This window comes from Canis lupus, chromosome 29 (assembly GCF_011100685.1).
Source record: "Canis lupus familiaris isolate Mischka breed German Shepherd chromosome 29, alternate assembly UU_Cfam_GSD_1.0, whole genome shotgun sequence".
Classification (NCBI taxonomy): domain Eukaryota; kingdom Metazoa; phylum Chordata; class Mammalia; order Carnivora; family Canidae; genus Canis; species Canis lupus.
In genome coordinates this window covers 14,288,638-14,360,726 of record NC_049250.1, presented here as the reverse complement: position 1 = coordinate 14,360,726, position 72,089 = coordinate 14,288,638, and the positions used below count along the sequence as shown (strand labels likewise).

Here is a 72,089-nt window from a genome sequence, read left to right as displayed (position 1 = left end):
ACTACAGGATTTTCCTTTGTGGTTACTATGAGGCTTATATAAAATATCTTAAACTTCTAACGCCCTATTTTAAACTGATGACTTCAATAGAATTTATATACTTCACACTTTTCCTTCTCCCCTTATGTTTTGGGTTGTTGCTATTACAACTCACATGTTTTTTTATATTGTGAAAGTAATCACAGATTATTGTAGCTATAGTATTTTTACTAGATTACTATTTTTCTTTACATTTTTGAGTTGAAAATGAAATATGCACCACTATTACTGTATCACAGAAGCTATGACTATATATTTTTTATTATTGTCACCCTTTTATGTTTTTGTAATGTTAATTAGTGTTCACTTCCACTGAAAGAATGCCCTTTTAGCACTCCTGTAAGGATAGTAATAGTCTTCCTTAACTTTTGTTTGTTTGGGGCTCCTTTGTCCTTCCCCCGGCTCTGAAGAACAACTTTGCTGGGTATAGAATTCTTGCTTTGACAGTTATATTCTTTCAATATTTTGAATATGTAATGCTATTTTATCTCAGCCTGAAAAGTTTCTGTTGAAAAATCTGCTGATAGTCTTATGGGTGTGTGTGTTTGGGGGGGGGGAATCCCTCTTATGTAACTTTTTCTTTTGCTGTTCTTAAAATTTTTTCTTTGTCTTTCACTTTTGACAATGTAATTATAATGTGCTTTGGTGTAACCCTATTGAAGTTCAACCTATTTTGGATCCCATGCACCTCATGAATCTGGATGTATAATTAATCTTTATAAATATGTCCTTTCAAGCAGAATTCAATGACATTGGAAAATAGTATACTGTTATTTCTTTGAGAATAAACATTTTATTTAATGAATAATTTCCATATGCATAAGATTACCTGCTTGATATATTTTAATTTAATATTTTTATGGCTACAGAAACAACTCTATCTCAAAGTTAAGAAATATTCAAACATAACTGTTTGATGGAGTTTGATGAATAAAGGAAATAAACATGAACAAGATGCATATGTATCTTCTGTTTTGCTAAGTAATTCGAATAATGAAGGAAACCAATTTTTTCCCTACCCTTTTTCAATTTTATGAAGATAATTCAGGAAGGTTGGAACACAGGCCCATGTTATTCATACACATGATTTATGCTTGACATCAAGCTGCCTAGAAAGTGAAAAAGATGTGTCTTAAGGGAATTCATGGACTTATTAATACAGAAATGCAAGAACACACAAGGCAGATAGTATTTAAAGCCCTTAATTCACTATTCTGCCTAATAAAATATGTAGGATTACTGTAGGCCTTTGGCTTATCTCAATGGCTATCATATTCAAATATACTGAGGCTCTGATTGTACAGGAATTTGTAAATCTCTGGTAGATTCATTTGGTCAAATTAATTTTGTCTCATCCTAAAATAAGTTTCACTTACTATGATAATAAACTATTGCCAAATTTAACTAAATGTTATCTTAGTCTCTATATCAATTAAATTATTATTTCAAGTTAAGTTTTCCAATGCAATATATCAGATTATTTTTTTATTTAGCATAAAGCTAATTAATTTATCAGGAAAATGACAACACTAGCATTTTGAAAAAGTGTAGATGAGATGATCTTCTGAAATTCCCCAAAGGGGACAACTTATTAGCAAGATAATCCATTCACAGTGTTTGCAACAAAATACACTACAAAGAGTAAGGCTATTTAAAAACCACAGTGGCATACCTTTTGAAAAACAACCAGTAAAAAAGAAATATGGAACTATTTGGATTATTTGGATCATTAGATTTAAGGTATGAGGTGAAGAGTCTCATTTGATAAAAGATGCCTTAGGGTCCCTGGGTGGCTCCCTTGGTTAAGCATCTGCCTTCAACACAGGTTATGATCTCAGTATCCTGGGATACAGCCCTGCATTGGACTCACTGCTAAGTGGGGAGCCTGCTTCTCCTTCTCCCTCTCTTGCTACCCCTGCTTTCTCTCTCTGTCAAATAAACAAATAAATAAATAAATCTTAAAAAAAAAATGCCTTTAAAATGTCCCTCTGTCTCAGTAAAATTCCAATGACACAAAATGGCCACTACAGTACTTCATTTAACAAATTTATTTTCCATTACATGTCCACCACTGAGAAAACAAAAGTGAAGAAAATAAACATAGTCTCTGCTCTTGTGGTGATAAAATTGATATGATAAAATTTCATATGATAAAATTTCAAAATATTTTGAAAAAATTCGACAAAAACAGTTGAATTCATCACCTGCTAAGAAATCACACGAACTACAATTTTTTCATGTATATGTATAACAATTTGCTGGATTGGTTGTGAAAGAGTGAAGACTATCAATATGTAGATGTTTATGTGAAAATAATGACAAACAAGAGTTCTAAACCTGAAAACATTTCAACCTTTTAAATTACACGTCTTAATTGCCCTAATTTCATTTTTTGATATCAAAAAGCATTGGACAATCTTGGAAGGGAGAATTTATCTTCAACCTATAGCATTTCCTATAATATTTGATAATTCTATTTTATATCCATCTTCTCTTTCTCATTTTCAAGATATCGATTTAACTCAAAGAATACATTTTTAAACTAGTGAACTACATAAAGATGTTTGAAAATATCATTTTATTAATTTTAATTCATATTACCTATTCCTTTCAAATGAATATCTTAAATTCTAAAGCCTTAGGAGCAATGAAACATCTTTGATGTAAATGAGAATAATCTAATAATTAACCCCAGATTTTTTTCAGCACTAAATGTAAAAGCAAAACGAATCAGTGTTAATGATGAAGGAAATTTCAGACCTTATGGCCTTAAGGTATCAAGTTTTTTTTTATTAGTCAAGAAATGTATCAATTGTATTTAGTTTTTCAATGATGTTTGTTTTGAAGGAAACTCTCTAAATAGTTTTTCATGAGCAATGATAATGATGGAGTTACTTTCAAAGCTCATGCTGAGAAATTATTTTTTGTAATTTTTTTTCTGTCCAGCTGACATATTACATTTATTTATGCGAGGTAGAAAACTAACCTCTAACTCCTACTGCCAGTATTTGGTTTCAGCGAGCATTGCTCACCATGCAGTAGTTATTAAACACTTTCTATTGATGCAACTACCAGGTCTAATTGTCAAACCAGTTCATAATCTTCTTGTTGCTAATGGAGTCTGCTACAAAATAAAGATGTGAGAAACAGTGCTTCATCTATTTTACTCCCTTTGTTTACTCCCTATGGAGTACCTCAAGATGTCACCACCATTCAGTAATTCAATTTCATTAAACATAGGATTAATTCAATTGTACAATTATTCAAATATAAAATTCAAAAAAAGGGTGACATTTTTCCTTCTTATGGGACAAATATAGATGTGTCATTTGGCATTTTAAAGATTTTTTCCTCTATGATTATGAAATTAACATTTTCCAGGAGAAAATGTGTTTTTTATAAGAACCTAAGTGAACATGCTTATATATAGATGTGCATGTTTATAATATATGTAGAGTGAGACAATTCCTTTTAAATAAGAAGTCTACCATGTATTTCCTTGCTGCCCAGGGTACAAAAGGTTATACAGTGAGTCTAAAAGAAGCCAAGTGATTAGTTGAAATATCAACTAAATCAGGAAAAGATTAGTACACTAATAAAATGCCACACTTTATGAAAATGGCAGGCTAACTTGTTAGGTACAAATAGGATAAAATTTCTGACCCTCCACAGTCTTGGCACTTTGCTATAGAATTTTTCTTATGGCTTATGCAAGTATGATTTTTCAGTCTGCTGCTGAAACAGTTTACTTATATTATCTTAGTATTTTGGATTTGTCCCCATTCTTTTTCCCTTACACCTTTTCATTCTTTGAATGTGTTCCGCAGGGCCCTCATCAAGAACCCGAGTGGTAAAGACAGGAAGAATAACTGGGTGGGATTATAACTGTTCAAACAGGTACTTCATTGCTACAGATGGGCCATGTGTCTCTCAGAATGCTGGAGCCAACTTATTTCCTTTCAATATAATGACCAGGAACAACTAAATATTTTGTAGAATATGAATATGTGGTAATCAGATATTAGAAGAAAAGTCACTTATGGTGGAAAATCTCTGCATAGGTTGCACAGCTAACCAACCACAAGAACCACATGCCAAGCCACATTTAAGGATTTCGATCCCTAAAGAATGTTAAGACATCTTCCCAAGGTAATCGACATGTGATTCTGCATACAAAAAAATATTTTTCACATTTTCTAAAAGTGACCATAAAAATATAAGAAATGTGTCAACTCTGAAAAACACTAGATACTAGTCCTTTAGCATCCTGCACAGGCACCATAAAGGAGTTTCAGACATCATGCTTCTCAGTGTGGCTGGCATATTACATTTAGTCAATGTGTGAAATTTCTGCAGAAAATAGGTAGAGGAGTGAATGCAATTGTATTGTGCCAAATAAGTTTTTGAGCCATGGCCATAAGCACTCATCATGTGTCTGAATAAATCCAGGGTGATACTAATCAGAACATTCCATGAAGTAATTTTATATGCTTTGGCAATTTTTTGGCTTTCTTCTGGTTTTACTTTCTGGAGGCTCTGTTGGATTTCCCCACAGACAAGTGTTGTACGCTCATAGCCTTTTCGAATTTATTGATTCAAGAAGCCTAAAGGAAGGTAAAGATGACACGACTATAGGAGAATATAGAAGCCCATCAGGGCCTTTCTACAATACTGTTCGTGAAGGCTATGCCCTAAGACTAGAGCAAAGAGGCCTTATATAAGGTTATTTGGATGGTCGCCAAACTGATGCCCATTGGGTAGGTTTTCATTTGATTATTGTATATTCCATTCTAAAGCAAAAGATCATCACATTAATAAGCTCCAAGAGGTTTAAAAATGGAAGTAGTTAGTAAAAAATAAAAAACAAATAAATATGAAAGAAGGGAATAAAAAGGGAAGGAGAGAAAGAGAAAGAAAGAAAAACAAAGAAATAAAGAAGAAGGAAAGAAGGAAGGAAGCAAATCTTAAACAAGTTCAATAATTTTCTTGACTTTTCTTCAAGGTCAAATTAATTGAGATCTTTTTACAAACACATCTTCCCCTTATCCAAAACAGGTCTCTCTCAGTATATGATCCTAGCATAGGAGCAAAGAGTTTTGACCACAGAACAACAAATGACTTCAGGGTTCCCTCTCAATTTAGGCTGAGAATTCTAAGAACTTACCCACAGAACAGAACATGCCCTTCTGAATTAGATGTGCTATGTGTTCAATGTGACCCTGAAGAATTTCACATCTATAATTTCTCCTTCAAAAACGACAGTTAATAATCAAGGTCACGACATTTCCTCCCAACGACACACAATTGATTCTTCACTTCTGTTTTGTTTTGAAAATGCAGAACAGGCATTTGGGGGCTAAATATCAATACCATGAAAAATGGAAAGATGTCAGAAAGAACAATTTGCAGCCAACCATGTGCCTGCTCCGAGAGCTGGTTACACAACTCAGCAAATACATGGCATGCACTTGTCTAGAGGAAGATGGACTGCAAATAAATTATTAAGCTTTTCCTACTGGCGGATGAGACATTTTCACATAGACTGCAATGCGTGTCATCACATACGACAAAAGGATAAACAGGCATAGACCAGCTTGAAGAAAATTGATAGTGACTTGTACATCCTTATTCATAACCACTTTTTTCCAGATTAAGAAAGCTTCAAACAGCAATTTCTATATTAATCCTATAGAACTCTTTACCGATCTCCAAAATCTCTCTCTCTCTCTTTCACACACACACACACACACACACACACACACACACAAACCCAAAACACCAAAAACAAAAACAAAACACTGATCAAAAACAGAGAATTTTAATTTGCTAGGTCAGAATTGCTGAATAGTCAAACTAGATTGTATTATAAGGAAAGTGAGTGAGGCAGAGTATATAGTTGGCTGGAAGGTTAAAGTTGAAATCTTATTTTCTTACTACTCTATGCTAGGAACATCTGAATAGCTCTTTTCATTCTTATGAGCAATTCTATTTCCTCCTCAGTCACAGATCTCTATTTGCCCCTGCCTATGTTAATAAAAGGAGATTATTTGAGGCAATAGGTGATCGACAACTTTAATTTAGAACAAGGAAACCAGAGAGGCTAGCATAGAAGTAAGACCTAAGCAAATGTATTTTTTTCTCTGTTTTGAAGAAATCAAATAAAGACTGTTAAGAGACAGGTCCAGGAGACAACAAACAAACAAACAAATAGCCACTGTATTTCAATGTGGAAAATGTGCCAGGGATTAGAAGTGGTGGAATATAAAGAAATAAAATGTTAGGAGTTCATCCTTTCGATGAATAGCAGGGAAAGCCAGTGAGAAGAATTTGGGGGGGCAGCCTAAGCCTCAACTCAAAGCAAGACCACTGAGTTGAATTTATGTCTTACCCTCTGCATTCTTGTTTCAGTAAGGGAGCATCGTAAGAAGACTTTTGTGAGTATCTTGTTGTCTGCAGTGGTGATCCAACAGATCTTACTTGAATCTGTATACACATGAGGGATTAAGAAGTCTTTGTTGTTTGCTCTTTAATTCTTACCTAACGATGAAGACCTACTTTCAATTTGAATTGCATAATTATTCAAAGCAATGGAGCCTCTTGAATTTAACATTTCAAGGGATGAGAAGAGCGGTATATATGCCTTTGCAGGTATAGAATCTAGAATCTAGAAACACCAAGATGAATCCTAAACTGAACTAAATTTCTCAATGTGACCAGACCGTAGCCACTTACCAATTAGACAAATACATTAAGGAAGTGATGGGATTTTACTTACAGAACTTCCTACCCTCACTAGCACCTAATTCTGTGGGGAGGACACATAAAGAATGTGAAATCATAACCCTTGAAGCCCATTTCCCCCTTTCTCAATGGTTCAGTCAAAAGCTGGCACTAGAGGCTGAGCTCAGGAAGCTTCCATTTCTAAGACTGTTTCTTAGACGAGGATGTTTCCACTGTATTCTTGGCCCCTCTGGAAGCTGGGTCCCTCTTCTGGAACCCTGCCGCGGTGCATTCTGTCCAGCTCTCTCTCGCTTATGCATTCTGAGATAATCAGAGCTACATGACCTTGTGTGTTTTTCTGCTTCTCAGCCAATACATTTTTATCCCTAAACCCAATATTATATTCACACCTTGTAATATTGGTGAGGGTTATGTGTGTGTGTGTGTGTGTGTTTGCGTGTGTGTGTGGGGGGGTGTATGCGAGTGTGCATGTCTGGTTCCTTTTGGAACAGCAACTGCAAGACCAAGTTGGCCAAAACTAAGTCAATAAACATCTAAATTCTCTTCCTCTGAAGTTCAGTGGCTGTCCCAGACACTAAATTCTGGTCTTGAATCCAACGTGGCTGTGATCTCTTTTTCTAAGATATCCTAATACTCGGAGTCCTGTCAGCCCTGCTTTATTACAGATGCCTGATGTGTCTGCATCGCTGTGTGTTTTACTCTTACTATTTTAATGAGAAAACACTAATAAAGCACTTTTCTATGTCAAATACTCTGATTGTCATCCATGCATTCGTTAGTTTAGTCTTTATAATAGATTTATAGGGGTACATGTGATTATTATACACATTTTAAAGATGGGGAAAATAGGTCACATAGAATTTAAATACTTTGCCCAAAGTCACCCAATCAGGAAGTGGCAATTTGGGTGGCTCTATGTGGTCTGGATCCTAATTACCGAGTAATGTTATGTTTACTATTCTGTGCTGCTCCTACTGCTAGTCTTACCTTTTAAAAATAAGTAGATAAATACATAAAATCAACCAATGGTCTAAAATTCAAAATGCATAAAATACCCTGTAAAAGGAAATTTCTTCTATTACCCTGCTTCCCAGGCTTCGTGTTTTTTTCTCCAGATGTAACCACTGCTGTTATATCCTTGAGTGTTCAGAAATATTCTGTGTAAATATGAGTAAATACAGCATATATATATTTTTTCCTTGTTTAAATGCAAATTTCAGCTTACTAAATATATCATTTAATATGGAGGGGTTTTCCACTTAATTTTGCAGCTTTTTAAATCTCAGTTTATAAATATTGCTCCATTCTTTCTAAATGGCCAAACATTTCTCTAATATATAGAGGTAACAAATTTATTTGATCAATCTTTAAGTTGTACAATTAAGTGATTGCAAGTCATTTGCCACGCAGAATATCTTGCATATCAAGCTGCAAATCTGTGAGTTTTGAATTGTATAAATTTTTTTAAATGAAATACTGGTATTTAAAAATATCTGTCATTTTATTTTATTTCTTTAGATTTATTTATTTTTGAGAGGGGGGATGGGCAGAGAGAGAAAATTCAAGCAGACTCCTTGCTGAGCATAGAGCCCACACATGGGACCCAATCCGGTGACCCTGAGATTGTGACCTGCGCCGAAACCAAGAGTTGGACACTTAACTACAGGCACCACAGTGGTGCCCTGTAAAATATGTCATTTTAATTGTTACTGTCAAATTGCCCATTATAGAGAGTTGCCTTAATTTACATTCTCAACAGCAATGTGTGAGAATGTCTGTTTCCTCCATATCCTCGCCAACATGGTGCATCATCAGATTTTGCCAACATTTATTTGATTTTTTGCCAATCTACGAGGTGAAAACGGTGTTTCATTGTAGTTTCAGTCTGAATTTTTATTTGTTTTCCTTTTCCATGAAGTGTTTTTTCATATCTTTTTGCACATTTTTCTATTGTATTGCCAGACTTCGGCTTATGGATCTGTAGGAAACTTTTTCATGTTAAAATCTGGCCCTTCGATAGTCTAAAAATTGTTAATTATTCTTTCTCAGATTAGCATTTGTCTTCTGACATTCTTTATTTTGAATCATGAAGACATTATTTTTATGCAGTGGATTTAATCAATTATTTATTTTAATGACTTCAAAGAATTATTTCATACTTTAAAAAGACATAACTTTCCTGGAATAAAAAAATGTCCACTTTTTCTAATAATTTATTATTGCATTTTTATTTTTACATTTATATCTTTGACTTATCCAAGATTCATTTGGAATAAAAAGTAGAGTTTTAAGATTGAGATTTTGATTATTTTACTAAACAACTTTTCTATTCTGTTATCTTATAGATATTTTACAAATAATATTGCCTTCTTATACTAAAATATTGATAGTTTCGGGGCACCTGGGTGGCTCAGTAGTTGAGTGTTTGCCCGGGATCCTGGGATCGAGCTCAGCATCCGACTCCCCAGAAGGAGCCTGCTTCTCCTTCTGCCTGTGTCTCTGCCTCGATTTGTGCCTCTCATGAATAAATAAAATCTTAAAAAAATGTTGATAGTATCCATTTTTTATATATTTGTGTACTATGGTGTGTTTTTTATTCTGTTTTATTGATTTGTATATTCATGTGCCAGTGTAAAACTATTTTAATTCTTATCACTTTATAATGCATTCTGATACCTGGTAAGGCAAGTCAATTCTCATGACTCTTCAGAGTATTTTGGTTACTATTGCTAGTTTATGTTTCCTGTATGAATTTAAGAATTAGATTGTCTCAATAAATTTTTTGGGAGGGAGTAACACTAGCTTTATATGTTAACTCAGGCAGAATTGACATCTATATGTCGATGAGAGCATGAGATATGATAGTGAGTATATTTCCAAAAAAATATGACTTTCCATTTTTTTAAGTTGCCTTTTGGATCTTATAGTAACATTTTATGGATTATTTTTTTTTACGGATCATGAATATTTCTTTTTACATTTTGTCCTAAATATTTCATACATGGCATACATGTATAATGTATTTCATACATTAACATACATGTTTGTTACCATTGAAATTGTGGACTTTTTTTCCATCACATGTTCAAAGAGGCTGCTTTGGAGTATGAAGACTTTTGACTTTTGCATTAATTTTTCTTTTACTTTCTGTATTAATTTTTCTTATATTTCTTTCCTGACGTGTACTAATGAATATTTTCTTTAATTCCTGGGAAGATGTTTGATCACAACTTTCATGTGTTTCACGGCAAGATTTTTCTGTTAAATATGTATAATTTGCCATTTGTTTTTTCTTCCTCGCCTCTCTTGCTTTCTATAAATTCTATTATTTTTTACAATATTGCTTTCTATAAATTCTACTTATATTTTTCTATATATTCTATTGCATGTGTCTTTCTATAAATTCTATTTTTTTTACAATATTGCTAATTATTGAGGGATATCATTTCTTCCTGATGAGCTATCTTTAGATTTGTGTCAGAGAAGGGCAGGATCATATTTTAACCAGCAGAGATTCTTCTGATGACCTAGAATGATGATGTAAATAATATTTCTTTTAGTCTTTACATTATGGTAGCCCCTAATTTAGCATGATTAGGTTGGTCACAATGTGGAGATTCTGTAGCCCAAGCTCTTTGACTGATAGCTTTTTACAAATATGACCCATGTGGCAATACTGAACTTCTCCTCAGTATCAAACCAAATTCAGATATGCTTACCAGCTCCTGTAGGTCATTTCTCCTGTCATAATAAGGTCTCTGGTTTTGAGCATCTTCCTGGAGAAGTATGCTGTATCAGCTTTTTCTGTGATCTGCTGCAGTGGCTATCTTCCTTCTGTATGTTCTTCGACCTTCGTGTAATTTTAACCCTTATTCTGATTTTATGGTTCAAATGTTAGCTTTCTCCTGGTTTTATTGGAGATCAGACTCGCATTTCTGCCTCATGTTTTCTTTGTAACTTTAGACATTTTTGCTGAGGAGAGATCAATGCTAAATTTACTCCACCCCATCCAAAACCTTTATATTGATTGGAAGTTTAGGACATTTTGTGAAATTGCACAAAACACAAAACAAGACATATCCTATCGATGGATAAATAATTCCATTTTGTCTAAGAAACAATATTATCTTTATTACTAAAATATACTATCAGGTTTAAATATGGACATAACTATGTGCAAAGTAGAATTGTAATTTCTTTTTTAAGCATTCAACAATAGTAATAAAATGTCTACTGTGTTCCAAAGACTAGAAGAGACACAAGAGAAACAAAAATTATTAGTTTTCTTGAAGCTTTCACAAGTTATTGGAAAGAGACAAAAACTCATTCAAGTGTACAGAAAGAGAACCATTTAACTTAGCCTGAACAATAAGGTGAAAGTTAAACTGTTGAACTGAGTCTTGAATAAGAAATAACAGTTAACCAGGCAAAGAATTGAGGGAAACACTCTTAGATCAAAAAGAAGTCTATGAAAAGGCACAAAAGCAAAAAACATATAGAATGGTAAATAGTAGTTTTATGTCTATAGCTATACCAATTTGAAAATCCCAGATGTTTGCCTTAGAAATCATATAACATATTAGCATCTCTAAAACCTTTCTTTTCCTCCTGCTTTAAATTTAAGATCTTCTCAGCATAGAGATTTCTTACTGCTACTTTGTCCCCTTCCCTACTGGCCAAGATAATAATAATAATAATAATAATAATAATAATAATAATAATAATAAAAGTTATATGATTTTGATCCGAATTCAGATTATTTCAATTAGCCTTTACTGAAAAGCCATTATTTGTCTAACAACATGCAAAATTTGTGGAGGAGCCTGGGGAGAGCAAGACATTGTGTCCATAAAGACTAAAATGTTGGGGATCCCTGGGTGGTGCAGCGGTTTGGCACCTGCCTTTGGCCCAGGGCGCGATCCTGGAGACCCGGGATCGAATCCCACATCGGGCTCCCGGTGCATGGAGCCTGCTTCTCCCTCTGCCTGTGTCTCTGCCTCTCTCTCTCTCTGTGACTATCATAAATAAATAAAAAATTAAAAAATAAAAAGACTAAAATGTTTATACTTGGAGTAAGTATTAGGAAAAGTAACCTCTCCTATTGTCACTGGCAAAGACCACAATTCGTCTGCTCACACTGCTTATCATATCATTTTTATTGGTAAAGAAATAATTTGTATATGGTAAAGAAATAATTTGTACAAATATTCTTTGTATATTTATAGCACTTATGGCTGACTTTCCACATAGCAAGGTATTTTTTTGATATAAATATTAATGTGCGTTTCTTAATGCTCTTTTATCCATGACCTAATTTGCTTTGACATTTTACTTCACAAACTTGCAAAATTCGAAAATGCTTCATGTGCATTATTTTAATGTTTATTCTGCTTATTTATCTATGGAAATCAAAGCAATTCTTTATCTTTAACCCAATCAGCTAATGATCTTTCTGAATTTCTCTCATTTATTGTTAACTTTTTCAGTCAGTAAGGAAAATCAAGCTTAACTACATTGTCCTTAAAAGTTTTTGTTGTTTGGTACAGAAAAATATAAAATTAGAGATTCGTTTTCCTATGTTTTTCCATATAACCCAAATAAATTTCTTTTAATATGTACTTTTGCCACAAGCAAGACTTAAAATGCAAAGTAAACTAGAGAAAACACATATTAGAGTTAGGATCTATCAGATTTCTGAATCCAGTCTTATTTTAGGAGGCTCTTTGTGACACTAAACCTGAGATAATCACTTGTCTGACATGTGGATTAGAAACAAGCTACCTCTCAAAGTGTTTGCCAACATTTACATCTCATAGTAGTTTGTAGCAAATATTAGTGAACAGAGTTGCTATGTTGGGTCCATGTTGATCCCAGGTCTCAAAATGGAAAGTAGTCCCCCAAAAAGATTCTCATAAATTAGGATAATGCAGTGGAGGTCTGAAGGGAAAAAGAAGAACACTTTAACCCAAATATAAATGCTAGTTACCTATAGATCATCCAAAAAATGTTTAATTTCCCTGAGAGTAGGTGAACTGACAATGTGTTCAGTTAGCTCTGAATTTCTGAGGGTTGAAATAGTTAATTGACACTATAGCATTCCTGAACATGCTAGACAGAAATATGAATGTTTAGCAGATCGAATGCCATGCTTTCAAGAAATTAACTAGCTATTCATTCAGTCTTTAAGCATTATTGGAACAAGAATTACATTTGAATTTTTAAAATGATTATGAACTGGATAAAGGCTAAGAATAAACCTGCATTTTTTTTTTACCACTGCCGTGGGAAAAGGAAACTCTTAATTACAATGCTTGTCTTTGAATAATATTTCAGTTGTAACAGCACGTTTTTTCCAATTTTGCATGATAAGTGCATTAATATTTATTCATATTCTATGACCTTTACATAATTCTCCTGGGCACTATTTTCCAAACTATGATGTTTGCTCTTTTTCTCTCTTTAATACTTATCATTTATGTACTTCTTATTACTCACATTTTATGAGCATGTTAGGATTATTATGAAATGAGTTGGAATGAGACCTGACTCTAACTCCTTTTCATCACATTTATCTTATGGTGGTGGGCACACAATTTATACACTTGTCAAAAATGATCAAATTGAGTGATGTCAGCAAAAATGGCAGAGGTGAGAACTCAAAGAAAGTTCATTCCTCTGCAAAAGCAGCAAATAAACTAGCAAAAACTATCAGAACCAAGTTTTTTGGAACTCTGGAAATTAACCAAAGCTTGAAGCAACCAGGGAAGCACTTTATTAAGGAAAACAAGAAAGTTGAATCTTGGTACACAACTTTCTGACATTTTAACTTTTCCTGGTCACATCCCTTGCCCCACTGCTTGGCAGTGGCCATGAACAATAGCCCATAGCCAACACAGATTCTTGTGCCAGAGAATAGTGGAATGAGCTATATTCTCAAAGAATTGTGATAGTTCATTCTGACTTGTGGTGGTTCTCTGGAGGACTGGTTCAAAGGGTTTGCTTTATCTCACCTAACTCTGAAGTCTCCCAGTGCTGAGGTGTGGCATTTGTCAAAAACATTTAAAGAAAAATGTATTAGTTTCTCTTGCCTTGGGCAATGGATGAGAGTAGAGATGAACAATGGAGTAACCAGGTGCCTAGGACGAAAGGCTGGATAATGAGAAGCTTAGAGAAAAAGGAATCTGAAAAACTCTGACATATTCCTAAAAATCTAGAAGGCTATGTGCATGCTCAGAAAAGATGTGAGAAGGCCCTAACTTTCATGCCCATCTGACCTTCAAGTTCAGTGAAAGCAGACCTGATATTAAAGGTGTGCCCCAACACATACACAAATCTCAAAGATTGAATCATTTTCTTTTTGTTTTTTATGCAAGTGTTAAAATCTCTGTCTAATTACTAGCTAACCACTGAGCTAATAAAATACAGACTTCAGTGGCCACACATGACAAAGACTATAGACTTTACAAAATTAGACTGGGATGATCCTTAAACAAATATACAACAATTTAACAGAAACAAGAAACCCTTTCAAGGGGAAAATCTGACTTTCAGAGTTGCCACGTTAAAACATTCCAAGTGTACAGGTTTCAGTAACACCAAAAATATGAGGCCTACAAAGGAACAAGAAAGTATAATCAACTCACAGAAAATAAAGACATTAATAGAAATTGTCCTTGATGGAGCCTAGAGATTGGACTTAATAGACAAAGATATTAATTCAACTGTCTTAAATATACTTGAAGAGTTAAATGAATCCAAAACTTAGAGGACGCAATGAGAGCAGTGCTCAGAGAGAAACTTTTACCTATAAATGTCTACATTAGAAAAGAAGAGAGATTGTAAATCAGTAACTTACACTTCCACCTTTAAGACATGGAAGAAGGGCAAGCTAACCCCAAAGCAAGCCAACAGAAGGAGATAATTAGGATTTTAGTGAAGTGAATTAAATTGAAATTGAAACAAATTGATGAAACCAAAGGTTGGTTCTTCGAAAGGATTAACAAAATTGACAAACATTTAGTGAGATTTAAGAAGAAAAAAAGAGAAAATCTGAATGGACCTATAAAAAGTAAATAGATCTCGTCAATATACAAAAGACTTCCAACAACAACAAAAGTTTAGGACCAGATGGCTTCACTGGTGCATTGTATCAAACATTTAAAAAATCAGGGGATCCCTGGGTGGCGCAGCGGTTTGGCGCCTGTCTTTGGCCCAGGGCGCGATCCTGGAGACCCAGGATCGAATCCCACGTCAGGGCTCCCAGTGCATGGAGCCCGCTTCTCCCTCTGCCTATGTCTCTGCCTCTCTCTCTCCCTCTCCATGTGACTATCATAAATAAATAAAAATTAAAAAAAAAAAAAAACACATTTAAAAAATCAAAACCAATCTTTCTCAAACTCCTCCCAAAAATAAAGAAAAGGTAAAATTTACCAACTCAATTAGATCAGTATTACCATGATGTTGAAAACATTATAAGAAAACTATGAAAGACTATCCCTTATGAATATACATGCAAAAATCCCTAATAACATATTAACAGACTGAGGCAAGCAGCACATTAAACGGATTATACATTATGATTAAATTCTATTTATATTGCATTAAGAAAAAAGTACCTACTAATAAATTTAACTGAAGAAGTGCAAGGCATGTGCATTGAAAACTAGAAAATATTTTGGAAAGAAACTAAAGAAGACCTAAGTAAGTAGAAAGTCATCCTGTGCTCATGAATGAAAGGTTTAATACTGTTAAGATGGGGACGGCCCCAGTGGCTCGGCAGTTTAGTGCTGCCTTCAGCCCAGGGCATGATCCTGGAGACCTGAGATCGAGTCCCATGTCAGGGTCCCTGCATGGGGCCTGCTTCTCTGTCTGCCTGTGTCTTTGCCTGTGTGTGTGTGTGTGTGTGTGTGTGTGTGTGTGTGTGTCTCATGAATAAATAAATAAAATCTTTTTTAAAAAATACTGTTAAGATGGCAATACTCACAAAATTGATCTGTGGATTCAATACAATCTCTATCAAAATTCCAATGGCCATTTTGCAGAAATGGACAAGCTGATTCCAAAATTCATGTCTAAATTGCAAGATATCCTGAATAATAATTTTTTAAGAAAGGAAAAATTAGAACAAAATAGGAGCCACTTTCTGGCTTCAAAACTCAAAGCAAAATTAGTGTAGTCAAAATAGTGTGGTATTGATGTAGGGATTGATACATAGAGTAATGGAATTGGATTGAGAGTCCAAAAATAAATCCATATATCTTTGGTCAGTTGATTTTTGACAAAGGTGCCAAGGCTATTCAATGAGAAAAAAGAATAATCTTTCCAGCAAATGGTGTTAATTGTTTATCACATTCAAAAGAATAAATTTGGACACCTATTTCACACCATATACAAAAAGTTAATTCAATGTATCAAAGATGTTAATGTTAAGAGCTAAAATTACAAAACTCTAGAAGAAAATATAGGTGAAAATAGTCATGATTTTGGGTTAGGAAACCATTTTTTAACTGTAATGTAAAATAAAATATAAACAGTTTCTTAAAAAGCAACTAAGGGAAAATAAAATGGACTTCATAAAAATTAAAAACTTTTGTACATTAATTAATAATACCAAGAACATAAAGACAATCCACAGAATGGGAGAAAATACATGCAAGTCATATATCTTATCAGGTCTTTTACCCAGAATATAGAAACTATCTTTAAACTTGACAACAAAAATGCAAACAACCCAATTAAAAAACAGACAGGGATTTGAGTAGACATTTATCCAACAGATAGAGATGGTCATTATATACATAGGAAGATATTCACAACCATTAATTATTAGAGAAATGCAAATTAAAACTACAATGAGGTATCACGTATGATGCTATTCTCAACAAAATGGAAAATAGCAAATATTAGGAAGGATGTGAAGAAATTGGAACCTTTACGCATTGCCCTTCGTAATGTAAAATGGTGCAGTAGCTATGGAAAACAGTTTAGTGGTTTCTTAAAAAGTTAAATATAGAATTACCATGGGGCCTAGCAATTCTACTATACCTCCTATATATACCCAAGAGAAATGAAAACAACGGTCCACACAAAAACTTGTATGCAAATGTTCATAGCAGCACTATTTATATTCATGACACGCAAAAGTAGAAAGAAAACAAATGCCCATCACCTGAAGAATGGATAAATAAAATGTTTTATATCTACCAGTGGACTATTATTCACCAATAAAAAAGAATGAAGTAGGGATCCCTGGGAGGCGCAGCGGTTTAGTGCCTGCCATTGGCCCAGGGTGCGATCCTGGAGACCCGGGATCGAATCCCACATCGGGCTCCCGGTGCGTGGAGCCTGCTTCTCCCTCTGCCTGTGTCTCTGCCTCTCTCTCTCTCTCTCTCTGTGACTATCATAAATAAATAAAAATTAAAAAAAAAAAAAAAAAGAATGAAGTACTGATGACACATGCCATAGCATGAGTGATCCTGAAAAGAGCCAGCACAAAAGGTCACATATTATAGGATTCTATTTATATGAAATGCCTAAAATAGGTAAATTCATAGAGAGCAGGACGTAGATTAGTAGTTACCAGTATAGCTTCTTTTTGGGTAATGAAAATATTCTGGAATTAGATAGAGGTTATAGTTGTATAATATTGTGAATCTAATAAAAAAACACTGATTTTTGAACATTAAAATGATTAAATTGATAAAGTTTATGTTATGTGAATTTTATCTCAATTTAAAAATCATCTAATTGTGGACTTAAAATTAGTGATTTTTTAAATTATGAATTATGCTTTGATGAAATTAATAGTTGTGCTATAAAATAAAAGTAAGTACATACATAAAATGCCCAGAATTTCAGTTTAACAGAAAATAGCTCTTATTTCAAATATAAAATAAGGTTTTCCTTATCTATTTGGTGTAGATATTTTATAGTAGAAAATGTAAGATTTATATAAATTTCTTTGGAAGAGATGGCCTCGTTTTCTTATTTAAAAAATTTTGATCCATTTTTTTTAATTAATAATTTAACTTTTTTGTGCCATAAAATTAACTTTCATCCTACTTTCCACTTACTATTTTGAAGCTATCTGTTACATAGCAATACAGGGTGTTTCAGACTCTCAGTCTGATATGTTGTAACTGGAATTAACTGTCTACTTTTTAGTCTAGAATTTTTTACCTTAAAAAGACCTAGAGTTGGCCCATTGCAACCAGAAAAAATAGGGTACCAGATGTACCAAAATGCTTTCCTTAGGTGATATAGCTTAAATCAGACCCTGGGCTCACTATATTTACTTAAATTAGTTGTTTACAATATAGTCTGGACTTTTTTTTTTTTTTTTAAGCTAATTTGCTGCCTGTTCTATGGCAGAAAGTATGGTAACCTATATATACATTAACACAAAGAAAATCCAATAAGAAACCATACTATAATTGATACAGAAGAATCTGAGAGCAAACATGGCCTTAGAAGACTTTCTAACTCTAATGGAATCTGGTCATTTTGAAAAACAAGAAATAATGAGAGTGCTAAATTCAGTGAGATTATTAATTTATGATTTTAAAAGATAACTGAATTTTGGTTTTGCAATATTAAATAGGAATCTGATTATGAGACGATAACAAAAATGTTGAGAATTCTCATAACAAACATCGAGACATTTTGAGAATGTCTCAACATTCAAAGAATCTAGAAAATTAGACTTAGAGGAGAAGAAAAAACTACATAAAACTAAATAAGAGAATGCTATCTTTCTTTGATGTTAGTATTTTTTCTTTTTTTCTCTATTTTTCCTATTTTGTGTTGTATGCTTTATCTGTTTGACTCATTAATTTCTAATTATGATTTAAAAACATAACTTATGTAAATACTAATTGTTGTAGACATGTACTTAGAGTTTGCATTTTTCAAAAATAAATCTTATTACTCTGCATAATTAGCAACATAGAGAGCTCTGAGAAATAATTATGTGGAGTATTAAGAAATTTACTTAAAACTCAAATAATAATCAAACTGTAGTTTTTCTATATGGGAGTGAAACTTACTATATTATGGTATTCTATTTGGATTTACAATAATATAGTATCCTCTGGAAAATAGAGTAGTCAAATTCTTTATCTATTGCCATCCTTAATGCAACTGAAGTAGGAGAAGAACAGGATCAAGATTCTAGAACATGAAGAACACACTGCTAATCAGATTACGCCTTGCATTGAATTATCCCTATGCTAGACTGTCTACCAATCAAAGTTTTCTTCAGTGGCCTGATGCTTCTTTATCTACATATTTTTAACAATTCTTTCTCCTCTTTTGTTGGGTGAAAAATATCTTTTTGACCTACCATGAATTAAAACATTCTGACTTTCATAAGGGAAATGTAAATCCTTTTGTGTTCATTCATTTCAAATGAATACATTTTAAAATATATCTCTTCCTGGAGATATTTGCATTTTATCAGGTAACAGAAGACTTGCAAAAGGTTGGATCTCTATAGATGACATTTCACACACTTCATGTAGAGTGCTTTTAGATTTACGGATGTTTCCAGGACTCCTAAGATTTACCACATGGTGTGCACCTGCTCTGACCACCTGCAAGGTGAACCCTGTGTCTATTTGGTGCTCAGATCTCCCCTCACCACCTGGAATCCTCCCTCCAGCAAAGCCAAGTAATTGAAAATATTCTCATTCTGTGCTTCTGCTCTGTTTCTCAGTACAATAGGGGGATTTGAGAAAGGCATTGTTGTGGGTTCTGTTGGTATGAAATGAATCTTGCCCTTCTGGAGTGTCTGTTTCCATGCCATAAGGACTTGTGGGTGCAGGATGTACAGACAGACATATTGCCAAGCCTAGGCTCTTGTAGCTAGCTCTCTGGCAGACACCGCAGGCCACTTCCACTTGGGGCCTAGAACTTGGCAGTGCCAACAGAAACACAGCAGGGACACGCTGATGGGCAAAAGAAGCAACTGCCCTTGTCACAGGTAAGAAGGCCTTCCTTGCTCTTTATGCGGAGGAAAGTAGGGCAAGCGGGGTGGGGGAGGCAATAGCCAAAATGTTCTCTGTGATAGGCAACCTCTAGGGACACTTTGCGCTTCTTGTAAAGGTTGATATGAACAGGGTTTTACTCTTTAACATGAAATAGCCAAAAGAAAATGTTTTCTTAGCCAGTATTATCGACATGGATTACCAGGAGGGAAAGATGATTATGGTTTCTAGCGGCACCTGGGTGGCTCAGCGGTTGAGCGACTGCCTTTGGCTCAGGTCGTGATCATGGGGTCCTGGGATCAAGTCCCGCATTAGGCTCCCAACAGGAAGCCTGCTTCTCCCTCTGCCTGTGTTTCTGCTTCTCTCTCTGTGTCTCGCATGAATAAACAAAATCTTAAAAAAAAAAAAAAATTATGGTTTCTTTGGGAAGAGAATGATGAAGGGAGAGGCTTCACTTTCAGGCTGGCAGGAATGTGAACAAAGTAGATGGAAGTGTAAGAAAGAATGGGAAGAGAAGAGGAGCAGCCCAGCAAGGGGCAATAGAGCAACTAGTTAACAAACAGGGACAAAAAAAAAATAGGACTGACATTTCGGGAAACAGACTGGCCTTGAAATTGGGAAAATTACGTCACAGGAAAGGATTTTCCAAAACTGAACCAAATATATTGACTGGAATTTTCATTTAAATTTGAATATTTCATTGAGGCTTTTTAATTTTTTTTTTCAGTTCCTCTAACTTGCAAACTCTCACAGGTCCACCCAGAGAGGACTTTCTATCAGTATTTGAAGAGAGTGAATTTCCTTTTGTGTAAGAAAATGGAGCTTATCTAATTTTCTTATTTCCTAAGGGTACTATCTAATATCTGATATTTATTCTTTAGGAAACAAAGTTCCTCTGTCTTTTTTCTTTTCTTTTTCTTCTTCTTCTTCTTCTTCTTTTTTTTTTTTTTTTTCTTTTAGGTTCAGTATTCCCAGAGTGGCAGAAAGATATTTAGGCAGCTTGGTGCTGGCTAAATAATACCCGATTTTTATCTGCATATCAACAAATCAGCCCGTTACTTCTGCTCTGGATAATTTAGAAAAACAAAGCAGCATTTCTTTCAAAAACTGTCCCTCTAGATAAGCCCCTATCTCAGTGCTGTGTTAAAGACTGTTCCATAATGTAGAGAATCAAATTAGTATCTAATCTTGTAGTCAAACCTGCACAAAAGGTTTTTGTAGAAAAGAGGAAGAACAATGTTGGAGAAAACTATATTTTCTGAGCTTTTCAGTCTTTATCACAACATAGCTGAAATGCTGCTTTCTTTTTCTTTCTTCTTTTTTTAAGATTTTTTTTTAAGATTTTATTTATTTATTCATGAGAGACAGAGAGAGAGGCAGAGACACAGGCAGAGGGAGAAACAGGCTCCATGCAGGGAGCCTGACATGGGACTCGATCCCGGGTCTCCAGGATCAGGCCCTGAGCTGAAGGCAGCGCTAAACCGCTGAGCCACTCAGGCTGCCCAAGATTTTATTTTTATGTAATTTCTATACCCAATGTGGGGCTTAACCCTGAGATCACTCTACTGAGTCCGTTTGGTGCCCGTGAAGCACTACTTTCTGAGTAATGTCCTTTGTTTCAAACAATCACTATGCTATTTTCTTTAATCATAAGATTTTTAAATACATATGAAACATAAGTGTTAGTATTTTTGCTTTATAATCAATGTAAATTTCAAGCTAAAATATCTATTACATAAATCAGAATATAACATCTAACACAATTTTAGAGTATATAAGTTAATTTGCATATGCAGACATTTACTATACTTGTTTTACTGTAAGTTCCATAATAAAATAAATGGAAACAAAAACCTATGTTGAAGAAGCTGGTTAGCTACAAATTCTCTTGACCACTTGGATGCTTTCAATTTTGCCCTGGTGAACATACAGGAAATATAGTTTAGGCACTTAGACTTGCTAAGAAGCCTTGAGGGCATGAGTCCCACCCTCTTATTTTGCAAAAGAGTAGTTAGGAGTGCGGAGCCAGTTACATGTACTAGTGTGATTTAGGTCTCACGATTATTTTCCTCCAGATCAACTGTCCTCTTTTTTACTCCTTGGATATCCTTTCCCCACTGAAAATGCTTGGCATGTGGTTGTATAAATGTACATTTAATTGTCTCTCTTTTCCATTAGGCAGGGATCTCCAAGAAGGTAAGAAACAAAGATGCTGGTTCAACTTTGTATACCTCTAGCCCAGTCTCTGGCAGAGAGAAGGGATCCTTCAACAGCATTCGATTTTTTTGAATTACATTGAAATTCATATACATATCAGTGCAAGGGGCTCTCCTTATTGTTTACACTCTTCCTTGCCTCTGTCCCCCCGGGAATAATGTATATTCTTTATTTCCCTCAGATTCTCCACTTAGTCTGTAAGCTCAGTCTAAGCAATTATGTGTGTAGTCATGTCCTCTCTGCCTTCTGATATTCCCCTTCCCACTTGGGTTCAGTCCTGATCAACCCCCAAAGCCACCACGCCAACACTGCAGTGCTTTCTCCTCCATCTCCTGCTTCCATAATTTGCTACTTAAGAATTGTAGATAAAGCTCATATAAAAAGTATTCTCCTAGCCTTCTCTCCTTGAATTTGCATTTACACATTCCCTAACACACACACACCACAGAGTCTCCAACAAACTTGCTTCTTGTTTATGAATACTGACGTGTGCTTTTTTGACTATGGTTTGCTTTGTATCTGGCCTTCTTTGTTGGTTGCATCTCAGGGAAATAGCTCAGAGCATGATGTCAGTGAAGCCAAGGTCCTGGCTTGATCTACTGCCCTAGTCTGGCCATCTTCAGCACTAGCCTGTTTTATTCTAACAGCCTCCTCACTGCTTTTGCCTTTCCCTTCCTCTGGATCTCTTCTCCACTCAGAGCCTTCTCACTTACAAACAGCAAGTCAAAGTCCCTGTGGTAACCTGCAAGGCCCCTGGTGCTGGTGTACTGGCTTACATGCTCTTCTCCTTTGCTTGCCACCAGCCTCTGATAATCCAACTCTGTACCCTCTGCAGGGCCTTTGCACTTGCCTTCTCCCTTTTCTGGAGTACAATTCACAGAGAGATCCCCAGGGCTTACTCACTCACCTGCTTTAGGTTTTGACTCAAATATTTCCTGTTTATTGAGGCTGCCCTGACTACTCTATTTAAAATTGCCTATACTTCTTCCCAACACTCTGTCTCTTCCTGATCACTCCTGATAACCTCCTGAAAATTCTCTCTATAGAATTGTTCTGAAATTTAACTAGTATATGCAGGAGTTATAAATTCTTCCTAAGAATAGGAAGGCAATATCGAAGCCTGGCAACTGTTAGTATATTTTCTTTGGTGGAAGCATTTAACATTTTCTGAACTCTACTGTAGTTAATTATTAAAAAAAAAAAAAAGTTTTATTTATTTATTTGACAGAGAGAGAGAAAGAAAGCACAAGAAAGGGGAGCTTGAGAGGGAGAAGGAGATTGAGCAATATGTGGGGCTTGATCCCAGAACCCTGGGATCATGACCTGAGCCGAAGGTAGACACTAAACTGACTGAGCCACCCAGGGGCACCTACTATAGTTAATAAAGTCTATAAAGGCTCTCTCTCTCCTCTCCTTGACCTGAAGCTCCCTAGAGGAAACCTATCTCTTCCATTCCTCTCACTTATCTGCATTACATCCCCAGTTTCTAGAAAGATGTCTTATACATGATAGATATAAATATTTACAGATGAAGGAAAAATCATTCCCCACAGCCAGTGAACAAAGTGAGAACGCTCCCTATTTTTCATCCTCTTTCAGAGAATTATAACAAACTATGATTTTTCTTTTCATTCCTTTTTTTCTCTAAAATTTCAAATCATCAGTATGAACAAAAAGCCAACTCCTTACCTTGCCAAATCACTAAACAGAAACAATAAAAGAACCACCTGGAAGCTTCGAGGATTGATTCACGGTCCTGTTGTTCTGAGTCCCAAGGAAAATTAAAACAGTTCCTACAGCCTAGTGTGGAGTCTTGGTGGTACCATCAGAAACCTTTCCATTCTGCTCTGTCTCTACTAATTTATCTTTCTCAGTCTTGGAACCTAGAGCAGTCCTGGAATGCAAAGTGGCTATTGTCATCGAGGCAAGGCCTGACTTTGTTGTTCAGACAGCTTGTTGCATTCCACCTTAAAGAACTACATGTCTGACAGACTCTCTCCTTGGCCAAATTTTTGTCAGACTCCTCTGACTCTTCTTTGTGACTAGAATTCAATCTTCATGTATAGAACTGCAAACTCTCAGCACAAGTGATAGCATCCACATACTTCCGGATGCACCACCACACCTCTCACTCTCAACCCACACCACACGTACTAAGAGATATGACTAGCATAATTGCTAACAGCTCATAGTTTCCAACATCCCTGTAGGTATCCAGTCTTCCTTTTTAAGTTCCTCCCTGGACTGACTAGACTGCTATAAGAATTTACCTTTGAGATACATATGCACATCCAACATCTGCCTTGTCAGACACTTCTTAGAATACAGCGCCCCTACCTGGTTTTTATAAATTTCCAGGTCTCTGACTGCTCCAGTCCCTGTTTATTCCTTCTCCCTACTCCCCCATTCTCCCTTTGAAACATCCACTCATCTCCACACAGTTTGAAGTGGAACTCCATTTCTACTAGAGTTTCTCTCCTGCTGCAGTAGTCTAAATAAAATCTGTCTTGCCTTTTAACAAATGGCTAACACTGCTTCTATTTGACAAATCTAAACTCTGAGGCTGAGAAAAGGAAACAATGAGTGTCTGAGTGACTTCCGGGCTGCCTCATGCCCATGGAAATTTCTCTAGTGCAGTTTCTGCAAGAAGTGTGTATGTGGTTTTTGAAACAGAAAATTTATGAGATCTTTCAGTATCTTTTTTAGAAGGGCTATGTGGAAATCATGGATTTTTCCATTAAATAGTTTGGAAAGAAAAGGCATTATTAGTGAGTAGGACTTAAAGAGCCACTATAATGAATAAATACATATTTTTTCAAAACCAAAAATTTTGAAAACCACTCATCTCAAAAATTCAAGATTGTTGCCCTCAGGCTTTAGTTCAATAAATGCAGCTACAGGACATGATGCTGTCACCTACTTCTGTTTAATAAGACTGTCTTATAATTCTTTTAATTTATCTGGATTTTCAAAGCATTTGCTTGACAGATTTTAGATGAGCAGCTAATCTGTCATTTACAGAAGGGACAGTGATGAGAGGGAGCAATGCCTAATTCATCCATATGCTCTTTTATCTGTTGATTTAATTTATTTAGTTCATTCTTTACTAAAAGTATTGACAGAGGAGAAAAATATTTAATCACAATCTTGCAGGTTAAAAAAAAAGATGCTGATATCAGGCTCAGGGCAGCAGGAGAAAACTGGGATGTTGATGATCCCAGGAGGAAAGGAAAATGTGATTGAGTGATGTTTATCTGACCTATTTTATTCTGAATTGTTATGGATGCAGCAGTAGTGGTGGAGAGCTTCATGCATGTGACAGGTATTCACCAAAGAATTTTTTCTGCACTGTGTATAATCATGAACATGATTTCTTACCCACATCCCACTGTAGAATTTTTGTTAGGGTTGTGATTGCAACAAATCAGAAGCCCAGACTTGTTATTATATTTTATAGAGAAGGAACGGTCATTTTGTGTTGCTCAGATTTGAAGGCTCTTTTTTAAGTTAGTGTTTGTTCTATTTTAATTTACTTAATTTTTTTTGTTGTTGTTGTTAAGCTCTCAAATTTCTTGATCATCTGGCTGAGGAGCTATCCAATAGTTACAAAACTATTTTTATTTTTATTTTTTACTTTGTTGCTCTTGATGGTTCTAAAACTAGGGATAAAAATATTTGAAATGGTAGGAATGGGATTTAATTTTTACTCTTAGAAAAAAAATTTTTGCTCCTCAGTAAAATTGAGAAAAACATCCCTACTAATGATAAAGCAGTTTCTTTTTAGGTGGGGGGTGGTTCTGGTTGACTTTTGCTCCATTTGACTCTGTAGAGTGGAAATTTAGAAATCATAAGAAATGTGCTGTGTAGAAATAATGGAAAAGTAGAGAAACCAATTTAGAGATTGCTTGAGTAGAGGTAATCTAAGGTCTTATGACTTTTCTAAAGACTGGTATAAGACTTTGGCTTCTTTTGCATGAAATTCTTAAATCTTATATCTATCTTCTAGTGGAGATTTCTCCCTCTGAGATGTCTGTCTATATGATCATTCACAAGGCAAAGTAGCTTTCTAAAAAGTGTCAAGTATCTCGGAAAGACTAACCCAAAGGATAAATTATATTTATTCTACAAATGTAGTGAGCACCTACTATGCTCTGAAAACTACTAAATTCTTTGTGTTCATTGGTGAACAAATGAGACTTGTCTCCACGACAACAGAGCTAGGGGCTGAAATAGCTGGACTCCCTTGGCTTGTCTCTGTCTAGAAAATTTTGTCAGCATACAGACTTCTCATGTGGCAGCCCAGGGCTCCAAAAATATGTGTCCCAAGAAGGAGAAAGTTAGCTTTTTATGACTGGACTTGGAAGTCACATTGGTAGTGTCATATCTGCTTTACTCTAAAGTTAGTGGTGAGTCACTAAGTCCAGCCCAAATATGAAGGGAGGGGATTTAGATTTCATCTGTGGAAGAGATGAATGTCAAGGAAGTCAAGCTAAGGTTTACAACCCACACAATAACTTAGAAAAAGAGGAGAATGTGGCTTTTCAGGAGCCAAAGGGAGATGTGGTTTAAGATGTCCTTTGCAAGGCTTTTATTTTGGCAATCTAGAATCTTCCCACTCCTCTTTCTGACCTTCTCTTTTGTCGTTTTATAGAGAAATTGATTCATAGCAAATGACCTGTGTTACCTACTTTAATCCATGATTGATTATGTAAAAAGAAAGAGAGTAACATTTGCTTTCAAGAAAAGTCAGTCAGAGGCAGAAGTAATTCAATTTATGAATTTAATATTGCAAGCTATTGAGCCAGATCAGGGAGAGACAACTCTGCTTTGAAGATTGTTTGTCCTCAACTGAATCAACTTGGGGGTGTCAATCATATTTTTTTCAAAGCATTTTGATGAAAAGATAATGGCACCAGAGTAAAACATTTGATTATATGTCAGTGTGTGAGTGAGCACAACAGAACCAATCTTCAAGAGGTGCTTCATGCTCTCACTAAACTGAACAAGCCAGAAAGAATGTTAGCTTCTGAGTGGGTGAGTTGGGAGACAGTCAACAATCACTTATTGCTCCCACCCAACTCTCTCCTCCATCCCATATATAGGCACTGGATAAAAGCAGTGAGTAAATCATTAATCACTGTCACAGCCCAGGAGTCTCTTACCCAAGTTCTAACTATGTTTAGTGCTCCATCCTCCATCTTTGTTTGTTTGTTTTAAGAGAGGGATAGGGGAGTAATAAAGGACAGGGAGAGAGAGAATCTTAAGCAGGGTCCACATCCAATGCGGAGCTGATCTCATGACCCAAGCCAAAATCAAGAGTCCAACACTTTATCCAAGTGACACACCCAAGTGCCTGTGTTTGTTTGATTTTTAGTTCAAGGACATGCTGGAGCACTTTTAGTAGGTTATTGACATGAAATAATCACATAAGAGTCACAAAAATGCTAGTGATTGTGCTCTATTTCTTCTATCTTGATTCACTCCTTACCATTCTCCACTCTGACCTGTGTCCTGAGAAGCTCACACTCTAGGGTTCCATCAATAGTCACATTTTATTTTGTTTTCTTGACAGTGCTTCAGGAACAGTGATGGGTGCCCATGGTGCAGAGCAGAGTAATATTGAGGTATTGTTTCCAACCTTCCCCACCACGCTGTGCTAAGAGCTGCCCACATCCATTGACTATAAAGATAAAGATCCTGTCAAAACCTTTTCACAGTCCTCTCTGCCTCAGGTTTCAGTATACTCTTCTTTTCTGTTGCCCCATTCAGGCCTAAGAGTGGGTTCTGGGTTGTCATTGTCATCATTTCAGAGATACTGCAATGTTACCTGATGTTTTCTTTAAACTCCACCCTTGCCTTTCTAAATAGTTCTTCATCAAACCCTCTTTAAAGTAAATAATTTGAGTATGGCTCAAATGACTTTCAGCTTATTGCTTGAGCAACTGGTTAGATACAGATGTCATTTTCTTAAAACAAGGGAGACTAGATATTGGCTTTGGGATGTATCAAGTTACTGTTGTCCATAATACTTGAGTAGAAGTGCAAACAATAAGTTGCAATCAGAAAAGAAATCTGTGTTGAAGTTAAAAAATTGAGAGATGACGTATAGTTGCTGTATGCCAGAACCCTGTCTCATACATTTGGATGTCAGTGGCCAGACTGAGTGGCAGGCGCAGATTATAGATAGGAGAGTTAGTTGAACCACCAACGAGCCGACACCAGTGCAAACACACGAGGGTTTATTTACAAGCTCCAGCTTGGGTCCAAGTGAACCCGACACAGCGGAGCAGGGACTTGGACCCCGAAGTGGGTCGAAGTGGGTTTCAGCTTAGTTTTTTTAAGATTTTTTTTTTTTTTTTTTTTTTTTTATGATAGTCACACACACAGAGAGAGAGAGAGGCAGAGACACAGGCAGAAGGAGAAGCAGGCTCCATGCACCGGGAGCCCGACGTGGGATTCGATCCCAGGTCTCCAGGATCGCGCCCTGGGCCAAAGGCAGGTGCCAAACCGCAGCACCACCCAGGGATCCCCTCAGCTTAGTTTTTTATAGGCTGGTCTAGGGATTTTCAGAAGGGCTGGAGGAATTTCTCAAGTTCTGTTTACATTCTGATATGGGGCTTTCAAGGGCATTGAGCTCTGTTCTTATTCTAATAGGGGCTTTCTAGGACGTTCAGCTGTAAGCTGTTTTCTTCCTGTAACTGAAGTAATGTAAAGTTCAGCTCTTATTCACAGGGGCCTGGGATGGCTGTACTTGTGCTAACGCTAACTAAACTTGAGGTGGAATGGCCTTGATTTTTCTCGGCCTCCACAGAGTGAGGTACTGAATATTGCAGGGTAAACTCTATAGGCACCAGAAATGCCATGTCCAAGTCCCTGAGCAAAAGAAAGAAGAGATGCCAGTTCCTGTTAAGACTGCTACATGGAGTGACCTGTGAGCTCTGATTTAGTTCTGGACCCTTCTGGGCCCTAGAACAAGATCTGTCTTGGGATCCTTTATTATCTCCAGCCTCTGAGCTGTGCCTGAGCTTTCCCTTGTTTGCCACTCTCCCTCCCACCTGCCCCTAATCTCCCAGGCTTCTTTTCTGTAAACCTTATCCTTCCCTGGCCCCCTGCCCTAGACTCCCCTATAGTCCCAGGGAAATCCTTTCCTTATTCTCATTGATCCCCATTTACCTTCCTTTAGAACCCTCTTTTCTTCTCCTTATTACTTAATAAACTTCAATGGACCATTAAACCCAGAGTACAAATCATTAGCTGCAGAAAAACTCATTCTCCTTCCCAAAGCCTCCCTGGAGGGAAAATATTTGCATTCCATCCTTTTAGTGTAACAAAGAAAGAAAAGAATAGCAGAGGCTATGCCCCTTTTCCCCCCAAGCACATTAAAAATTTTTTTCAAGAAAAATGGAAGAAATTTTACAATCTGACAGGAGGCAGAAATTGGATGGAGAAATGAAAATGTAAAGTTTGCAATGAAATTGTAGCATAAGTAAATCAATGCATAAAAAATTCACCTGAAGAGGAAATCAACAATCAGATATTGAACACTCAAAGTAGGAAAGTTTAAAGGGAAAAAGGAAATTTGGGACAGCCAATGAAGAGTAAAAATGTGAAGCATAAGAAAAGAGGTTATCCCTGGTGAAAGAAAAAAAAAAAAAAGGAGTGTTTGAATGCATAGGCAGAAACAAGAAGTGTATTTTGAATATCTAAGTATATTTTCTTTATATGACTGATGGTGAGGAGCAGCAGAACCAAGCAATGAAGAGAGTTCATTTATGAATTGAGTTTTACATCTCTGGCCCAGAATTGAGGATGAACCAATAGAATGCTCTGTTCTTACCATCAGTAGCTGTTGTGTAGATTAAATGAGGCTTGTACCTTCCCTGTGCCTCCCTTCTATGCCCTGGATATGTAGATAACTGATACATCTGACTTCCTTCCTTAGGTCTGAGGGGAATACCATCTCCCTAAGAATAAAGGTGAGAAAATACAGCAATTCTTGGGTGAACCTCCAGACACCTGAGGCATTCAATCAGGTTCATGCCTAGGCAATAAGGGAAGAGTTCATTCTACCCAGAAAAGTACCAGCCAGCAATAACTTATGGAACTTTGGTAAACACATACCAGAGAACACATCTATTATAGAAAGATGAAGTTCTTGATTAATCAACAGTGTTCAGGGCAAGACAGGTTCTGGATTCAAGGTAGCCTATCTGGGTTGGGAAGATTGTTGGACTGGGAATTGCATAGAAAGATACTTTACCCTGAAGATATCAATATTACACTGTATTACCTAATTCTCTCAAATTTTAATTTCAAAATGTTGTTTTACACCTTCATAAAACTTAAGCATCTGGGGATCCCTGGGTGGCGCAGCGGTTTGGCGCCTGCCTTTGGCCCAGGGCGCGATCCTGGAGACCCGGGATCGAATCCCACGTCGGGCTCCCGGTGCACGGAGCCTGCTTCTCCCTCTGCCTGTGTCTCTGAGCCTCTCTCTCTCTCTCTGTGACTATCATGAATAAATAAATAAAATCTTTAAAAAAAAAAAAAAAAAAAAAAAAACTTAAGCATCTGTCAAATCAACAACCAGCTGAGGGAGAAAAATACAATTGGACAAGCTCTCTATTTGAGTGAATTGACCTATGTCCCAGTGCTAGGAATAGTGACTAAAATCAAATAGAGGGATCTGGGATTGACCTTGTGTTGATCTAGGCTCCTATGATTATCAGGAAAATGCCACCATTATTATCTTTGAAATTTGGGTTCTTATATATCCCCTTGTAAGTAAGTCACCTAGGAAGTATTATGTTTTCTTTGAACTCAGAAATAAAATGCAGCTTGAAGAAAACATTTTTCCTTTGAAAATGTGGTACCAACTATTTTCTAATTTCTCTATTGAATTATATATATTAGCAAAGGAAACAGGTACAGGAGAAATAAGCTCATCTGTTGGTCAGAGAAAAATGGGAGCACAAGTAAAGGATTTAATAAAAATACAAAGGAAAAATTACAAATACATTAAATTTAAAGTACCATGTACTACAAACATATTGAGTGACAGGTACACCATTCCTTGAGTATCAAATTCAAATGTCCAAGGGCTACATGAATTCGAATATGTATCCCAAGTTCTGGCTGTATGTAAAAAATATTAAGAATTATTAAATACACAATAATAAAAATTGACTTATAAATGCCACAATATCCAAATGAAATGTAATCAACTAGTTCACTTAAGACAGTAAATAAATAAGCTCACAGGAAGGTATGCCAAGACTCAGAAAAATGAGCCATGATACTCTTTTTTCAAATATTCTTAATAATTGTTATGCTTTATAGTATCATACATTCCTTTAGTGTCTCTTGTATAAAGAGTATTTTAAAAATCTTATTAAGAATCAACCAGAATGATGATGTCTCAAGTCTTTAAAGGAAGAATTAACAAAGGAGAATCTAAAAAAATTTCAAACCCTACTCACTTAAGGACTAGTGTAGATTGTCTTATGTGTAGAGACTCATAGTTGCTAGCCTTCAGTGGCTTTAGTGAAGAACATGATTTTTCAAGTATGAACCAAGGACCACAACGGCCATGAGACACTGCAACTAAAAATTGTTGGTCAAATAATTTGAGGCAAATCTACATTAAATCCATAATGTAAACAAATTTTGTTTGTTGTTAAATACAGATCATCATGAGTCTCCTAATATACCACAGCACATCATGATATCCAAGAGGGGACAATGCAACATTTTCTGACCATATTTAAACATGAGATTTTTTTTTCTTGGTTGTTTCACTATTCTTTGGTATTCTTTTGTTTATCAAAATGCCTCATTATCTTTCATGGAAAATACTTTGGAAAGTTACAGTGTGGAGGCAATCTGATTATCAGTGACAGAACACTAGAATTAAATACCAACTTGTGGTCTGGAGTCTACTCTGTTATAAGTCAAGGATCTGGCTCAAATACAAATACAAGAAAATTAAGAAAAAAAAATATTTTTTCTGCCTATGTGTGCAGTGACTCTACCGCTCTTTGTGAATAAGTAAAGAAGGTAAAGACTGAGAAGGAAAAAGAGAAGTAGGGTAGTTAAAAAAAAAAAAAAAAAAAATTGTTCCTGTAGACTATTCTAGTCCTTCACTCCTAGTCTCTTCAGTAGTTATCTGTTGTAAAGTGTAGTACTCAACCGTAGAAGATACAGATCCTGCCCCAAGGAGTTAATATATTTAGGGAGAAATGTAAGAGGTTCGGCAAATACGTCCAGTGGGATAATTTCGTTAAATACAGGATTCTTAGGAAGCAATTAAAGAGAAAATATAACCCAATCTTGGAACAACTGGGAGTTGAGAGTTCGCTCAAGAAAGTTTTCTTCAAAATAAGGAGTCATAGAACAAGCTGAATCCTGAAGGATGAGAATGAAGCAGCCAGAACAATTTTGAGAGGAAGAATACTTAATGTAGAAGGATTTAAAGAAGTACATGTAAAATTATAGGCAAGGGCCCCAAATGATTAAGAACCTGGTTCTCAGATAAGTGGAAAAACGTTGAGTAAAAGAAAAAGATCTTGCCTGAGAATGAAAGGATTCTATTTTAGTTCTAATGTATCTGTTGATGAGACTCTGACTTAGGAAGTGAAAACCCTTGGAACCTTAGTTTTCCTGTCTCTCTATTGAGAGTTAATTGTGAGACTAGAGGCTCTAGAAGGTTGCTGTCATCTTTAACAACGATATGAAATCAAATAATAATAATAGTTAATGCTGAATATAGTTAACCAGACACTTTGTTAACTCTTTGCATGTGGCAACACTTAGGAAACTGAGACGGAGAGGATTTAAGTGACTTTCTCAAGGTTTCAGAGCTAGTAGGTTGGAAGTGGGATTCAAAATGCGGCAAGCAGATTCAGAGTCTGCACTCTTAACCATAGGGTAAGTTGCCTTTCAATATAGAAAATATAGGTAACTGAAAATTATCAGATTTTATTATTTTGTTCCTCTTTTTCCAAGCCGTATAAATACCATCTTTGTAAGACAGGGGAACAACATAGGCAAACTCCTTCAAGTATACTATATTTGGTCCAAGTTTTTCAAACATTAAAGATTTATGAAGTTTAATGGTACCAAATAAATGGATGAGTATCTTAAATACATTCTAATCATTTAGAAAAAAATGATGCTATGTGGTAATCCCAGGCCTGCTATTTCTAGAGATTCATACTAACATGCCTGGTAATTTCCATGTAAAAGATGTGGAATTGGTCAGAGTTTTTAGAAGCACTGCAACAAAGACAGAGAAAAATAAGCAAGTCCCAAACTAACTTGTGATGTAAATGTTAAAAATAATCTACCCTATAGCTTTGGTGCTATGCTGTCTTCCAGGTTGTGCTAGGGGACATCGTTAAGAGAATCTAAGATGGACAAGTGTGTCTGAGAGTCATAGACTCCACAGTTATGGTCAAATTGTATTATTTCTAAAACAGATATAACAACAAATGAGTGAATATCTTTAACCAATTTTCCTAAATATTTCTTTAAATTAACTTTATTTTTTATTAGAGGTCTATACATAAACACACACACACACATAGTATGTATACATTATATATATAGCATGTATACATATGTATACATATGTAGTATATATGCATGTATTATGTTTGCAATGTATATGTATTGTATGTGTGTATATATAATATATTGTGTATGAATATATATACCATATATTGAAATGGTTAAATATATAAACAATAACACCAAACAACAACCTTACAAATAATGAACTTTCAATTACTCATGAAAATCATCCATCTTTAAAACAGTATTTTTTAGCAAATTTATAGCAATAGGAATATATATTTCTTTTTCAGAGAAGACATTCTATGAAGACTAGCTAGCAGGGTGGAAAGAACGTGAGTGTTGAATGTTGCATATTTTTTACTTTCTTAGGGGAAATTATTTAACTCTGCTGTGCCTCAATTTCTTCCTCTGTTAAATGGAAGCAATAATACCTACTTGGCAAAATTGAAAGACATTTAAATGGAAACATTAGATATGACAAAGTTACAAAAATCTGGTAACATATTTTCTTACCCAGAAATAGCATTTATTAAAAATTATTATATTGCCATTGACCTTATCTACACCATTATTAGAATTAATTCCCCAATCATAAAGTCATCTATAAAATCTGCATTTTGATTTTTAGTATTTTATCCAATCATTAAAAAAAAAAAACTTTTGCAAGAAATTCAGGAAAATTTTTTTTTAATTTTTATTTATTTATGATAGTCACAGAGAGAGAGAGAGAGAGAGAGGCAGAGACACAGGCAGAGGGAGAAGCAGGCTCCATGCAGGGAGCCTGACATGGGATTCCATCCCGGGTCTCCAGGATCGCGCCCTGGGCCAAAGGCAGGCGCTAAACCGCTGCGCCACCCAGGGTTCCCAAATTCAGGAAAATTTGAAACCAATACAATTTATCTAATTCTGTTAGACATCCATGTAGGTGGACAGACTATTCAGCACACAGAATTAATGCTGAGTATCACTAACAGTAAAGAAAAAAAAACTATTTAAACAAAACAGAAAAAAAGAATAAAGATGTTGATAAGAGCCATTTGAGGATTTTTAGTTCACCACTGACAGTAAATATGTTGCAGTTTCTTTGTTCTAGATGAAATAAAATAGTCCCTATTGAGTAATGGAACTTAGTTTCTGTCTTGAAGGAATAATTACAGAATAATAATGGGATCACTAAGAAATTTATGAGCGTAGAATAAGTGTCTTTACTATAATACCAAGATATGATGAAGTAAAGAAATTCAACAGACCCATCTCATCAAAGCCACTTGAAAGTGTTAATGTCTTCCAAATGTCAAAACAACACGACAATTTAGGTAAAAAAGAGTCAAATTCCTTGAGCGTGTGTTAACAAAACACATGAAATCTATGTTTAAAGAATAAAGTTTTAAATTTTAAACCAGTTTCTTTGAAGTTTTAAAAAGAATTTTAAGGCATTGGTCTACTGTGTCCCTAGCAGAGCTAGCTTCACAGCCCCAGACCAGTGCTGTCACATGGGGTACTGTGCTATAAAGGGCCCTATGCTTGAAGTCTAATGCTTTGTGGTTGCTGTATTAAAGTTCTTAAGAATTTTATCTTTGAATTTATTTGTGTTTTGTAAGTGAAGTCCTATATGACAAAGGAACATGCACCACAGGCTTGAAACTACATGATCCTGCCTCATGCCTGCCTCCCTAACATGGGTTCTCAACTGCCTAGTCTCCTATCCCTGGCATGCTGGGTGCTATTTAACCCCTGCTCAATGATATTTACTGCCTTCACCCCTGGTGGGCACTTGTATGCAGGGATTAGATGTATGGCACCTAATAGTGTCTTAGGGCAGGACCTGGTGGCAACTGTGCCTGTCCAAGACTAGAAGCATCATGGCACACTCATACATGACTACCAAACCTCTCATCCAGACCTGAAGAAGTACCAAGCCAAGAGTGCCCTCATACAGAAACTGTTATCCCTTGGAGTGGCCTGTCCACTGCGGATTCTAGCATGAGCCTATGGGAAGGAATATGCCCAGAAAGTGGAGTATCCCATTGCCTGAGGGATCACAATATTAAATAGCAAATAACAGAGGTGCCTGGGTGTCTCAGTGGTTGAGTGTCTGCCTTTGGCTCAAGTCATGATCCTGAGGTCCTGGGATCAAGTCCCTGTATCAGGCTCCCCTTGGGGAGCCTGCTTCTCCCTCTGCCTATGTCTCTGCCCCTCTGTGTGTGTGTCTCATGAATAAATAAATAAAATCTTAAAAAAAAAAAAACACAGCAAATATACCAGGACAGATCAAGAAAGAGTAAAAGAAAATAAAAGGATTATATGTTAATACCTTTAATGATATTGTTCCTGCTTTTTGAATAAGAAGCTCCAGAGTTTGATTTTTCACTTGCATTCACAAATTATGTGACCAGCCCTACCTAGTTCCTAATGTACGAGGCCCATAGTAGGCACTCAATATATTTCTTCAGTGGATGGCGAACGTGATCTTCATTGAAGAGACTGTCATTGTCAGTCTTGACAGTTTCACTTATCAAGTACTGAGAAGTCACTTCATATAGTTCACTATCAAGATGTGTCTTACTAGATAGAAGGAGAGGAGAGTAATAGTAGCTAGTGTCTCCATTTTGGAGGATTAGAAAAAATTGTTAGGGTTCTTATTCTTGTCCTTGTATTAGCTATAGGAAGAAAACAAGACTCAAGACTGTAATATGCCTAAATCTAGCTCCTTTTACTATTGTTTCATTGCAAGAGTATTAAGGAGCTGAACTTCTGGGTCTCAAAGCACCTTTTCTTCAATAATTCAAATAATTCTCCCAATTTAAGGAGCTCAAAGCATTGTTTTCTTCAGATAATTCCAGTTTTATACTCATTCTAAGTTTGTCTTTTGTATAAGATTTCCCCTGGAGGAAAAAATGTTTGAAACTGCCAGAAGAGGCATCTTTAAAAAAAAAAAAAAAAATTCTGGAGACTTAATCTTCTGGGAAGATGAAGAGAACACAATTTTCTCTATTCCTTTTACTAAGTATAACTAAAAACCATGAGAATATATAACAAGTCAAAGAGGACCGTGAAAGGCGACAGTAAGACAGCAGACCAATCAGGGAGCTTAGGACCTGAGGAACAATATGGCAGCAAGTTCTCTGGATTTTCTTTTTGCCTCAGAGGAGGAACTAAAGAATCCGGCAGCCCAGAAATGCCAATATGTACAGACACAAAAAAGTCCTAAGAAAAACTTGCTTTCTCTAGCCAAAGGAAAGGGGCAGCAAACCAATATAGAAACTTTCTAAACAGTAACTACTACTCCAACCAAACACTATAGGAAAAACAAAAAGTAACCCCAACTCCCTTCCAGGCCAGTTCAGGCTAACTCAGGAGTTCTAGACTTCCATGGTTATGAGGCTATAATGAGGAGCTCCAAACCTTTGCCAGAAGGATGCCAAAAAAGGCCAAGTAGGAAGCCAAGACTTTCACTTATCTGGTAATAGTACCCCCGTTTAACCCCTCCAATGCCACTGGGGACAAAATAGGAATCCTAAACTTCCACTCTCATCTAGCATTAATGAGAAATGCCAAACCCCTCACCACTGGGGTGGTATCAGAGGAAGCCCTGTAAAATTTCACCTTCACAGTCACTAAACAATAATGAGGTCATTCCATCATGGTATCAGTGGAGCTAGAAATCCTACCAATGCCCAAAAGTAACAAGTCCTCTTCCCTTGGGTGTCAACAGAAGCCAAATGTCAGTACTGGGATGGCACCCCACCTCCCTTGCCAGAGGAGAGTCATAGAAGTTCAGCTAAAACAGAAAATCTACATAAGATCTAAAATGTCATAATATAAAAATGCCCAGATCTCAATAGAAATTTAGTTGTCAAACTAAGAACTACAAAATTCTAAAAATGTATGCAAAAAGATAATGAATAGAGGCCAACACTAAGATGCCAGACATCTCACAGTTATCTCCTCAAAATTTTAAAGCAGCCATGATAAAAATGGTTCAGTGAGGAATCAAAAACTTGCTTGAAACAAATTTAAAAAATAGAAAACCTCAGCACAGACACAGAAAACTTCAGCAAAGAATAGAAGATATAAAGAAAAACCAAATCAATATTTCAGAACTGAAAAATGTAATAACCAAGATAAAAAGTGCAATAGATGGACCAAAAGCAGAACGTAAGGTACAGAGGAAAGAATCAATGAAATGGAAGATTGAATAACACATATAACCCAATCTAAGCAGCAGTGAGAAAATAGACTAAAAAAAATAGAGACCAAGAAACTTGTGGATTACAACAATAGGCATACTGTTCATATCATCAGAGTTTCATAAAGAAAGAATACAGGTGGGACAGAAAAATACTCAAAAGAATATTGGCTAAAATTATTTAACAAATTTGTGAAATTAGCAAGTGACATAAATCTACATATTTAAGAAGCTCAACAAATCCCAAGCAGGATTAACCCCAAAATATTCCTGATGGGACACATCAGTTTTATACTTCTGAGAACTAAAACAGAAAAGGGAAAAAATTGAAAGCAGCTAGAGAAAAGGACACATAACAGATCTGAATAACAGCATCATTCATCAGAAACCTTGGAGACCATAAGAAAATGGCAAAATGTATTTCCAGTGCTGAAAAGAAAAGACCTGTCAAACTAGAACCATATACCCAGTGAAGATGCCCTCCAGCAATTAAAGGGAAATCAAGACATTCTCAGATAAAGGAAAACCAAGAAAATTTGTTGCCGGCACATCTATTCTAAAAGTATACTTTAAGGAAGGTTTCTAAACAAAATGGAAATTATAAAAGAGAAAGAAAAAAGCAAACCTTAGGACATCAAAAAGGAAAAAAGAACATGACAAATAAAAATATGAGTAAACTCAATTTGTTTTCTTTCTTTTGAGTTTTAAAAATTATGTTTGATAATTAAAGCAACAGTTATAATGATGTCTGATATGGTTCTAAATGTATGTACAGGAAATATTTAAGATAATTATATTGTAAATGGAAGCAGGGTAAAGGGAGGTAAAGTTTCTATATTTCACTTGAACTGGTAAAATTATGACACTGGTAAGACCTAGAGAATACTAAAAATGTATGTATAGAAATAATCTCAAAAACAGGATAGATAAATCAAAATGAAATTCTAATAAATATATAAGTAATCCACAGGAATGGAAGAAGAAAGTGAGAAGAATCAGTCTATCTGATTTAAAGACTTCCTACATAACTAGAGTGATCAAGACTGTGTGGGTTTTGTGGAGAGAAATATACATTAATCAGTGGAACAAAGGAGAAAACACAGTAATATACCCACACAAATGTGCCCAACTGAGTTTTGATGGAAAGGCAATTCAATGCAGGGAAGAGCCTTTTCAACACACAACACTGGAGCAACTGGGCATCAGTAGAGAAAAATGAACTTCAACCTAACTCATACATATTAGGTGAAAATTCTCTCAATATGAATTACAGACTTACCTGTAAAACATAAAGCGATAAAACTTTTAGAAAAAACTAACAGAAAATTTGGGGAATCCAGTCCTAGGCAAAGAGCCCTTAGGCTTCACATCAAAAGCTTAAAAGAAAGGAAAAAAATGGTAAAATAGATTTTGTCAACATTAAAAATATTTGCCATGCAAAATACCCTGTGAAGAGGATTAAAAAACAAGCTACAAATCACAAATCAAATCATATGATAAACTAGAATCTAGAATATATAAAGAACTCTCAATTTCTACGATAAGAAAAAAATCAAATGATCCAATTAGAATGCAGACAAAAAAGATAATTTGCTGAAGAAGACATATGGATGGGGATAAGTAGATGACAAGGTGTTCACATTATTAGCCATTAGGAAGTTGCAAATTAAAACTGCAAATAGATACCACTACACATCAATCAGAATGGCTAAAATAAAATAAAAAATAGTGGCAGCAGTGGATCTGGCAAGGATGCAGAGAAAATAGATTACCCATATTTTACTGGTAGGAATTTAAAATGGTACAGTTATTACAGAAAACAGTTTGGCAAGCTCTTTAAAAACTAAACATGCAGCTACTATACAACACAGAAATTATTCTCCTGGCGAATATTTGAAGAGAGAAATGAAGACTGATAAACACAAAAACCCATATGCAAATGTTATAGGGGCTTTATCACAATAGCCTCAAACTAGAAACAACCCACATGTCCTTCAACAGGTAAATGGTTAAAGCTCAGTACATCTACACCATGGGATGCTACTAAGATGTAAAAGGGAATGATGTATTGATACATGCATCAACCTGGATGAATCTTTACGGAGTTATCCCAAGTGAAAAAAAAAATCCAATATCAAATAGTTAGATAGTATATGATTTGAATTATATTACATTCTTTTTTAAAAAGATTTATTTATTTATTTGAGAGGGAGAGAGCATGAGTGCGTGAGTGCTGGAGGGGCAGAGGGAAAAGGAGAGAATCTCAAGCAGGCTCCCCACTGAGCTGGAGCCTCATGTGGGGCTCAAAGCCTGGCACCATCTCACAACCCAGAGATCATGACCTGAGCCAAAATCGATAGTTGGATGCTTAACCCACTGATCCATCCAGATGTTCATGAATTATATAATATTCTTAAAAGACAAAATGCTAGAAATGAAAAATATTGTTGACCAAAGTTAAGGAAAGGATAAGGGTTGGAGGGAAGAGAATGTGGCTGTAAAAGTACAATGTGCACAATCCTTGTGATGGAAATGTTCTGGATTGTGTCCATGTAAATATTCTGGTTGTGATACTGGGTCATAGTATCGCAAAATGTTATCATGAGAAGCATCAGGTTCATGGTTACGTGGGTGCTCTTGGTATTGTTTCATACAGCTGCATGTAAATCCTCAATTACCTCTACATAAAATGTTTAAACAACTGAAAATATTAAATCTTAGAGTTACCAACATCAAAGAAGAAATCATAATTACTGCATTAAATAGATTATACTTTTTGGTCGCCAGGGTGGCTCAGTCAATTAGACATCCAACTCTTGGTCCAACCAGGGTCATGATTTCAGAGTCCTCGGATCAAGCCTTGCATCTGGCTCTGCACTCAGTACAGAGTCTGTTTGTCTCTCTCCCTCTCTCTGGGCTCCTCTCCCCTGCCCATGTGCTCTCTCTCTTTGTTTCTCCTTCTCAAATAAATAAACAAATAAATAATCTTAAAAAAAATAGAGTATACTTTTGAACAATTAGGTTCATTAATATCTTAAGAATTTTAAAAAGTAAAACCTACTACCTATGCCTTTTATAGACCTTTCTGTCTTCAAGTGCTGTGAATAGACTGAAATGAACTCTGGAGTAACATAATTCAAAACAGCCTCGACAAAATTACAAATGATCATTTAGTATTTCCTAACAAAGCAAAGAGACTAGAGAACTTTGGTTCTGTCAAAATCATTGCAAAATTGCCACAAATTAAAATAGAGTGAAAATTTGAGTGATAAGCAAACCTAGAAGAAGAATTTAAAAAGCACTACAGTCATGTAAGTGTTAATGTACATTTCTAAAAACCCCAGTTCACATGTTTATGTACTTCCCAAAGACCTTCGTGTTCTAGTATTTTAATATATGCCTTGGGTGTTTATTAATAGGCACTTTGGAAAATCATTCAGGCCACTGGCTTTCTTCCTTTTAGTGCTGGGAAATAGTAATTTACTAAATAGCAACTCATTAATGTGAAAGAGTTAATGGAAAAACTGTGTTATGCATTTTGATAATCTACTTCAATAAATATAACCACATAATGATGATTATTTAGAAATATAAGTAGCAACAGTAAATCTAAATAAAGACATTATTTATAAAATTGGGACTAGTAATATTTTCCCACATATTGGTAGGATAAAAGTTATTATTATTATTTTTTGGTCTCTTTATTCTAGATTGTTGGTAATTTGGAAATAAGAAGAAAAATAAATTATGTCTGGGGAAGTCCAGAGAAAAGAATCTGGATTCAGGGTGATTACTGCATGTTCTTTATCCTTGAAATTGTTCTGGGTATTATCAAGTAATATATATTTCCTCCCCTTTTACTTCACAGGGTGAAGCATTCCAGTCATCACTGTGCTGGTGAGTCTCCTCTGCTTTTTCTGTGTCACTGTTTCTCACTGAAAAGGATCTGAAATGATGCAGGGATGAGGGATACATACTGTAAGATCAGTCCTTTCTTTTCCTTTCCTTCGCTATAGCCAATATGAATGAAGACCCAGAGGGAAAAGGAGGCAGAGGAGCTGCCAAAAACAGGCAATGGAAGAAAGTAAGTGAGATGGGAAGAAGAGTCACCAGACGCATCCTGGGATGAAAATGAAAAGATGTTGAAGATTTGTCATTTTCATTGTTACCATTTTATGTTATATTTTGAATACAAGAGCTTTTGTGGAGGAAGTGTGTGTGGTTTTAAATAATGGTTTACAGAAAATTCATCTTTAATTTAATGTACCTGTTCCTCATAGGATTTTTAAATCTGTTTATTCCTGAGCACTAAAGAGATTCATAAGCAAAAACAAAACAAAGCAAACAAAAAAAGCTCTCTATAAGTGAAAGGGTGGAATTCTAATTATTTATCAAATTTGTTCAGTTATTATCATCATGGGATAGCTACATATTTGCATTCATTTTTTTCCTAAATACATACTGTTTAATTGAATATTCACTAATCTGCATAATTCACTTTTTTTAAAGCTTTCTATACTTCTTGTTTGCACTTTTGAGGTCCAGAATTTTATTTTATTTTATTTTATTTTATTTTATTTTATTTTATTTTATTTTATTTTATTTTATTTTATTTTATTAATTAATTAATTAATTAATTTATTTATTTATTTATTTATTTTTTGTGAAAGAAGGAGCAAGGGGAGGGGCAGAGGGACAGAGAGAAAATCTCAAGTAGACTTCACACTGAGTGAAGAGCCAGCCTTAGGGCTTGATCTCACAACCCTGAGATCATGACCAGAGCCAAAACCAAGTGTCAGACACTTAACCAACTAGGCCACTCAAGCACCCTGAGGCCTGGAATTTTAGAAAACGCTTCTGACAAGAGTATATTTCAACCTGGTAGGAATTACCCTTGCTTGATAACCTTGACTGGTCAATAACCATGGATGAGCCATGGATTGATTTGTTTTTAATAACGAGGTCTTAGCCCCTATGATAGTCATTTCTATCTAATGTGGAGTTTGGAACAGCATCCCATTTTCTTCTGATGCTCTGTGAACTGCCCTCCTCTACTTGCTAAAAAGTATGCCAGTCCCAGCCTAGTGGTAACTAACTTGTAGCATTATTCAGCGTGAGACTAGCCCATAAAAGGATAATGTATTTGGATATTTTGATGATGCTTCACAGAGACTGGATCTCCAAAGCCTGTGTTCCACTTGCCCCTAGGATAAGGAAACTGGTGGAGGTACTCTGCAAGGAAAAGGAAATAATGTATTTACTCGCCCCCCCCCCCCCCCCCCGAGTCTTTGAAGAGGCAGAAAGTCTGGTGGGGAATTACAGCACTGTGTAATCTGCTCTTTGCCTCTCTTTTAAAGAGGGCCTAGGACATAGCCCATGCCAGATACATACAGCATCTGCTCTTCTTTCTTTGGCACCCTATTCTCAGTGTCAGGAGGCTGGACCTCATGGACCACATCAGCTAGCTCCTCACAGGCTAATAGCTGGATTTAGCAAATGAGGAATCTTGGCAAGAGAAGGAGGGGGAAAATGAAGTCATGGCACATTTCCTCCTGGCTCCCTCTACTTAAGAGCTTGCCTCAGACTGATGGTATCTCTTGATGGAAGGTCACTTCTCTCCAATACTCCTTTTGTACATAACTATTCTGTTTCAGCAATTCCTCCCATGCACCATCCCTCAGGAATAGAAGTAGTAACAGCCCACTCCTTTAGCCCCAGAGTCTTCTCTCATGTTTTCCCCACTCTCTACACACATTTTTGTGAATAATCCTTTTGAAAATAGGTCCTCCTTGAGTTATGATAATTTGTATGTGTTATCTGTTTCCTGTTGGAATCCTAGTTGACAAATACAGTCAATAATGAATAGTTTATTAAATATTTACTATTCCAAGAGATTTATGGGTATTGAATCATTAAATCCACTTATGAGGACAAATCAGGAGATACTATGATTATCCCCATTTTACAGCCGAGGAGAGATTAAACCATACGCACAAGGCACACAGCAAGAAAGCGGTGAGATGTGATTTGCACCAGAGTGTTCTGTCTCCGGAGCTTGGGCCCTGCGCAAATACCCATTCAATGAATGAATGCAGCTAGAAATGCATGAGGGGTGCAGTTTTCCTGTTCCTTCAGAAGTACTGGGTATGATAATTTACATTTTTAGCTAATTTAATCTATAAAGAGTTACTTCATTTTAATTTGCATTTTGTTGATTAATGATGAATATTTATTTCCGTATGTTATCCCTAGCCACTTGTCCTCAAAAGAGATTGTCTTTTTGTGGTCTTTGACTATTTCTCTATTAAAATCATTGAGTTTTCCTATTTTATGGGTTCTTTATATAATCAAATTTCCCAGTTTTTTACATTTTTATTTTTATTATATTTTTGACACAAAATTACATTTTTTGTAACTTCACTTAGAAAAGGTGATTTTATTATTTAAGAAAGACATGGCCATTGAAATATGTTTATTAAACACATAGAAGGAAAGGAAATAAAATAAAACTCCTTTAGAATCATGCTAGTCAGAGATATTTGTTGTTCCCAATTTGAGCTATTTTCATGTAGGTTTTATTTAATGTTTGTAAATGATGTTTTACAATATATCGTGTTTTGAAACTTTTAAATTTAAAACACTGTGAATATCTTTGCATGTCTTCACATTTTTGTGTATGGTATCTGATTTTATTTCCATATATAACATTTGTAATTAAAATAAAATGCATGCTTACTGTAAAATATTCAACTAATAAAAAATTTCCCTCTGTCATCACTGCCCATACGCTGCATGGGGAGACACTCATAGCAATTTGTTGTATAGCCTCAGGATTTCTTTTTACATACATACAAACACATACATAGATGTGTTATCACATGGGCACATGGTTGGTTTAATTAATCTTCTATTTTTGAATATTTATGTTGTTTCCAGATTTTTACGTTATATTGAAATCCAAGACTCTCAATAGCTGACATACTCAAAGATACATAGACACTGTCTTTGAGATAAACACTGACCAACAGCTCAAACAAACTGTACATTTTTGTAGACCGTATTTTCTTCCAGGACTCCTCAAAAAGAAAATGGTAAAATAATGAACCACATCTTACAATGTATTAATAATAAACATAAAAAATTGCTTCAAAAGGGAGATTTCTTTTTGAAATAGTTATATTGCATTATAAAAAATAACACATATTTATTGTAGAAAACTTGAAAACTACACATAAAAAATCTAAATAAAAATTCCCCCAAATCTCAGTACCCCAAAATAGTCATATTTTAATGTAAATTCATTTATAGTGCTTTCTTTTTGTGATATGATCACACTTTACTATTATCAAATATTCAAGAGCAGGAACAAAGGATTGGAGTGAACAGTTTCTGATAGGGTGCCACATGCGCAAGGAGACTGGTTTCCCTGCATCCTACTTTATGGCATTTAAAAAGCTCTGACCGCCTCCCTATCTCCATTTGATACCAGTGCTTCCTATTGATTATGATCACCAATACCCTCCCAGTAAAATCCAGAATGGTTTCCATGATTTGATGCCAAGAGCCTTAAATGATACGCTGTGTAAGGAGGATTTCCATATTATTTTTCCAAATTACTTTTTAGCTTTCACAACACCATCTGTTGAATAATTCTTATCTTTGTCCTTTCTCACTCAAAACATTCTGTTAAATAACTAAGTCTCTTTCTAGGCCGTATTCTTCTTTTAATCTATCTGCATAATTTTCAACTATATGATTTTGTTGTTTGCACCTTCATTCATTCAACAAATATTTATTGAGCAGTTATGTTATTTGTGTTAGCATAACAGTGATCAAAACTAACAAAGAGGGGCAAAGACAAAGAGTATAGTGGGCTATGCTATTTTATGGTGAGTGATAGAGAAGATTTCCTGGATAAAGTGACAATTGAGCAAGAAACCAAGTAAGGAGGTTAAGAGCTATGTGACTATTTAAAGAACAAGAATTCCAGTTGGGAGTTGAAAGGGAAACATGAGAGTGGAAATCTTGAGCTCAGGCAGGACTGGCATATTTCAGGAAGTGCAAAAGAGTCAATATGGTTGAAATGAAGTGATTGGGAGTAAGAAGTATGAAAAGAGATCAGGGAGGGGCTGGGGTCTGGTGACTCTGAGCATGTGGGCCCCTAGAAGACCTTTCCCTTTTATTCTAAGAGAGATGAGAAGACATGAGAATCTGAGCCAGGGAGTGAAATTCATGACATTGCTGGCTCTTGTTTTGAAAATAGAACATGGTGGGCAATAGACAGGGCAAGAATGAAAGCCTGGCCACTAATTAGGAGGCCATTGCAATAATTTAGGTGAAAGCTTTATGATGTATCAGAAATGGAGTAATAACATTTGGAAGGGCTGGGGAAGATTAGTTGTGAGCCTCCAGAAAACTAGAGTCACAATCTAATAATCTTTATATTCTGATTATCAGCTAGCCTAGCCATTCCACACATCCCACACATCCCACAAATATTTCTTGAATGAACTCCCTTATGGGACGTCCAAGGCCACAGCCTGCTGGACTTCCAGGCCAGAGGTTTTGCCTTTTTGCTAATGTCTCTCTACTTTTGGTCTCTTCCTCTCAGAGAAAGGGTTCCACAGAGTCACCTTGTTTTCTGCTCTTCAGAGCTTTTCTTAAATACTCCATCTTCTTCTGGCATGTCTTTTCCATAGACAACTTTTACCCTTTTAAAATTTGGTGAAGGGATGCCTGGGTGGCTCAGCGATTGGGCATCTGCCTTTGTCTCAGGGCGTGAAACCAGGGTCCAGGATCGAGTCCCACAATCAGGCTTTTTGCAGAGAGCCTCCTTCTCCCTCTGCCTATGTCTCTGCTTCTCTCTGTGTGTCTCTCATGAATAAATAAATAAAGATCTTTAAAAAAACTTGGTGAATATTGTACCATTCATTCATTTCTCAAACAGATATTTACTGAGCACCTCATATCCATTGGGCACTCTGTTAGGCTCTTATAGTAAATGTATCAGGAAGTAAAATAGACAAAATGCCTGCCTACAGGGAGATTCTATTCCAGCAGAGGAAGAGAGAAAGCAAAAAATAAACACAAAATGGAAGTAAATGGTGGGGTACACTAGAAGGCGGGACATGCATGCTATCAGCAGATGCCAGGAATGCACTTGAGATCAGGGCTCAGGGTTGGGGGCAGAGGCAGGTACAGGACTAATTTGGAGGGCAATTCAGATTCACAGTGAGCAGCTACATGGGCTCTGTCTAACATTGCACCAATGATTCTTGCTTAATCCTCAAAATAGGGCTTCCGAGTTTCCTATTATTTCTTTTCAGTTCATTTTTTTCATAGGTATCCCTGATATTCACTTTCTAACAGGATGTTAAAATACATTTACTAATTTTAAGAATCATAACAACATACATATATGGAACATTTTATAGTTTCTGTTGATTTTTAATGCAATGATTTTTTTTTGGCTTTGAGCCATGATGCCAGAAAATTGTGTAGTTAAATGCATACTAACATGAATTAAAACCAAGGGAAGCAGAACTCACAAAGAGTTTATCATTTGTCCCCAGCTACATATATTGAATCAAAAAATCTTAGGGTTCACAAAGTCCAATTTGTTAAATGAGATTTGTGATTTTGTTTTATATGTACATAAAATTTTCTCTTATAAGCCTATTTATTGATAGAGTCTGTGAGAATTTTGAACTCATAATAATGACAGAAAATGTGGGGGAAAAAAGTCAAGAAGGAAGAATATTGTATAAGAGGCAAATGGGGAGGAAATCTAATCAATTTTCATGAGACCATATGACCAGACCTTGAAAGGGTCTACTTACTCACCACAGGTCATCTATACAAGTCGCATTTTAGACACCCACCCCTCTTCACACAAAGTAAGTTAGCTTCCTCCTAGAGAAGAAGGCACCCTCCAGAGTCTCAAATCAGTCATTGTTAGGAAATCTAATGTTAACCGAATGCCTCCTTTTCTCTGCACCATTCCTCCTATTTTGCTCTAATATTTTAAACCTGGTTCTCAGTAAGTTGCTTTTGTCTCTTAATACAGAACCATGTGCCTTAAGCTTGCTCAATGTGATGATGTAAATGAGGCTTTGCTTGATAAATTAATAGGATGGGGAACAATGTTTCATCTGATTTGAACAGCAAAGAATAAATCCCTAACCTCTCACTTTCATTTTTCACAGAAAGATTATATAATGCTGTGAGGAAGGAATCCAAATTAGCCTGGTCTATGTAGTCTTCTAACACAGTAGTTGTTGCAGGATCTGTTCTGGGAGGATATCAAGAAGGACGGTTACAGAGTGGTCAGTCCAAGAAAAATCAGAGATAACCTCCTTCTGATACCACCGTGGTCTCCTGCACTTTCTATGGTAATCTTACTGCCAATAAATCTCTCTTTCTTCAAATTATAATACCATCCTACTGGGTCATTTATTGGAATGACTACCCCATCTCTTCCTACTGTGATATTATAGGAAAATACTTAGTTTCCAATAATCACATTTTCTATGCTGTATCCTATCAAAGTATGAGTTAATACTCCCTTTTGGCTAGTGTTTTTATTTAAGAAGCAAAATTACCACTTTAGGAAGAATTAAAGAGTATAATTTCTTTAAAAAAAGATCTAAACATTCCATGCCAAATGCCATACAAAATACAATATAAAACAGATCACCAAACTCTCTGATTCATTTGTGGCGGTTAGCCCTGCTGGTTATCCACAAAGTGTGCATAACTGATGTCTTCAACTGAATTGTATTGCATGGTTTCATATGACAGCAGAGGGAAATGACTTGGAAAATACAAAAAAAAAAAAAAGTATAAAACTTTAGAACAACAGCTTAAAGTGTTTAATGAACTATAAACAGCTTCCACTGTTTAAATGTCTATGAGCAGTGCAATGACAAAGAACAGCAAGGAAGGAATAGAACACTGTGCAGTTTATAATTAGAGCTATTAAGAGTACTAAAGTGAATATAGAAAGCAGCTACTAAAAGCGAGCTGCTCACCAAACCTTATACAAAACACACACTCGAGGGTGCGTCTACACTAGCCCTTTAAAAGGAAACACATTAAAGCACATTTATATCTGCTTGGTGTCAGCATGTAGGCAACAAAAATGCATTACTCCCAAAGAATGCTTTCTATTATGTGCAATAACATCTATATTATACATCACAATGATGGGCATTATTGTGGTGTCATTGCCATAGCTTTCAACATTAACACTATGGGAAAATGGACTCTTTCCGAGCACCGTAAGCGAAAAAAATGCTTGGTGGAAAACATAATGTTCATCAGTGAATTCATGTTACTCCCAAATGAATTTTATTTGTCAATAATGCATAAATGTGCCTCATGCAGGTATGTCCAAGATTTTTCCGTTTTACTTTTTATACTTGGAGGATTTTGAGCAACTCATTTATTATGAATGAGCTGTTTTAGAGTTATAGTGAGCTACTTGGTGCTGTTAATTACAGTGTGACTTGGAGTCTAAGAAGAGCCATGTGTGAAAAAGGGACAGAGAGGCTGTGCCAGGAACGTGTCATATTCCTTAGAGTGCCTATAACTCATAGTGCCCACGATAAAACAAAACACAACAGAACAAACAAACAGAAACCACTGCTCTACAAGGTTCAGTGCACTGTCTTTGTTCATACCCTAGTTATCTTAACTGCTTGAAATGACTTCTTTGCCATCGTCTGTTATAGCACAAGGTGTCTGCAAATGTCAGTGGCACAATTCAAATACGGGTAAGTTCAAGGAAAGGCTGGTGATCACCCATTTTCATATGATTGATTGATTGATTACGCTGAGTCCCCTAAGGCCTTTGTCTGTAAAAGATGCAGGCTTGAGAGTATGAATGTTGGCCCACATCTTCTTCTATTACTAACAAGCAGGCTGGCTTTGCATTTTGACTCAAGCTCAGTATCTCGGTGTCCTCTTTTAAATAATGCACATTTTGTCACCAAGTTCATAGGCTTTTGTTAGACTAACTAGACTGCATACATACATTTGTACAAAATTCATACATGTAGCATCTGGTTCAATAAATAGGACTTCAACACCTCAGTCCTGGTTCTTATGGCTAATAATTCCTAAAGATAATAATGCTTTTCTGTTGTTGTCTTTACTGATCTGAGAGGCAGAATCAGAAATTTTCTGTTTGAAATACCTCTTTACCCACACTCAAAATGGAGAAAGTAGATGTTTGAATGGGTTGTGTAATTGCGACTATTTGGTTTCCCATTTGAACTTTCATGTTAGACAGCATGTAACTTTATAGAGTGGTTAATACAATGAGGAAATGGTGCTCCAGGGGCCCTTTCAGGGTCCAGGGACCCTCCTCCAGAAACCAATGGTTCTATCAGGTCTCACCCTGCAGCTGACGCAGAGATAGTCTGCATGTACCCTCCTCCTGCTATAGGCAAAACCCTTGGGACTAGATATTGCTGAGGGGCTGGTCATGTGCCATATGATACAGACACCTAAGCAGAACAAAGAATACACCTTTAATTACATATGCAAAGATCTTTTTTCCCAAATTATCATACGTTCTAAAAATTAAGACATGGATATAACCTTTTTAAGGGCCACCATTCAACTCAGTATACTAGCTTATAAAGAAAATAATTAAACTCCTTCATGTAGCATCAGAAGGCCTTCATCTAAATCTGGACTCTACTGAATCCCTTGGATATTATGCTCAGCCATGCTAAACTGCTTGCCATTTCCTGAATGCCTCTTCCCATTCACCTCTCAGGGCCTTTGCTCACTGCTTTATCTGCCAAGCATTAGCTTCATTATTTTTCTGCCTACCAAATGCAATGCATCTTTTAAGACTCAGTTCAAGCATTACTTCCTTTATGAACTGTGTCCTGAGTCCTGAGCCTGCTTTACTCTCTATTATCACGGAGTTCACAAAGAAGTATTGTGACACTATTGTAATCACATGTACTTTTATTACATTAACATTTTGAAGCTCGTTTGTCACTGTCTGGTTCCTCCTACCCTCAATCACCTGCCTTCATCCTCATCAGCCTATGTTTTTTATCTTTAAATTTACATCTCATAGAATTTTCATCTCCAGAGTCTGGTATGACACTTGGCATATGGTAGGCTTTTATAAAAGGTTGCTAAATAACATTGACAACTGAGTACCTATTATATACTAGTCACCTCACAGGGAATTTATGTATGAGACAATATTGGCTATAATCTTCAAAACAAGACTGGAAGGCAAGTATTCCTAGTCCTATTTTAGCAATGCAAAACTAAGACTTAGAGTAGTAAATAGCTTGCTCAAGGCCATAGAGAAAATAATTGGAAAAATTAGTATTTGAACCAAACTTATCCAACTTGAGCCAATGTTATTTTCATTTTAAAATATTGATCACCTAAATGTTGTTATTATAACGTAAGGGGTGCTTGAGTGGCTCAGTCAGTTAAACATCTGCCTTCAACTCAGGTCATGATCCCAGGGTCCTGGGATTGAGCCCACATCGACTCTGTTCAGCAGAGTGTCTGCTTCTTCTTCTCTCTTTCCTTCTCCCCCTGGCTCATGCATGCTCTCTCTCTCTCTCTGTCTCTCTCTCTCAAAACAAATAAAATCTAAAAAAAAAAAAAAAAAAAAAAAGATATTTGTGTGAGTAATTAGAGTTGGTAGAATAGGATTTTGGAACTATAGACATCTGAATTGTAGATAAAAACTTTATTAAAATAATGTTTTTGGATTACCTACTATGTGCCAGGTATTATTCTAGCACCAGGGATATAGCTGTGAATAAATAAGTCCAAGTCCCTGCTCTTACAGAGTTTACATTTAGAGTTTAGTCCCTGCTGATACAGAGTTTACACAGTGGAAAGGAGGGGAGCAAATGAATAAAGCTTAGGCAGTGATGAGTCTAAAGAGAAGAAAGTGAATCAGAGTAAGAAAACAGAGTGATGCAGAGGTCTTTTTATAGAGGATTATCAGTCCTTTTTTTAAGGGTCTGCCATTTGAGCCAAGATCTCAATGAAGTAATGGCAAAGAACAGCCATGAGGCAACTGGGAAATGACCATTATGGGCAGGGAACAACTAGCATAAAAGCTTTGCATTGGGAAGCTCTGGAGAGCATTAGGAAGCCAAGGACAGCAAGGAGGCCAGTGTGGACAGAATGGAACAGTCAATGGGAAGAAAGAATGAGATCCATCCCAGAGGGAGTGAGGGAACCACATGTGTAGGTCTTATCAGATACTGAATTTTTCTGTGAGATGGAAAGCCTTGGAGGTTTCTGAGCACAAGTATGAATATGATCTGACTTAGGTTTTAAAGGGTCATTCAGGGTGTGAAAAGAGTCAAGAGGTCTTCAGATTGTTGGAAACAATCATGGTAGTGGCTTCCTCAGCAAGGAGGCAGAGGGGTTAGGAGGAATTAGTGGATATATATATATACCAAAGTTAGACCCAAGAGAAGATGCCCTAGATGTGGGATGTTAATAGAAAGCAGATTGGAGGGTGACCCCCATGTTTGGAGAGTCTTTAGTCTCTACATGTTATCTCAAGTCATGAAAATGAGAGAGGTAACCTGTGGTAAGTAACAAGTGCTGTGAAACACTTACATTTATAACAGCATTTATAAACTCCTACATTTATAACCAACAGAAAAATAATGAGAGCCAATGTGAGCCACATATGCATTCTTAAACACTCCTGCAGCAACATTAAGTCAAAAGTAACAAGAGAAATGCATTTAAATATGCACTTTGCTTATCCCAGTACATCTAAAATTCTACCAACATGTAATTATTATAAAATACAGTTGATCTTCATTATTTGTGGATTTGGTATTTGTAAATTTACCTAAGAGCCAATATTTACTGTAACCCCCAAATCAAAATATTCAGCACTTTTACAATCATTCATCGACATGCACAGAGTGGTAAAAAGTCGGGTAACTGGACACACACATTCCCTGAAGTCAAACTAGGTGACGCTCTATCTCCCTGTTTCAGCTCTCACACTTTTTTTTTTTTTTTTTCAGCTCTCACACTTTAAAACAAGTGTTCTTTTCAAGGTATATTCAGTGCCATATTCACCACAACTTTTTGTCCTTTTTGATGGTGATTTTGCTATTTAAAATGGTCCCCAAGCATAGCTCTGAAGCTCTGAAGTTCTGTCTAGCATTCCTAAGTACAAGAAGGCTGGGTTGTGTCTTAAGGCGAAAACAAAGTGTATTAGACTAAGCTTTGTTCAGGCAGGAATTATAATGCTATTGGCCATGAGTTCAATGTTATGAATCAACAATATAGATTAAATAAGAAGTCTTTAATGAGAAACACACATAACACAAGGTTACATATTGATTGGTAGCTGAAAGTATTGTGACCAAAGGATTACAGGAACATACCCCTGTGTTCCTCCTGGAAGCAATGGTTCAGTATTCACTAATTTGTGTTCCCAGAATATTATAGAACATAACTACTGCAAATAATGAGTTGATTGTTTATTAATGAGATAATTTACATGAGATTTTCATACTAAGTGTTCAAATTCTGGTGTGCATAATAACATCCTCATATCTTAATTTGAACTAGCCACATTTGAGAAGTCTAATAGTCACATGTGACTACTGACTGCCATTTTGGACACCAGAGAATTAGAACTAAGATAGAGGTGAAGGAAACAGCAGAGAAGACTAAAAAGGAATGGCTGGAGAGTCAGAGAAGAAAAACCAGAGAAGTTCAATGGTGTGGAAGAGGGCATGAAGTGCGAAGTTGCGCAAAGAGAAAGTTCCATTCATTTGGAAAGTTCCTGAGACAGCAAGGACAGTGAGTGCTTTATTTCTGGCTGCATAGACTTTATCATTTATCTTAGCAAGTGATACGTGGTTCAAAAATGATGACTGAGAGCAGGTGAAATCATTATGACTAGGGGGTAAAAAGTGGAGAAATTGGGTCGAAAATCCTTTAAAGAAGCTTGGCTATGAAAAAGAGCTTGGATGTTGATTGCATATGTGAAAAGATATTAATGAATGCTAATTGTGAGCACAAACACCCAAAAGTATAGGGAATTGCCGGCCTATTTGTGAAGCCTACTAAGAAGGAATCGCTAGAACTTTCGGTATTTTTCCTGAACAGTAAGTACCAACTGCTCATTTTTTTCCCTGGGGAGGAACACAGAACGCATAGCAACAGATTTGACAGTTGTGCAATTTGCAACATGGAAAATGAAATCAAATAAAGTCAGCAGCCTTGTGGCAGGGCTTCACTGGTAAGGAAAAGAGCTCTCATTTTTCTTTTCTAGGCATGTGATTGCGAAATACCTCTCCCATGGTATTAGAATTGGACTGATTTTCAACTTAACAATTTTGCTCTGCAGGGTGATTGGAGGTAAACAATTAAAAAAAAAGTGTTGCCTCATGTTTTTGCTGATTTTTTAGTTTGTATTAAGTTTCAGGTCAGTCTGTGCGTACAAGCCTTATGGCACTATGGACCTGTGTACATGGAATGTCTCACAAGTACTGTGTTGGCCAATGTTTGTTACTCCTGGTTCTGAGGTAGTTTAGAGAGCAGGAAGCCTCCTGGAGTCACAGGTTTCTAGAGGGTCACTGGCACCTAAGAGAGCACTAAAAACTCCATGTCCTCATCTTACTAACTACTCTGCAAAGTGATATGTTGTCCAAAATGTTTTCAAATGGGAAACCAAATAGTTGCAACTACACTTATGCAACCCACTCAGACTTCTACTTTCTTCATTTTGAGTGTGGGTAAAACAATATTTCAAGAAAGGACCTATTTTCTGCATGATAAATTATCATGTTAATTATTTGAAGAAAGCTTATAAACATAAATTCTGATTATGTTTCAGAAGTGGTGCTTATAAACCAAAGCATAAGAGATAGTATATTTTTTAATAGATCGTGACCACAAAAGAGTGCTCCTAAAATATAGGTATTTGTTTCTTTATTTATTTGACAGTAGTAATATTATTCTTTTATGGTGGATAGGAGACTCCCTTCTGTGAGACACTGTAACCTGTCCCCAGTCTTTGTTGGTGAGGTTTGAGAAATCTGCTTTGGGCAGAGGATGACTTTTCTGGGCACAGTGTAACAGTGTATAGCCTCCTCTTGAAAATATCCCTTATCTCCAATAAAAATTTGAACCTACCAATCATTAGTAAATGCCTTATATAAACCCGAGAAGGATCTAGTTTCAACATATCAGGGTCAAAATAGAGTCATGTTGGAAACAGTGATACTTGACATCAGGGTTTACAAATAAATGTATTCACTTATACCTCACACTTCTTTATATAATAAGATTTGGGGTACCTTATAATAACAGGGCCACAGAAAGCTATTAATGACTTCTGATGGACACAATTCACTAGGCTTCTGAATTATTTGCCAATAACACTCTTCTGCAAAGGCACTGTGCCAACACAAAATAGATGGTGTCAATTGCAACTCTGCTCCCTCTTGCGATAAGATAAAGTAGGAGAGGGCACCAAGAAGGTCCATAAAATTGGCTCTATTATCATAGAACAAAAAAATCTGAAAAAATGAATTGTGCACTCAGTAGACCAAACCCATTGTAACACATGCAGAGTAGCACCTACCAGCAATCTAATGCTGGAAGAAAATACATAGTGAGTGATGGAAAACAGATGGAGAAGGGTGGAGACGTGAAAGGATGAAACCATTAGCAACATTCGAAGGGTCACTGGACATAGCTGGAAGTCAGTTGCATCACACCACACACCCACTGAAATAGTTCACATGGAGATCATCAGATTCTTTTCATATGTATCTGAATTTATAGCAGTGTATTTTCTCTTTCACAAACACTTAGACTCTTTCAGATCACTTGAGGTTTAATTTTACACACCGAAGGCAAATTTATTAAACCGCTAACTGTTCTGAACATCACCTGGTTATTTAGAAGCAGTTTGCATTGTTCCACAGTGTGTACTGGATTTAAAAGAGCTCCATACCCAGTGCTGTATGAGTTTATTTTATTTAGTTGCATTAGCTTTTGATGAAAACTCAGCTTTCAATTTCAGGTGCAGCCATATGTGAATTAAATGAGTATTATGTATGTCACAGCACCTTGAAATTTAATGTGCATGCTTTAGTCACAAGTTTACCATCTCCTTTTTGTCTTAAAACCAGGTCTTTGTGTGTTCCACGAGAGCAGGTAAGAGTGTGTTGATGCGTTTCAGTGGCTACAAGAAAAACAATTGAATTGGGGGGTAAAACACTCAATCTTTCTTACTTTGTCCAAAGCTAATCATCCTTTAACAGTAACTAAAATATTAGTCTTTGTAACGTGTTAATGATGTTTGGGCCATATTTTAAGAAAGTCAATAAAATGTGAAACTTTTTCAACATTTCTTTAGAGCCTATAGTTTCCTCTTTAATGCCTCGTCATTCTGAAGAGGCTGGCTGTCTTATTGCCAAATTTCCACCTCTTTTTGCCTTTGCTGGATTTAGTCAGTACAAGCCAGACCTCTAATGTTATTTTAATGTTGGGGAGGGGGTTCATTTAATTCAAATATATTTTCATTTTAAAGTTATAATGACTAAGTACACCTGCTCACTTAAAAATTAGCACCTAGTTAGGCAGTTTTCAATAGCCTAATCATCTTTTGATTGTCTCCACTTGTATCATAGACAGTTCACCTGCTCTTCATCTAAACTTAAATGTTTCCTGTTTACACGTCTGAAAACACTGAAAGATGATAATATTTAGAAAACAAAGAAAACTGAAACCTACATTCAAATGCATTATTTATATAATTATCCTGTAATTAAAGTAATTATAGTTTGTGAAAAATGAGACTTTTTTTAAATTTTCATTTAGATTTCTCATGGGATAAACTGTGAACATGTAAAAAGCACACACACACATAAGTTATCAATGATGCTATCTGAACAATAAATAAAATGTTACCTCCAGATTTAGGGATTTGAAATCTGCTTTTTTTCTTTCTGAAACAAATACACACAGAAAGCCATTCAGTGAGTTAATCCTACAGAAGGGATTACCTAGATTGAACTTTGGGAAATCTTTAATCCTCTATAGTTTCAACAGCAACAATAAGAAAACGTCCCAGTTACACCTTGCTGAGCGATGCACTGGTGCTAAGGATAGTTGGTCATGTCATATAAATGATGAGTCTCCAGCATTTCCTACAAGATTTGGACAGTGTCAGATAAGGCCATGAGACACGAGTGTGCTTGAGGGTGTGCAGAGGAAATGCAGAATTTTCAAAGAGTCCCTGACAAGCACTCACAGTTGGATTTTCATTATCTTCAATGAGAAGGCATATCAGTCAGGTTTTTGCTATACAGTGCCATCCGCATTACTGCTTTTTATATGATTTCAAAGTGGACAGCACAGTTTGTGTCCAGTTTTTCATTCTAAATATCCTATTCAATAGTTATTCTTCTTTTCTATACCTTTAAACAGATTTTTTTTTTAAACCACAGTAAGATCACATCACACTTTGGAAGCATTAGTTTGAAAGTGAGCTAATAGATCTGGCTCTGAGACCATCTTCAGAGGCTCCTTTAAAAAAAAATACTTGGAATTGAACCACATAAGTTTTATTTTCTCTATGCTTTTGATCAAGTTTTATGGGAGGAAGTGAAAAGTGCTCAGAATATCCTCATGCAATTTTTACAGAGAGATTCTATATTCTTGTATATACCCCCACAACACTTTCCAAATACCTGGCTCCAATCCTCATGTAAGGACTCAGGTTGTCCAATTGTTGGTTCTAAGACTAGATCATCACCACTAAAGTTAAAGGGAAAGTGGATGACAAAAAATATATATATATCTGTGGCCTCGATACTTTTGCTTTCAGGATGCATTAGTGACAGCATGCCGGTGACATCCATCTCTGATTGTCCACAGGTCCTCAACACCTGAAGCTGCTGCCTTTGCTGTCACTCATTCCTTTGTGTACTGACTTCAACAATCCTTAAATACCCAGAACAAGAGAGTAGGAGAGATGAAGCAGTCAACAATGCTACATTCCCAAACATTGACATTTTCTCAGATCGTGACCACAAGGCCTGGACTATGAAGCAGAGATGAATATCCTTTGCCAGAGGGTCAAGCTCACAGTAAATAGGAGGGCAGGAGCCTGAACATCATGAACACTTCTCCACAGAGAATCCATCCTGGATCCCTGGAATCTTGCCACTTGGAAGTCATACCTACACACACGACCTTCAAATCATCTACTTACACTGCCTGGACTCCTCCTCAGGTTAAATTATTGAACTCACAATACCTAAAAGTGACTTTCTGTGAAAATGACCTTTACCAGGAAGCATTAGTACTGTCATCGGTAGAAAAATGGCAGGTATACAAAACTATGTCATCTGAAAGAACAAATAAAGAGAAAATCAGATACTAAGGATGCTGATAAAGTTGAAGTGAAAATTTAATATATTAAACTGTGATAGGTGATCTCTAAGGAGTTTGATTTCAATTGCAGTATTATGTGCTTTTGTAAACAGCTTTTTAAAAGAGACAGAGTAGCACATAATGTTTAACACACTCAGACTACCAGTTAGTTGGTATAATCTTGGCAAAGAAAAAAGAAAATCAGTATATCAAAAACTCCTTTTCTAAAAATACAGGTACTCTGTCAGGAAGGAAAAAATGAGAAAGTCTGGTGAATGCACATTGCCAGTAAAACAGGATAACTGTCTTCAGAAGAGAAAATATAATATGTGCTGTATTATTTTCTATAATTCAGAATAAAAACTTAGAAAACAGCTATTTTGTTTTTGTAACATATGTGTCCACTCATTCATTTATTCATAACAAAATATTTGGAGCAACTTTTATGCATCAGACACTGTTAATGTCCTTGGAAAACAAAACAAAGTCCCTACCCTCAAGGAACTTACATTCTAGTAAAGATACATTAACACAAAGTGATGAAGAGAGATTTTATAGGTTTTATGCCAGGTAGATTATATTATGGGGATACTGCTTACCAAATTCATGCCTCAAAAAGTTTCAGCGAAATAGTTTTTTAAGTTTATTTTTATGTTATGATATATTTATATTGATGCACATTTGACATCTTCCATGACATAAGGGATAGTAATGGAATGAAAAGCCATGGAAGCATAAACTACATCTAGACATGCAGTGGTCAAAATATCTGTCTAGTGTTTAATGAGATCAGATTTTATAGTCAATCTTTTATAATTTCCATGAAAACAGGACTGGCTGTCATCCTGACCCTCCACTTATTAGCTTCAAGAGCTGGTACAGCTCTTGCTACAGAGTTGGTTATTGATAAATATTTGTTAAATGAATAAATGGATGGATGGATGGATGGATAGATAAGCCACTAGGAAGCATAAAATTAAAGTAGAAGGTCACCTCACTTTCCAATTCTAAACAAAGGATTAGTGAAGTGATTCCCTTGTCCTCAAATAATAAATGCAAGGAGAGTTCCACTGATTGGCTGAATAGTATTCATGACAATAATGTCTTGGAAGTAACAAAAGTAGGAAACAATAGTCCAATTTCAGTGACCAGGATAAGACTGCAGAGATCTTAAAAGGGGTAAATTTCAGGAAAAGCCCAAGTTGAAAACAGAAGCAACACTGCTTATAAAATTAAATGTGAGAGTTGTTTCAGATGTGGTAGATGGGCTTCGCAGTGGGCCCCAAAAGAGAAGCTAAAAATAAATGTTAAGTGTCTGTTTGGAGCTTGCATCTTCTTGATGATTTTCCCAATCCTCCAACCCAAGAGCATTCTTTTCAATTCATCATCACTGAGGTCTTCATTGCATGGAATATATCTATCTCAGTCCGTGATCTTTGTAGGCTATTGGTTTCTCTGAAGTTTGGGAACAAAGCCATAGTCTGAAAGACCTTTTTCCAATAGTTCTCAATTAGTGGGAATTTACTCTGTGTTACCGTGCTGCTTTAGGTACATTGCCTCACTTAATCATCACAACAGGTAGGGATTATATTTTACATTTTATATTTTTCTCATTTTACAGATGAGAAAACTAAATCTCAGAGAAATTAGGTAAATTGCCCAAGATGACACAGGTAGAAGTTAGAGAAGGCAAGATTCAAACCCAGGTCCACCTGACTCTGAAGTCTGCTCTTTGTCTCCATTGCTTTTCTGCTATCTCCTGAGAGCTCAGTTCCACTTTGTAGTACATTTGACCAGGACATACCGATACCCACTGGCTCTGCTCTAAACTATCTTCCCCAAATATATGAAGAGATTATTATTCATCGAAGAACAAAAAAGTAAAATCCTGGCCAAGGCCAGAACAACTTATTCCCTAAACAAGATTCTGACTTCGCTCTTGGAAGGAACTGGAGGAGAAAGAGATTTTTCTTTCCTAGTTTATCAGAAACTCCATATTCCCTGGCCAAGATAAGAGAGTGAACAGTCTCTCTTTTCACATTCCATGCACTTAAAAAGGCTTGATTTTGCATGGGACTTAGCCTGGCAAACCTACTTGAAAAAAAAAATATCTAAATGAATGTCTAAATTTAAAATCTACTTGCTCTTCCCTGATTGCTTCTGCCTAACAGAAGTCAGTGCTGGTGAATTATTCTTGCTACCTGAAATTGACATCTTCATCTCGATTTGCACATATGCGTGCATATTAATTTAGCCATTTTGCCATTTTGGGATTGTACCCAGCACACAGAGTCTTGAATCTTTCCTCCTTGGGGGTTTGGATGTGATGACAATACTGGGTGTGGAGCCCATTCATCACAAAGCACACATCAGTGTCAGTTCCATGCAGTGTGCAGGTATTTTTTTAATTAGCTTTTTCAGCTCAGAAAGAACTAATTAGGGGTGTGTACTAGAACAACGATCATCCTGAAGACAACAGATATTTCATCACGTTTCTTCCAGGGTGGCTTTGGATAAGAAGTTTGCACTTGGTGTTCTTTCTTGATTTTAGACAGCCCAGAAGAATCATATAAATTTCCACTATATATATATATATACACACACACACACATATATATGTATATATATATAGTATATATATGTATATATGTTTTGTAATACATTTAAATTTCCACTATATTTAAATTTCCACTATATTTAAATTTCCACTATATATATATACATATATATGTATATATGTATTGTATCTCTATCTATGTACATATACTGGGTACTAAAATACATAAATATAGATAGCATATCCATTTCTGTTTCTTACCCAGGCTTTTCTTTGTCTATTTATTCTCTGTGATGGCTAAACACTTTGTGTATCTTCACGTCTGGCTGAGCCACTTAGAAGTCAGTCTCAAAGTCTATTTAATCAATCTGACAACAATTCGTCACCACGTATTCATCAAACGCTTACAAAATTGTCAATAGCACTACACTCAGCTGTGGGGAAAATAAATAGATGCAAAGTAAAAGTAAAAGACAAAGCTTCTGTCCAACAAGGAAGTTATTGTCTGTAATTCATGTGTTTGTATGTTCCAATTACAAAACATTACCTATGTAATTGGCCCTATTCAACTGCTTTTTACCTAACAAATGGCAAATTTGTGGTTCAATGTAACATATTCACGTATGTCATAAATATAAACTTTTTTCAATATAGATAATTTGAGACTAGGATAGAATAAAACATTAGTTGTAGGTAGAAAAAATAAGTGTGAATTAGGAATTGAAGAGTTCTGGTTAAATTGGAAATCATATTACTTCAAAAGAAGTTAACTTTATGGTGGAAAAAAAACCTTTCTTTTCTTTTTTAAAGGTTTATTATTGAGAGAGAGAATGAGAGAGAGCACACATAAGTCCAGGGGAGGGGCAGAAGGAGAGAAACTCTAGCAGACTCCACACTGAGCGCAGGGCCTGACACAGGGCTCCATCTCACAATCCTGAGATCATGGCCTGAGCTGAAATCAAGAGTCAGAGGCCTAAGGACCTGAGCCACCCAGGTACCCCTGGTTTTAAATCTGTTTTTTATCTGCTACCCTGTTATGTCACATGCAATCAAAGGATTCGAAAGGAAAAAATGCTGAGCTACAATTAGTGGACATCAGAGAACAATAGCGACAAATTGATGAGTCCTAATATCACAGCACATCCATGGGTATTAAAGGACAGCTTTAGAAGTTCACATTATAGTCAGGAAATGGACATTGTAATTTGAAGGAATTCTATCAGTTGTCCACACTTATCAGCAATATCCAAATAGTTGGTTTTGTTACAAATTAGATTATACTAAATATTTGAGGATAATAACATCTACTTCTGTGCATGGTGTTCATGACACCATACTAATAAACAAATTTCTCAACATTTCTCCTGGTTATTTCCTCTTGCTATTGGGTCACAATTGCCTGGCCTAAGGCTAACAGATTATTTTACTGGGCTTCCACATTTAAAACTTGATGGCCCATCTGTTTTCCTGTTTTACTGAGCCATTTGTCTGATTAAACCCATTGTTAAACAAAACAACCCAGTATAGCAATTCAGAATGGCAGTTGTGTCAGATTGCAATTTACACCTTTAGAAAGGGATTTAGGAGAACAATATTGTTTTGACACATTCCTTTCAGTTTTAAATCTTCATTCAGATTTATGGCTTTGCTTCTTTGTTTTAATCTTGACAATATGGAGCAGTTTTAAACTGGGGGGGAAAAGTTTAATGCTCATTTCATTGTTTTAAAAAGATATAGCTTCAAAATAGTGGAAAGGACCTGAGAGACCACCATTTTATACTAACTGAAGTACAGAGTTGTTAGGACCCTTGTCCAAAAGTATATAGCCAGTGGGTGGCAAAGTCAAGGTTCCCTGACCCATGGACCTGTGATTGCTCTGCACAGAACTCCCTGTTGAAGACATTATTCTAGTTTCACTGTCACTGAGCTACCATTTTAAGTAGCAAATTGCAAGACTCACAGATTCTTCTACTTTACTTTTATAAATTCTTTATCTGATCAAAGTATTTTATGATTGGCATTTAAGTGTCTCATAAAAGGTTGCACTCTTTTTTATGGTTTTTTTCAACATGTTAATGCTAGTCAAATATTACAAATTATGACAATAATAATAATATATATCATGCCTTTAGTCATTCCATGCTGAATTCGAAGGATACTTAAATGACATATGGAGAAGAACTTTCCATCACTCTGTTCTTGCAAAATATGTTAATTTTTTTTCTTCATAAGAAAGTTGTGGGAAGTTCTTTCTCCATTTGTCATTTAAGCAGAGTAAACTTTAGGTACTATCCACTCTAAAGGCAAGAAGATGGAAGGGTTGATTTCTGGAAGTGCTAAACCCCTTGTATTTATAGAACTGTGCTTGTCTCAAAATAACACTTGTGTTGGTAAATGTTTCTTGGTTTATGGATGTTGGATTCCAGCTTCTTTCAATTTGGTCCAATAAGCAACTACTTTATGTACAGAGCAGGATTAGGCACAGAAGAAACCAACACATCATTAACATTAGTTTTCTGCTGGTTCTTTAACATGCTTCAAACTTCCTCAGTTCCAAGACATTTGTCCCTTCTGCTCCTTTCCCTGGCAAGCCCTCCTCCGTGTTGCTTATGACAAAATTCTGCTTGGCTTTCAAGGTAGACCTTAAATTGTCACTATTCTTATGAATTTTTCCCTCATATTTGTACCTTCCTAAATTTATCTGCGTTTCATTACACATCTTTTAACTTCTGCCATAATGTATAACATATTATCTTTCACTAAAATTGTATATGTGAATATATCTCCACAACTACATTTGAAGTGCCTTGAGGAAAAAAAAAAACATATCTCATTCTGTCTCCTTACAGCACCAGCTACAATGTCCTGCAGAGAAGAAAATTGTGACATATACTGGCTAAGTAAACAGACATTTATAATTATTCAAACGTCTGAGCCTAGAAAATTTTCATGTTTGTGTAGATCTAGGCTGCTTAGAAGCAATAGGCTTAAGCGATGAAGACTTGATCACAGCAAGAGAGCCCCCGGTAACCCCCTGGCTGAACACAGACAGGCCCATCAGGTGACCCATCCTGAAATATCCATAGGCCCTAACTAACCAATGGGCTACCTTACAACCAGACACAAGTACCAAAAAAGGAAAACACTATAAGATCCCATACCTCCTCACCTTCTCCCTTTAAATGCAGCCCCCACCCACTGCCTTCTAGACAGTCTCCACTTTCCAGTCCTGTCCAAGTCTCACTTGTGGTGTATTGCATAAACTTCTATCTCCTTTGTTGTGCCTCAAGTGAATCCTTTCCCAGCCTTGGCCAAGGGGTTCCACCCTACCAGGTTGCCCTACATGCTATCAGGAGAGACACCACAGCTTCCAAGTGAAAATATCCCTCAACATCATTATTCATTCTCTGCTTAGACATCCGTAGGGGTGAGGTGAACAAAATTTTCTGCTACTTTTAACTTTTATTTATAACTTACCATCTTCATTTAAAACAGTACACATTGCACCATGAATGTACAACAATAAGCAAATATCAAAAAGAAACATTTTATTCAGAAATAAATTAACTGATTCTCTATAAGCAGGAAGGAAATATATGATTTTTTTTAACACTCTAGGAAAAGTAAAGTATCTAGTTAAAAGATTTTATTCCATGAGTGCCTTCAGCTTCAGCAGATGCATCTCCTAAAACTGGAAATGTTTGATTCACCAATATTTACTGGATTGATTGTACTTGGCAAGTGTAGCAGAGCTACAGCCATTGTAAAATGATTCAGGGAGTAAATTTTACTCAGAAATTACTTTCCAGAAAAAGTCACAAAATTCTTCTGCCACATGATAACAACGTTTTCCCCTCCCTATCAAACCTTATAATGTGAAGTCTCACCTCAATAGTTCAAAGCTACCTTCCATAAATTCACATGTATCTGTCAACTGTATTTATATATACACACTGTTTAACTTTGTAACGAAGACTGAAAAGGAAATATTTTTATATTTTCATTTAAAGGAAAACTATATAGAATGTAGTTTCAATTCTCAAATTTAGGCACACTCATGAAAGAAAATACTCAATAATTTTAATTGGCTTTAGATTTCCAAGGTACTTAACTTGTCATCCTTTGTCGGCTCTGAAGATGTTACCAATTTATTGAGTGCTTGTTTTGAATCGGGCCACACTATTTCATGAGTGTTTTTGCTAGAACCAAAATGATGCTGATCCTTTCACCTCTAAAACACTTACCCTTTGCAAATAATGCTAAGAATGGCATGTTTTCTTTATCGAGAATCTCAAGGCCTTTATACTCTTTACTACTTTTCTTTTACTACCATACATGACCGACTGGATTCTCAGAAATATTTAGTTCAGTCTTCTATATTTTGTTTTAATTTGTATCAGTGCTACAGTGAAGACTTCCCTTTCAAAGAGAATCTCTTTGTCTATCCTATTCTCTGTGTATTTCCAGGATCTAGTAGTAATTCAAATATATTAGAGAGGAGATTGACTTAGTGATTTCGAGAAGGCATGTGTGTAGCAGGATACCACCATTTACAATGATATTTTTTAAGGTATTGGGTAAGCACACAATTTACCCTCTTGGTAAATAGCTGTGGTCCCCTGTGTGTTTTTTCCTTCCTATATCTCCAGTTACTATATCTGCCCCTAGAATGAAGAGTTGAAGAGCTATCCTGTGGAAGGCCCACCTATTGGTATAGCACAGAGAACCTTACTGAAATTACTTTGTGTCCATCCTGATATGCAGAGATGTTTTAATAATCTCCAATGACAATCATGTTGTCTGGAAATTAACTAGTAATAGCAATAGTAATTATAATAAAATTCATCGAGTTCCTCTTACATGTTCCCTATGCTGTTAATTAATGTTCATCACTATAATTCTGTAAATTGGATACTATTATTATCCACATTTTACAGGTGAGGAGACTGCAACATACCTCAAGTTGAGGAAAAAAACATTAAGCAAGTCTTTATATATATACACAAAACACACGCACACATACATACATACACATAATTACAGCTGTGCTACCAAGAAAGTAAAGAATGTAGTAAAGAGGTATAACAGGGATTTGAGATCAGGAAAAATCCTCTCCAAGGAATGTTGAACAAGAGTTTTAATGAGAAAAATTGGTGTGAAAGGCAAACATGAATAAGATATTGTCTTTGTACTTAAGGATCATCTGGATTAGTCAAGGAGATATACAGTAGTGAATTAATGCATGTGACTTAAGTATTCTAATAAAAGTAGGAAGAGCAAGCTATGTATGGACAGTGGAGAAAACAATTAGTTACTTAATTCCCTGGACTTCAGCTGTAATCTCTTGTGATTTCCCAACCCTCCTATGAAGTAGGAAGCGTATTATCATTCCTGTTGTCAGTATGAATGCACAAAGAAGCATAATGAAAGCCAGGGACTTGCCCAAAAATGCACAATAAGTTCATGGAAGGTTGAGTATGCCTTCTCATTGATTTCTGTTTTCTAAATATTATACTATTCCCTATATTAATCAAATATTGATTTTTCAAAAAGTAGGTGTGCCTTTTTGGCTAGCACAGATTTAAGAACACTTCTTACAATAAAAATTGAACAAAGTAATAGGGTTTATTTTATTCAAACTCTTCAAAATATTTACCAGTACAAGAAGTAAGTAAGAGAGGCAGTCAGTGGCTCAGTCAGTTAAGTGTCTGCCTTTGGCTCAGGTCATGATCCCAAGATCCAGGGATCAAGACCCACATCAGGCTCCCAGCTCCTTCTCCCTCTCTCTCTGCTGCTCCCCCTGCTTGTACTCTGTCTCTATTATTTTTTTAAATAAATAAATAAATTATAAAAAGAAGTAAGTAAGAGTTGGGCATTTTTTTTTTAGCTCTAGATGAGATCATTTCATCTTCCCATGATCCAGAAATTTTCAAATGCAAGTTTGCAAGAGTTAAATAAAATGATCCTTCACCATTTAGAAATAGTCACAAAATCCATACATTGGTAGATTGAGAATCCTTATTGTGTCTTCTTCATAATAAACCAATTTATTTATTTATTTATTTTGGTGGTAGGTCTACCAATATATGAGCTATATAGAACCAGTGACCACATGTGGCTCTCATTCCATTCATTGCCTCCTGCCTCCTTTTCCCTACATTCCACGGTGCTTCTCACAATAACTGCAAATATCTGTGTATTACCTAAGAAAGAAAATCTAATCTTCTCTCTCTCTCTCACACACACAAAAGGAAAGATGATGTCACCAGCTAGAATGGAAGAGTAGGCCAGTTATCCGATAGTGCTTTATGGACAGCAAGTGCTCAATAGCAGTCACAAAACCACACCGAATTTATCTGTGTTCCATTTAATGAAATTCTCTGAATAAAAATAAATCCATATTTTAAAAGCATTATACAATATATCATGTTTCAAGAAGAAGGAATACATTTCTGAGTGTAATTCCTGATAGAACATTGGAGTATCCTGTAAAAAGCCCTTTAAAAGTTAACAGAATTTGTATTAATATGTGCTATGTGCCACTTGAATATGTACCACGGAATTAATTAATTTCAAGACTCTGTGAGACTTACAGAGATAGAATTTCAAGACACAACCGAGTAGCTGAAAGTATGTTAAAAAGAAAGGATATGGGCAGCCTGGGTGGCTCATCAATTTAAGCACCTGCCTTGGGCAGAGGCCATGATCCTGGAGTCCCGGGATCGAGTCCCACGTCGGGCTCCCTGCATGGAGCCTGCTTCTCCCTCTGCCTGTGTCTCTGCCTCTCTCTCTCTCTCTCTCTCTCTCTCTCTCTGTGTGTGTGTATCTATCATGAATAAATAAATAAAATCTTTTTTAAAAAGGAAAGGATATTATAAGCAGGAAATATGAACAATAAACAAGCGAAGGTCTTCAACTCTAATAAAATATTTCTCATTGAAGATTGTATCTCTTTAAATAGAAAACATAATTGTTGCTACTACATAAATGTTTTATTTGGTGGAATGTGTTTGCTAGAAAATTATTTTGCTTCAGTACATCTATAATGGCTAGTTTAGAAGGTTTTTAAAATTATATCAAAAATTGTATTTTGAAGCATATAGAGTTTATTTTTATGTAATTCTTTACCACACTAATAAAATTTTAGCTACTATGCAATTTTCTTTATTTCTATAAGAGGAAATTGCAAATTATTCAGAGGAAATAATCTAAATATTAAAAATTTAGAAATACCAAAAGCTTTAAGTCATATAAAACCTTCATCTTCTAAGTATCTTAGGAAAGATAACTGTGTCAGAAACATTTCTACCTTACAAAGAAATCCTCTTTTTATCTACCTGCCATATAAACAGCCAGGGAAACATCTTAGATTACTGCTTGCTATAGTCGAAGAGGTTTTGGCTGTGAGAAACAGATCAATTTCAAATTAGTTCAAGAAAATGGAGAGCATGTGTGTATGGGCTCGTGTGCGCCTATGCATGTGTGTGCACTGGGGATGAAGGAGATGAGAAGTGGTTGTCAGAGATTCAGGGTTTGGACAGCATCCAAGAACAGTGAATGCAGTACAAATGGGTCTCATGGGCATCAGAAAGCTACCAAGAACCCGGGTCATCCTCCATCCTCTCTTTTACTTCCTGGCCTTGATTTTGCTCCTATGTGTTATGTTATTCATTATTTTTCTCTGTGCATTTCTCTATTCTTCATTCTGTCTACCAAACACCTCCCTTTGCTTCTTCCTCTTTAGTTTATGCATGATCCAAAATTGTCCATTCCATCTCTCAAGACCAAATGGATTTCTAATTCTAGAATACGCTACCAACTGACTTGAATTTAAAATTTCTTCTGTTTCAAACTCCCAAGGAAGGAATCCAACTGATCTTTATATCTTTGTTCAAACTAGGTCTTGCATAGGTTATTAGGACATGTCTACCTCTGGTCCAATCAGACATGCTAAAGAAGAGTGTCTCATTTCAAAAGGGCTCTGGGTGGGGCCATTTAAAGAAGATTCTTCAAAAGAAAACCCTTTAAAAACGAAACCCATGTTACAGAAAATCTTTTAAAAGAAAATCTTTTAAAGGAAGCCCTTTAAAAATGAAACATGGAACCCATATATGGATTTCAGGAGAACATGGCGTTTATATAACAAGCTGTAAGGAATCTGTGGACCATCTTGGAGAAAGCCCATGGCTGTCATCAGATTGTCAAAATGCCCTATTTCTCCTCCCCATCACCCCTACCAGATTAAGAATCACTTCTTTAAAGAAACTTTTAGGCTTATCCCCACAGATTTATTCCTCTGATTGCACCTTAAATTACTGGTATCAATTATTAAGGGCCATGGAGCAAATTACCAGGATAGATAATTATCATATACAGATACCGTAGAGTCATTTCTATTGTGTTGTTTTTATTTTCTTTTTCTCTATTAATTTCTTGGATAATTTTTTTTAAAGATTTTATTTATTTATTCATAGAGACAGAGAGAGAGGCAGAGACACAGGCAGAGGGAGAAGCAGGCATCATACAGAGAGCCCGATGTGGGACTAGATCCAGGGTCTCCAGGATCACGCCCTGGGCTGCAGGCGGCGCTAAACCGCTGCGCCACTGGGGCTGCCCTCTTGGATAATTACTTTATATATATATATACCCCTTAACACTAACTATATTGTTGGTAATAATAATGTAAAATAAAATCTGCCCAAAAGGGCTCCAGTAAACTAATCAATGAATCTTTATTGAATATCTATAGTATCTTTAGATTGCTAGAAGTTATAGGGCACAATAGAAAAATAAGTCACAGTGTATCTTCCTGGAAATCTTAATCTGATTAGAGAGATGTAGCATCCAGATGTGAAACTGCTGCTGAGCAAGAAACATTATGAAAATGCTAAACTATTTGTGTGAAAAGGATCCTACAAAGTTGGGAACTTGAAGGTCCTGGTAAGCTCCTCCCTACTTTACACATCAGGGAACTGAGACCCAGATATTAAGAGATTTACCTTAGTAATAGAAAAATATAAAAAGTCCAAGCCAGGGCTCTTTCTAGGGCATTTCTAATGTCAATACCAAGATTGACATTAGTCATTGCATAAAGAGTTAAAGAACCAAAGCATTAATATGGATAGGCAATGAGGAAAGAAATGAACTGGACTTTAAGAAATAGGTGACTCATAGAGATGAGCAAAAAGGTAGTAGGATGCAGTCAAAAGGGCAGTAGGTTTTAGCAATGGTTGGAAGTAAGAGTCAGTATGGATCAGGATGATGGAATGTCAAGACAGGGGAAAGAAAAAAGGGAAAATTCAGTAGAGAAAGCTGCTCAAAAGAAGGTGAGGTCCATGTTGGGGCAGGGTGTGAAATAATTTGTGATGAATCATTCATCTGCTTTGAGATTTATAGCTCAAAGGCTATTAGCATTGTCATGCATGCTTTTTGTATAGTTTTGGGTTTAGTTTATGTGCACTCACATGTGTGCATGCATTGAGATAGACGATAAGGTTGTTCAGTGTTGAAGGGAAAGATATGTAGCTTTCCCATTTTGTTGTGTCCACATGTGAATTTCGTGCAACTAATTCAACTGTTGGTACCTGATGTCAAATCACATAATCCCCTTATTCCATTCAACCATATTGTTTTCCAGCTTTATTTCATAAAACAGTGAAATTTTCTTCACACATCTTAGATTCAATTTCTTCACATCTAAAAACTTATTTTTCCAATCATATCTTCAAAACAGTATCACTAATATTTTATAACAGGATAGCTAATCAAAGCATTACATTTTTCAAAACATCTGACTCTTGGAACTGAAGTTGTGTTTTTAACTAGAAAAAAAATTTAAAGGGTTGTACCTATAAATAAGTTAAATGCTTTGAGAAAAGATTATAAAAATGGCTTTTCCTTGGGAGTAAATTTTATAATGAAACTAACCAAAAATATGATTGATATAAAACATCCACAAAAAACACCTATTTCAGCAACACCATACTCCACCTTCAAAATACATTTTAAAACCATTTTAGGAGTACCTGGGTGTTCAGTCGGTTGGGTGTCTGCCTTCAGCTTGGGTCATGGTCCCTGGGGTCCTGGGATAGAGCCCCGCATCAGGCTCCCTGTTCAGTGAGGAGTCTGCTTCTCCTTCTCCCTCTATCTCTTCTCCTGGCTCATGCTCTTTCCATCTCATACTCTCTCTCTCTCTCAAATAAATAATCTTAAAAAAATTTAAAAACCTTTTTAAAAATGGAATTTTGTGTTAGTTTGTATTCTAGTATATAGATAGTGCTTTTTTCTTTCTCTAAGATTAGTAATCTACAGAGAGATATATGATGGGATATACATTGGGTATTCAAGACAAGACACTCCTGCCCACTCCTCAAATGCACTGAAATAAGAGACTGTGTGAATAATAAACTTATCTTCTGCATTTTACTGATCACTTTATGGAAAAGAAAGAAATAGATTTCAAATACCTAAAATTCTTGATTATCCCTTCATATATACATTTTCTGTTACCTCAGAGCTAATTGGCTGAAATATAATTATTATTCATCATCTCTACTGAAAAATTTAAACAGAAGGGGCAAGAGGGTTTGCCCCACGTATCCCTCCCAACACAAATTACTGCCTGATTCTAATTACAATTTTAACCACTAGCTGCTGATTCTTTTATGGGTGGTGAGGTAATCCAATCAGGTGGATTGGAAGCTCATGTTAAACACCCCACACATAGATATTAAAGTATGACTGATGGACTATAAAGCTGTTAATCAATATGTAGAGATAACTAATTCAATTCCTTTGTATTTCTCCTCTTCTAAATCATTGCCCAAAGCTTATTTGTAGTTCTCATTCTTCCATGTAAGGAAATATAAGTGTCAGGCTCACTTTTACCTCTCTTCCAACTTTTTAGACTGGTAGTTGGCTGAATTAAGTCTGCCTAACTTGTATTTTTTTTTTAATTAGAGGATTCGAGGTAATAGTATATTCACTAGGTATATTCACAGGTCAAGGCATTCCAGGTTTCATTAATGTGCAGGTCTACACGACAGTTAATCTGCATCCATAAGATATTCACTCTAAGATACACTGGGTTTATTTCTTGAAGTACCTTTTTAACTGATTCATTTAGAAGCATGCAAATAGCCAATTATCTTTACCTCGAAAGCCATTAAGAGTCTACCTGCATCAGGGACAGGCAACTGTGGCTAAACCATGATTATAAATTGGCAGCTTACTCCTTAGTGCTTATAAGCACTAAGGCTGAGATGAGGCACATAAGCAATTAAAAACATTCCCAAAATCTAAAGTGTATTTTCCTTTGAGAAATGTTCTTGGTTTTGGATGATGATGCTATATATGGGGTTTTCAGCTGCAC

General features: G+C 36.0%; 1 long non-coding RNA gene across 1 annotated transcript; it reads left to right on the top strand.

Moving 5' to 3' along the window:
* The first annotated feature begins 42,352 nt into the window (after positions 1-42,352).
* Positions 42,353-58,489, top strand: LOC111093147. Its single transcript, XR_005381006.1, has 4 exons — positions 42,353-43,884; positions 53,338-53,571; positions 55,914-55,938; positions 57,664-58,489. It is a non-coding gene; the product is annotated as an uncharacterized LOC111093147 (long non-coding RNA).
* Positions 58,490-72,089: the final 13,600 nt, after the last annotated feature.